General features: G+C 27.4%; 4 protein-coding genes and 2 long non-coding RNA genes across 9 annotated transcripts; 4 read left to right on the top strand and 2 right to left on the bottom strand.

The window, feature by feature from the left end:
* Window positions 1-19,681: 19,681 nt before the first annotated feature.
* Window positions 19,682-22,052, top strand: LOC128668173 (putative uncharacterized protein DDB_G0271606). Its single transcript, XM_053740421.1, has 2 exons — window positions 19,682-19,778; window positions 19,984-22,052. Exons 1-2 carry the CDS (start codon window positions 19,751-19,753, stop codon window positions 22,050-22,052), a joined length of 2,097 nt encoding a protein of 698 aa, XP_053596396.1. The 5' UTR covers window positions 19,682-19,750.
* A 550-nt stretch (window positions 22,053-22,602) lies between these two features.
* LOC128668180 (uncharacterized) lies at window positions 22,603-25,004 on the top strand. Of its 2 annotated transcripts, XR_008403942.1 has the most exons (4): window positions 22,603-22,627; window positions 22,794-23,050; window positions 23,157-23,327; window positions 23,396-25,004. It is a non-coding gene; the product is annotated as an uncharacterized LOC128668180 (long non-coding RNA). The 2 variants fall into 2 exon arrangements; XR_008403941.1 differs by having other exon boundaries at window positions 22,604-23,050.
* Window positions 25,005-35,811: 10,807 nt separating this feature from the next.
* On the bottom strand, window positions 35,812-37,487 carry LOC128668228 (uncharacterized). The gene is made up of 2 exons (XR_008403995.1): window positions 37,319-37,487; window positions 35,812-36,803 (listed from the first exon to the last, which is right to left on the bottom strand). It is a non-coding gene; the product is annotated as an uncharacterized LOC128668228 (long non-coding RNA).
* Window positions 37,488-41,499: 4,012 nt separating this feature from the next.
* On the top strand, window positions 41,500-42,953 carry LOC103573453 (uncharacterized). Of its 2 annotated transcripts, none has more exons than XM_008552552.2 (4): window positions 41,500-41,671; window positions 41,748-41,945; window positions 42,024-42,303; window positions 42,374-42,953. In XM_008552552.2, exons 2-4 carry the CDS (start codon window positions 41,773-41,775, stop codon window positions 42,617-42,619), a joined length of 699 nt encoding a protein of 232 aa, XP_008550774.1. In that variant the 5' UTR covers window positions 41,500-41,671; window positions 41,748-41,772; the 3' UTR covers window positions 42,620-42,953. The 2 variants fall into 2 exon arrangements, with proteins under 2 accessions (XP_008550774.1, XP_008550773.1); XM_008552551.2 differs by having other exon boundaries at window positions 41,764-41,945; window positions 42,374-42,951.
* Window positions 42,954-43,541: 588 nt separating this feature from the next.
* Window positions 43,542-46,716, top strand: LOC103573452 (uncharacterized). 2 transcript variants are annotated; one of them, XR_008403971.1, is made up of 4 exons: window positions 43,542-43,799; window positions 43,869-44,068; window positions 45,113-45,299; window positions 45,384-46,716. XR_008403971.1 is itself a non-coding variant. In XM_008552550.2 (4 exons), the coding sequence occupies exons 1-4, from the start codon at window positions 43,762-43,764 to the stop codon at window positions 45,603-45,605; spliced, it is 621 nt and encodes a 206-aa protein (XP_008550772.1). In that variant the 5' UTR covers window positions 43,543-43,761; the 3' UTR covers window positions 45,606-46,714. The 2 variants fall into 2 exon arrangements, 1 of the variants encoding a protein (XP_008550772.1); XM_008552550.2 differs by having other exon boundaries at window positions 43,543-43,773; window positions 45,384-46,714.
* A 2,946-nt stretch (window positions 46,717-49,662) lies between these two features.
* Window positions 49,663-69,519, bottom strand: LOC103573451 (blood vessel epicardial substance). Its single transcript, XM_008552547.2, has 6 exons — window positions 69,457-69,519; window positions 52,576-52,962; window positions 51,561-51,958; window positions 51,069-51,484; window positions 50,705-50,991; window positions 49,663-50,291 (listed from the first exon to the last, which is right to left on the bottom strand). The coding sequence occupies exons 2-6, from the start codon at window positions 52,948-52,950 to the stop codon at window positions 50,268-50,270; spliced, it is 1,500 nt and encodes a 499-aa protein (XP_008550769.1). The 5' UTR covers window positions 52,951-52,962; window positions 69,457-69,519; the 3' UTR covers window positions 49,663-50,267.
* Between the last annotated feature and the right edge of the window lie 2,570 nt (window positions 69,520-72,089).

Here is a 72,089-nt window from a genome sequence, read left to right as displayed (position 1 = left end):
TAAGATGTTTACTAAAACTCCAAAAAAAAAAACAAATTTTTTTTCTTCTGGGGCACGACGGCCTCTCTCCAAAAAAAGCTTAAATTTTTTTTTTTTTTATTGAAAAAAAATATTTTTTTTTTTAAATGTGTAAAAAAAAAAATCGGTTTGTCAGTTGACCCTGCGGGCCAGCCCCGAAACTTCCCGCTGTTTTCGAGCTCAAGGAGCTCGAAAAATTGTCGTGGATACATTTTCGAGCTCTTTGAGCTCAAAAATACTTTTTTATGCCTTTGTTTTCGAAAAAAAACATTTTTTACGATTTTTTCTCAAACGATATCTCTCGAACGAATAAACCGATTGAGGCGGTTAAGGGGGCATTCGATGAGTTTTATTGGGTTCTACAACTGCTCAGATTTTGAAATCGATTTATTAAATCGATTTTGAGAAATTTCGAAAATACCAAAAAAAATTTTTTTTTTAATTCTTTCGATAACGGCTTCTCTTGAAAGAATGAACTGATTTTGATGGTTGAGGTGGCATTCGACGTGGCTTATGAAGCTTCACAGCCCAGTTGATTTTGGAATCAATCCCTCGAGCACATTACAAGTTATTGGGAAAAAACATTTTTGAAAAAAGTTTATTTTTGGAATATCTCTGAACGAGTCCCACTGATCAAGCTCAATTTTCTTTTCAGCTTTTAAATATTGGCAATCCGCGTCGAATGACACCTTGACGATCGGTTTATCCGTTCAAAAGTTATAGATATTTACATACGTACGTATGTACATACATACATACATACATACATACACTCGGACATCATCGTGAAATTAGACAGGATAGCTTCCTAGAACCTCAAAATGTCAACACCTGTTAAAAATTCGATTTGCGAAAATTGGACTAAAACCAATAACTTCCCGAATTTTTTAAAATTTTCAATTTTCTTAGCGGGAAGTTAAAAAATTGGGTTAGAAATTATGGGTGGAAAAGAATTTAGTTATTTTATGAAATTAGCGTTGTAAAGGTGTGGCAGTGAATATTATTGAGGAATGTGAGTTAGGTTGTATTGATAAAAGAAAATTTTTTTTTTAAATGTGTAAGAGGAAGTTGTGTTTAAAATTGTTGATGGAAGAAAATTTATTTATCTCAAAAAAAAGTCGGTCTGTCAGTTGACCCCGCGGGCCAGCCCCAAAACTTCTCGCTGTTTGCGAGCTCGATGAGCTCGAAAAAATTGTTGTAAATACATTTTCGAGCCCTTCAAGCTCGAAAATACTTTTATGTGCAGTTGTTTTCAAAAAAAAAAAAAAAAAAAACATTTTTTACCATTTTTCTCCAACGATATCTCTCAAACGAATCGACCGATTCAGACAGTTGAGGTGACAATCGATGCGTTTTATTGAGTTCTAGAGCTGATCACCTTTGGAAATTGATTAATCTAGTCGTTTTTGAGAAATTTCAAAAAAACTAAAAAAAAAATATTTTATTGTAATTCTTTCGTCGACGATTTCTCTTGAACAAATAAACTGATTTTAATGGTTGAGGTGGCATTAGACGAGGCTTATAAAGTTTTAGAGCTACTTACATTTTGGAATCAATCCATCGAGCGAATTAAAAGTTATCTAAAAAAGCCGCGTCGGATGACACCTTAAAGATCAAAATCAGTTCATCCGTTTAAGAGTTATAGATATTTACATACATACGTACGTACATACACACATACGTACACTCGGACATCATCGTGAAATTAGTAAGGATAGCTTCCTAGAACTTTGAATCGTCAAAATCTGATAGGAATTTGGTTTTCGAAAATCGGACCGAAACCAGAGACTTCCCGAATTTTTGAAAATTTTCAATTTTCTTAGTGGGAAGTTAAAAACGGCGAACGCTGCCGATTGGTGGTATCGACATTTTATCGATTTTTTTTAACAGTCTTGGACTTTAAAAAATCTATTTGTTTATGATTTTAGTTAAAATAAAAAAAAACGTCTCTGGACGATACGACGGAAATTTGTTTCAGAAAAAATGCTGTCAATCGGTAGTATCGACATTTCACCGATTTTTTTTTCTCATAAATTTTTAACGTAAAAAACGCTGGCTTATCGAGTGTCTGACGCGATTTGGCGAAGAGAGAGCGCGCGTGATAGGCAGCTGCTTGTGCGAGACGGAGAGGTCCGAGCGCCTGGCTTGTTTTTTCGCCATTTCTCGCAAAATTTTTAATATATGAAAAAACACTATGATATCTTTTTTTTGTATTTTTTTTATTTTGAAAAGTTTCTTTTAAATAAACTTTCCTATATGATTAGCGATTCGGGAGTTATTTACACTGAAACAATGAAATTGTTATTAACAATTTCGCACGACTCATGATGCGAAGCATCAGAGAGTGCTTTACGATCGAAAAATTTTTTTCGCCTCACTTCGGCAACTATTTCAATTATTATACCTTTGTTAAATCATGAAATTAAGATATTTTTCATACCATTTTGGAGATAATTTAATGGAGATTAATTTCATACTTTTAAAAAATTTATTTAGTTCAATAAAAACGGAACAAACATCAAAATAGTTTAAAAAAATTTCCTGTCCGTCAAGTATGAAACCCGTATACATTGTAACTTGCGAAAAAATCCAGTAATTTAATTAAATTTTGTTTTTTTAAATTCTTCGAAATATTTGTAGGTCTCCTATTGCGAATGGCTAGATAACTCAGTGCCGTTTAATTACAATTAATAAGATAAAAAAAAGCCTGTATAACTATATATATATATATCTAATATATAAAATTCTCGTGTCACGGTGTTCGAACTTGAACTCCTCCGAAACGGCTCGACCGATTTTTGTGATCTTTAGCGTGATTATCGGCCAGGGTGGAGAATCGGCCAACATCTATTTTTCATCCCCCTAAATGTTAAGGGTAGTCCACCCCTAAATTTTTGTTTTTATTTTTTAGGCAAAATTTTTTGTTTTTATTTTTTTATGACACAGCCTACAAAAATACATACAACCCTAAATTTTCAATCCTCTACTATTAACCCCTACTTTTCCATCGCGACTGGATTTTTTTGTAATTTTTTTAACTTTTAGTAAAGGTTGAAAGAGGCCTTCATGATTTTTTTCTAATTTTTTCCTCTAATCGTTTTCTAATAATTATTATTATTACTATTAATTAAAATGATTATTTATTAATTAATTAGTAATAATTTTTCTGTGGAAGAAAATTTTGATGATAGTTGTGTGTCGGATAATAATTAACAGTATATCCTGAGCATGCTATTATTTTAAGACATTTTTCTTAAAAAAAAACTGGAATATGAAATTTAAAAAATTAAAAGAAAATAGATCCCATCGTTGTCCCGTTATGAGCATAGCTGGAAAAGTTGTAGATTAGGTGACAGTTTGCTGTGAAAAATTATAAGGAAAATCGATTAGTACGTGTTTTTTGTAAATCGACCATTTATTCTTAAAAGTTGAAATTTCAACAAAAGCGTGGTTCTAAAAGTGTTTTTGATATTTTTTATCGAAAAGATAACTAAAGACAAACATTTTTTGACTCTTTGAAAATTTTGTTTAAACCACTTTTCGCAAAGTTACAGACATTTAAAAGAAAAATCTCTTCCTTTTTAAAAATTCGATATTTCGAAAACGATTAGAGGAAAAAATTAGAAAAAAATCATGAAGGCCTATTTCAACCTTTGCTAAAAGTTAAGAAAGTTACAAAAAAATCCGAGGTTTAAAAGCTAAATGGTGTCTGATTTGGCGTGGAACGCCTCATAGATAGCCCGAATTGGGAATCGAACCCAGATTATGTCGATATCGCGCCGAGTGCTCTACCAGCTGAAATATTTGGCACTGTATTATATTTCTTTTAATTTGATCTATAACTTATAGAGCTACCCCGTCCATGGTACGATAATACACCAATTTTATATAGTGGAAACCTAAGCAGAGTTGATTTTTTTTATTTTGCTCTACAATCGATTGAGGCAGTACGAAGTCTGCCGGGTCAGCTAGTATATATATATATATATATATATATATATATATATATATATATATATATATATATATATATATATATATATATATATATAAGGGTGATTAAAAAATAATAAAATTTTTTTTTCGCAAACAGGTTCAAAAGTTTCATTTAGATAAAAAAAAAGACGCCTGTAAAAATTAGAGCTCTTAATATTAACATTGAGAGGTTTCGCATTGCACTTTTCCATTTTCCATATGAATAACATGAAAAAAAATTTTTTTTCGTCTTCTAATTTTTATAAGTAACTAACGATGCGTCATAGGAATAATTGGCAGGTATATTTTTGTAGGTAATTGAATGCTCTACAAAAAAAGTTTCTTATCATTTTTTGATAAATCTATTTGTTCAAAAGGTATTTGAGGTTGAAGTCGAATTCATATTAAATTTTAAGATCTTTTTACATTTCCGGCAAAACTATCAGACATATTACAGAATATCATGGGATCTTTTTTGTAGACAATTTTATTCCCTAGAAGTTATTCTTATAAAGGTTTTCCGAATTCCGCATTGTTTTCTAGTTATTTTTATTTTAATGTCAAGCTTTTAAAATCGATCAGAAAACTATTTCTTTTATGAGCTTGACAATAAAATAAAAATAACTAGAAAACAATGTGGAATTCGAAAAAAACTTTATACGAATAACTTCTAGGGAATAAAATTGTCTCCAAAAAAGGTCCCACGATATTTTGTAATAGTCTAAGAGCCGGACCTACTTCGACCTCTACCATTCCTGCCTATTGAGATATATTTTTTAGAACGCTTAGATAATAGATAAATACGCCTATAATAGCTTTCCTATCAAAATCCTGACCAAGCTATTTTTAAATAAATTAATAAAAATTAAATTTTTTTTAATTTTTTACCGTACTTGCAACCTGCCAAATTATACTTTAACCGACAGCAAATAATGCATAGAATATGCCGCGGTAGTCTTGCCTATCCATTTTTTGACCAAACTACCTGGCAAGCAGGTATAAACAGGTAAGTCAACATAAAAAAACTCCACCGATCTATGGAACGCTTTAATTTTACACCAAAATGTAGTTAATTTTATAACAATCACGATGGTATAGGATTGCCTACGAAAACCCGGTCATTAATATCCATTGTCAGGCTTTGAAGTTTAAAAATCGGAGCAAACAGTGATGCGCGAGAGAGAAAGTCGAGCGGCAAAAGTCTGTGCGTTAGAAGAAGACATAACATGACAGTTATGCGCGCTATATTCCCGAGATGTAGGCTACTACGCATGCTCTGTATCATACCTCTTATTATTACTCGGAATTATTTTGGAGCAATCGACAATAAAATTTATTTATTTTATAATTATAGATTATTATACATATATTTATAGATTATTTTACTTATATTTATAATTATATTAATTATATCTATAATTATAATAATGTTAGTATATGCATAATAAAAAATATATCCTAATTATAAATGAGAATATATACATTCATTTCTTATAATTTAACTTTTAACTAAGAAAACTTAAGTATAAGCAAAGGAAATTGAAAATTAATGAAAAAAAAAAAAAATATTAATATTTATTACATTTGTAATTTGTAAAAATATTTATTAAATATTATTTTATTTTTTTTTTTTTTTTTTTCATTAATTTTCTATTTCCTTTGCTTATACTTAAGTTTTCTTAGTTAAAAGTTAAATTATAAAAAATGAATATATATATTCTCATTTATAATTAGGATATATTTTTTATTATGCATATACTAACATTATTATAATTATAGATATAATTAATATAATTATAAATATGAGTAAAATAATCTATAAATATAAGTATAATAATCTATAATTATAAAATAAATAAATTTTATTGTCGATTGCTCCAAAATAATTCCGAGTAATCATAAGAGGTATGAGACAGAGCATGCGCAGTAGCCTATATCTCGGGAATATAGCGCGCACAACTGTCATGGTATGTCTTCTTCTAACGCACAGACTTTTGCCGCTCGACTTTCTCTCTCGCGCATCACTGTTTGCTCCGATTTTTAAACTTCAAAGCCTGACAATGGATATTAATGACCGGGTTTTCGTAGGCAATCTTATACCATCGTGATTGTTATAAAATTAACTACATTTTGGTGTAAAATTAAAGCGGTCCATAGATCGGTGGAGTTTTTTTATATTGACTTACCTGTTTATACCCGCTTGCCAGTTTAGTCAAAAAATGGTTAAGCAAGGCTACCGTGGCATATTCTATGCATTATTTGCTGTCGGTTAGAGTATAATTTGGCAGGTTGCGAGTACGGTAAAAAATTTAAAAAAATTTAATTTTTATTAATTTATTTAAAAATAGCTTGGTCAGGATTTTGATAGGAAATCTATTATAGGCGTATTTATCTATTATCTAAGCGTTTTAAAAAATATATTTCATTAGGTTGCAGGATCGGTGAAGGTCGAAGTAGGTCCGGCTCTTAGACTATAATAGGTCTGATAGTTTTTTAGTTACATTTATTTCACTAGAGGCGCTTGCGCATTACCATCCTAGTACAGCTGTTTTTTTTTGCTAATTGGTAAGCCTGAATTTTTTCAATTCAATTTTTTTTTTATTTATATCAATTTTTTTGTTATCAATCGAGATATTTTAAGTAGATTCTTTTATGATTATAAAATAAATACTAATATAATTATAAAAAAAAAAAAAAAAAAAAAACAACAAATTTTAATGAACGAAAATTTTAAATATTTTATATTTATTTCTGCTTCCCGCCATTTTTTCATTATTTTTTTATTATTTCATAATAAATGAGCATTATGAGTCGTGCACTTTCGGATTTTCCAAATTTTTTTTACAATTCGTTTCAACAACAGGGACTCAAATTTTGTGATCCCTGTTCTAAAATAATTAGGGAACGGTTGAGAGCAGCCTTGACCAACAAAATGTATACAGGCTCTCCTTTTCATTCGAAGGACTACATCGAGTCTTCGATATTTATCAACAATTATGTTTTTTCACGTCAACTTGATTTTCATAAAAATTTCTACATAAATGATATTAAAATAAAATTAATTGTAAATATCGGAAACGATCGATCGGTTCACGCTTGATTCCTTGGAATTCAAAGAGATTAGACTTTCCTTTCTTAGTGTTGAGAAAAAAGGCTTCTAACTACAAAAACGTAATGATCTTACCAATGTAATAATTTGATCATAAAAATTATAAATTTACCAAATCTTAAAAGTTTAAAATTATAATTAAAGAAAAACCAACTGAATTTTTTTTCTTTTCTTAAGTATCGATTATAATTTTACTTAAGTTATACTTGACAGCAAAAGTTACAATATAACCAAATTACAAATAACAAATTTATAAATTTAATAAGTTTCTATTAATAAAAACAAATGTATTCCTAAAGTCATTTTAAACATATCGTTGATTTACTGTTTGAATATTACCTAGAATAATATTTTATTTTTCTTAATTTAATTTAAACTATTTATAATATTTATCGTTTATAATATTGTATTTCTTAGAAATATCATTCTTAGAACATTTATGCATTTGTGAAACAGAGAGCGTTGTAAAATTACACTTAAAAGTATGTGACAGTGTGCTACCTGTAGGTTCTTCTCTTTCTATCATAAGATACTAGTGAAATAATCGACAATCTGTGGCGACAATTAGTAAAATAAAAAAAAAAAAAAAACATCGAGTCATTGTGTAAAATCGTATCTCACTTGGTGGATAATCGTTGCGGTGAACACTTCATCAAAAAAAAGTATCCTAAGTAAGTACGAAAATTTTTTTTTATACTTGAATGCATAATATTGTTCGTTAAGTTTTATATAAATCGGGAAATGAAAGCCGCGGACAATATTATTTGGAAATGTAAGTCTGGTTATATTAATAAAAAAAAAAAAAGAAAACGAAAATAGGGAAAAAAAAAATCAAATTAAAAATTATTGTCAAAAAAATTTTATTTATTTATAAAATTAAACTTTGTAAGAATATAGCAGCGGTTATTATTTAGCAATGTATGTCCGGTTCTATTGATGAAAAAAATTTGATGATTGAAAATTGGGTTAAAAATTTCAGCCAAACCAAAATTTATTCATTTTTAAAAATTAGCATTTTAAGAAACGTACAGCGAATATTATTTAACAATGTTAGTCCGGTACTATTGAAAAAAAAAATTAAAAAAAAAATTTGATAATTAAATATTAAGTTAATAATTATTGGCGAAAAAGAAATTTATTTATTTTTAAAATATAGCGTTGTAAAAAAAGTCAAGCGAATATTATCTAGCAACGTCAGAGCGGTTCTATTGATAAAAAAAAAAATAAAAAAAAAATTTGATAATTAGAAATTGGGTTGAAAATAATCGGCAAAAAAAAAATTAATTTATTTTTAAAAATTAGCGTTTTAAGAAAGGTACAGCAATATTATTTAGCAATGTAAGTTCGGTTCTATTGTGAAAAAAAAAAAATTAAAAAAAAATTTGTTAATTAAAAATTACGTTAAAAATAATCGGCAAAAAAAAATTTACTTATTTTTAAAATATAGCGTTGTAAAAAAAGTCAAGCGAATGTTATTTAGCAATGTATGTCCGGTTCTATTGATGAAAAAAAAATAAAAAAAAATTTGGTAATTAAAAATTAAGTTAAAAATTATCGGCGAAAAAGAAATTTATTTATTTTTAAAATATAGCGTTGTAAAAAAAGTCAAGCGAATATTATCTAGCAACGTCAGTGCGGTTCTATTGATAAAAAAAAAATAAAAAAAAAATTTGATAATTAAAAATTGGGTTGAAAATAATCGGCAAAAAAAAAATTAATTTATTTTTAAAAATTAGCGTTTTAAGAAAGGTACAGCAATATTATTTAGCAATGTAAGTTCGGTTTTATTGTGAAAAAAAAAAAATTAAAAAAAAATTTGTTAATTAAAAATTACGTTAAAAATAATCGGCAAAAAAAAATTTATTTATTTTTAAAATATAGCGTTGTAAAAAAAGTCAAGCGAATATTATTTAGCAACGTCAGTGCGGTTCTATTGATAAAAAAAAAATAAAAAAAAAATTTGATAATTAAAAATTGGGTTGAAAATAATCGGCAAAAAAAAAATTAATTTATTTTTAAAAATTAGCGTTTTAAGAAAGGTACAGCAATATTATTTAGCAATGTAAGTTCGGTTCTATTGTGAAAAAAAAAAAATTAAAAAAAAATTTGTTAATTAAAAATTACGTTAAAAATAATCGGCAAAAAAAAATTTATTTATTTTTAAAATATAGCGTTGTAAAAAAAGTCAAGCGAATGTTATTTAGCAATGTATGTCCGGTTCTATTGATGAAAAAAAAATAAAAAAAAATTTGGTAATTAAAAATTAAGTTAAAAATTATCGGCGAAAAAGAAATTTATTTATTTTTAAAATATAGCGTTGTAAAAAAAGTCAAGCGAATATTATCTAGCAACGTCAGTGCGGTTCTATTGATAAAAAAAAAAATAAAAAAAAAATTTGATAATTAAAAATTGGGTTGAAAATAATCGGCAAAAAAAAAATTAATTTATTTTTAAAAATTAGCGTTTTAAGAAAGGTACAGCAATATTATTTAGCAATGTAAGTTCGGTTCTATTGTGAAAAAAAAAAAATTAAAAAAAAATTTGTTAATTAAAAATTACGTTAAAAATAATCGGCAAAAAAAAATTTATTTATTTTTAAAATATAGCGTTGTAAAAAAAGTCAAGCGAATATTATTTAGCAATGTATGTCCGGTTCTATTGATGAAAAAAAAATAAAAAAAAATTTGGTATTAAAAAATTAAGTTAAAAATTATCGGCGAAAAAGAAATTTATTTATTTTTAAAATATAGCGTTGTAAAAAAAGTCAAGCGAATATTATCTAGCAACGTCAGAGCGGTTCTATTGATAAAAAAAAAAATAAAAAAAAAATTTGATAATTAAAAATTGGGTTGAAAATAATCGGCAAAAAAAAAATTAATTTATTTTTAAAAATTAGCGTTTTAAGAAAGGTACAGCAATATTATTTAGCAATGTAAGTTCGGTTCTATTGATGAAAAAAAAATAAAAAAAAATTTGGTAATTAAAAATTAAGTTAAAAATTATCGGCGAAAAAGAAATTTATTTATTTTTAAAATATAGCGTTGTAAAAAAAGTCAAGCGAATATCATCTAGCAACGTCAGTGCGGTTCTATTGATAAAAAAAAAAATAAAAAAAAAATTTGATAATTAAAAATTGGGTTGAAAATAATCGGCAAAAAAAAAATTAATTTATTTTTAAAAATTAGCGTTTTAAGAAAGGTACAGCAATATTATTTAGCAATGTAAGTTCGGTTCTATTGTGAAAAAAAAAAAATTAAAAAAAAATTTGTTAATTAAAAATTACGTTAAAAATAATCGGCAAAAAAAAATTTATTTATTTTTAAAATATAGCGTTGTAAAAAAAGTCAAGCGAATGTTATTTAGCAATGTATGTCCGGTTCTATTGATGAAAAAAAATAAAAAAAAAATTTGATAATTAAAAATTGGGTTGAAAATAATCGGCAAAAAAAAAATTAATTTATTTTTAAAAATTAGCGTTTTAAGAAAGGTACAGCAATATTATTTAGCAATGTAAGTTCGGTTCTATTGTGAAAAAAAAAAAATTAAAAAAAAATTTGTTAATTAAAAATTACGTTAAAAATAATCGGCAAAAAAAAATTTATTTATTTTTAAAATATAGCGTTGTAAAAAAAGTCAAGCGAATGTTATTTAGCAATGTATGTCCGGTTCTATTGATGAAAAAAAAATAAAAAAAAATTTGGTAATTAAAAATTAAGTTAAAAATTATCGGCGAAAAAGAAATTTATTTATTTTTAAAATATAGCGTTGTAAAAAAAGTCAAGCGAATATTATCTAGCAACGTCAGTGCGGTTCTATTGATAAAAAAAAAAATAAAAAAAAAATTTGATAATTAAAAATTGGGTTGAAAATAATCGGCAAAAAAAAAATTAATTTATTTTTAAAAATTAGCGTTTTAAGAAAGGTACAGCAATATTATTTAGCAATGTAAGTTCGGTTTTATTGTGAAAAAAAAAAAATTAAAAAAAAATTTGTTAATTAAAAATTACGTTAAAAATAATCGGCAAAAAAAAATTTATTTATTTTTAAAATATAGCGTTGTAAAAAAAGTCAAGCGAATATTATTTAGCAACGTCAGTGCGGTTCTATTGATAAAAAAAAAATAAAAAAAAAATTTGATAATTAAAAATTGGGTTGAAAATAATCGGCAAAAAAAAAATTAATTTATTTTTAAAAATTAGCGTTTTAAGAAAGGTACAGCAATATTATTTAGCAATGTAAGTTCGGTTCTATTGTGAAAAAAAAAAAATTAAAAAAAAATTTGTTAATTAAAAATTACGTTAAAAATAATCGGCAAAAAAAAATTTATTTATTTTTAAAATATAGCGTTGTAAAAAAAGTCAAGCGAATGTTATTTAGCAATGTATGTCCGGTTCTATTGATGAAAAAAAAATAAAAAAAAATTTGGTAATTAAAAATTAAGTTAAAAATTATCGGCGAAAAAGAAATTTATTTATTTTTAAAATATAGCGTTGTAAAAAAAGTCAAGCGAATATTATCTAGCAACGTCAGTGCGGTTCTATTGATAAAAAAAAAAATAAAAAAAAAATTTGATAATTAAAAATTGGGTTGAAAATAATCGGCAAAAAAAAAATTAATTTATTTTTAAAAATTAGCGTTTTAAGAAAGGTACAGCAATATTATTTAGCAATGTAAGTTCGGTTCTATTGTGAAAAAAAAAAAATTAAAAAAAAATTTGTTAATTAAAAATTACGTTAAAAATAATCGGCAAAAAAAAATTTATTTATTTTTAAAATATAGCGTTGTAAAAAAAGTCAAGCGAATATTATTTAGCAATGTATGTCCGGTTCTATTGATGAAAAAAAAATGAAAAAAAAATTTGGTATTAAAAAATTAAGTTAAAAATTATCGGCGAAAAAGAAATTTATTTATTTTTAAAATATAGCGTTGTAAAAAAAGTCAAGCGAATATTATCTAGCAACGTCAGAGCGGTTCTATTGATAAAAAAAAAAATAAAAAAAAAATTTGATAATTAAAAATTGGGTTGAAAATAATCGGCAAAAAAAAAATTAATTTATTTTTAAAAATTAGCGTTTTAAGAAAGGTACAGCAATATTATTTAGCAATGTAAGTTCGGTTCTATTGATGAAAAAAAAATAAAAAAAAATTTGGTAATTAAAAATTAAGTTAAAAATTATCGGCGAAAAAGAAATTTATTTATTTTTAAAATATAGCGTTGTAAAAAAAGTCAAGCGAATATCATCTAGCAACGTCAGTGCGGTTCTATTGATAAAAAAAAAAATAAAAAAAAAATTTGATAATTAAAAATTGGGTTGAAAATAATCGGCAAAAAAAAAATTAATTTATTTTTAAAAATTAGCGTTTTAAGAAAGGTACAGCAATATTATTTAGCAATGTAAGTTCGGTTCTATTGTGAAAAAAAAAAAATTAAAAAAAAATTTGTTAATTAAAAATTACGTTAAAAATAATCGGCAAAAAAAAATTTATTTATTTTTAAAATATAGCGTTGTAAAAAAAGTCAAGCGAATGTTATTTAGCAATGTATGTCCGGTTCTATTGATGAAAAAAAATAAAAAAAAAATTTGATAATTAAAAATTGGGTTGAAAATAATCGGCAAAAAAAAAATTAATTTATTTTTAAAAATTAGCGTTTTAAGAAAGGTACAGCAATATTATTTAGCAATGTAAGTTCGGTTCTATTGTGAAAAAAAAAAAATTAAAAAAAAATTTGTTAATTAAAAATTACGTTAAAAATAATCGGCAAAAAAAAATTTATTTATTTTTAAAATATAGCGTTGTAAAAAAAGTCAAGCGAATGTTATTTAGCAATGTATGTCCGGTTCTATTGATGAAAAAAAAATAAAAAAAAATTTGGTAATTAAAAATTAAGTTAAAAATTATCGGCGAAAAAGAAATTTATTTATTTTTAAAATATAGCGTTGTAAAAAAAGTCAAGCGAATATTATCTAGCAACGTCAGTGCGGTTCTATTGATAAAAAAAAAAATAAAAAAAAAATTTGATAATTAAAAATTGGGTTGAAAATAATCGGCAAAAAAAAAATTAATTTATTTTTAAAAATTAGCGTTTTAAGAAAGGTACAGCAATATTATTTAGCAATGTAAGTTCGGTTTTATTGTGAAAAAAAAAAAATTAAAAAAAAATTTGTTAATTAAAAATTACGTTAAAAATAATCGGCAAAAAAAAATTTATTTATTTTTAAAATATAGCGTTGTAAAAAAAGTCAAGCGAATATTATTTAGCAACGTCAGTGCGGTTCTATTGATAAAAAAAAAATAAAAAAAAAATTTGATAATTAAAAATTGGGTTGAAAATAATCGGCAAAAAAAAAATTAATTTATTTTTAAAAATTAGCGTTTTAAGAAAGGTACAGCAATATTATTTAGCAATGTAAGTTCGGTTCTATTGTGAAAAAAAAAAAATTAAAAAAAAATTTGTTAATTAAAAATTACGTTAAAAATAATCGGCAAAAAAAAATTTATTTATTTTTAAAATATAGCGTTGTAAAAAAAGTCAAGCGAATGTTATTTAGCAATGTATGTCCGGTTCTATTGATGAAAAAAAAATAAAAAAAAATTTGGTAATTAAAAATTAAGTTAAAAATTATCGGCGAAAAAGAAATTTATTTATTTTTAAAATATAGCGTTGTAAAAAAAGTCAAGCGAATATTATCTAGCAACGTCAGTGCGGTTCTATTGATAAAAAAAAAAATAAAAAAAAAATTTGATAATTAAAAATTGGGTTGAAAATAATCGGCAAAAAAAAAATTAATTTATTTTTAAAAATTAGCGTTTTAAGAAAGGTACAGCAATATTATTTAGCAATGTAAGTTCGGTTCTATTGTGAAAAAAAAAAAATTAAAAAAAAATTTGTTAATTAAAAATTACGTTAAAAATAATCGGCAAAAAAAAATTTATTTATTTTTAAAATATAGCGTTGTAAAAAAAGTCAAGCGAATATTATTTAGCAATGTATGTCCGGTTCTATTGATGAAAAAAAAATGAAAAAAAAATTTGGTATTAAAAAATTAAGTTAAAAATTATCGGCGAAAAAGAAATTTATTTATTTTTAAAATATAGCGTTGTAAAAAAAGTCAAGCGAATATTATCTAGCAACGTCAGAGCGGTTCTATTGATAAAAAAAAAAATAAAAAAAAAATTTGATAATTAAAAATTGGGTTGAAAATAATCGGCAAAAAAAAAATTAATTTATTTTTAAAAATTAGCGTTTTAAGAAAGGTACAGCAATATTATTTAGCAATGTAAGTTCGGTTCTATTGATGAAAAAAAAATAAAAAAAAATTTGGTAATTAAAAATTAAGTTAAAAATTATCGGCGAAAAAGAAATTTATTTATTTTTAAAATATAGCGTTGTAAAAAAAGTCAAGCGAATATCATCTAGCAACGTCAGTGCGGTTCTATTGATAAAAAAAAAAATAAAAAAAAAATTTGATAATTAAAAATTGGGTTGAAAATAATCGGCAAAAAAAAAATTAATTTATTTTTAAAAATTAGCGTTTTAAGAAAGGTACAGCAATATTATTTAGCAATGTAAGTTCGGTTCTATTGTGAAAAAAAAAAAATTAAAAAAAAATTTGTTAATTAAAAATTACGTTAAAAATAATCGGCAAAAAAAAATTTATTTATTTTTAAAATATAGCGTTGTAAAAAAAGTCAAGCGAATGTTATTTAGCAATGTATGTCCGGTTCTATTGATGAAAAAAAAATAAAAAAAAAATTTGATAATTAAAAATTGGGTTGAAAATAATCGGCAAAAAAAAAATTAATTTATTTTTAAAAATTAGCGTTTTAAGAAAGGTACAGCAATATTATTTAGCAATGTAAGTTCGGTTCTATTGTGAAAAAAAAAAAATTAAAAAAAAATTTGTTAATTAAAAATTACGTTAAAAATAATCGGCAAAAAAAAATTTATTTATTTTTAAAATATAGCGTTGTAAAAAAAGTCAAGCGAATGTTATTTAGCAATGTATGTCCGGTTCTATTGATGAAAAAAAAATAAAAAAAAATTTGGTAATTAAAAATTAAGTTAAAAATTATCGGCGAAAAAGAAATTTATTTATTTTTAAAATATAGCGTTGTAAAAAAAGTCAAGCGAATATTATCTAGCAACGTCAGTGCGGTTCTATTGATAAAAAAAAAAATAAAAAAAAAATTTGATAATTAAAAATTGGGTTGAAAATAATCGGCAAAAAAAAAATTAATTTATTTTTAAAAATTAGCGTTTTAAGAAAGGTACAGCAATATTATTTAGCAATGTAAGTTCGGTTCTATTGTGAAAAAAAAAAAATTAAAAAAAAATTTGTTAATTAAAAATTACGTTAAAAATAATCGGCAAAAAAAAATTTATTTATTTTTAAAATATAGCGTTGTAAAAAAAGTCAAGCGAATATTATTTAGCAATGTATGTCCGGTTCTATTGATGAAAAAAAAATAAAAAAAAATTTGGTATTAAAAAATTAAGTTAAAAATTATCGGCGAAAAAGAAATTTATTTATTTTTAAAATATAGCGTTGTAAAAAAAGTCAAGCGAATATTATCTAGCAACGTCAGAGCGGTTCTATTGATAAAAAAAAAAATAAAAAAAAAATTTGATAATTAAAAATTGGGTTGAAAATAATCGGCAAAAAAAAAATTAATTTATTTTTAAAAATTAGCGTTTTAAGAAAGGTACAGCAATATTATTTAGCAATGTAAGTTCGGTTCTATTGTGAAAAAAAAAAAATTAAAAAAAAATTTGTTAATTAAAAATTACGTTAAAAATAATCGGCAAAAAAAAATTTATTTATTTTTAAAATATAGCGTTGTAAAAAAAGTCAAGCGAATATTATTTAGCAATGTATGTCCGGTTCTATTGATGAAAAAAAAATAAAAAAAAATTTGGTAATTAAAAATTAAGTTAAAAATTATCGGCGAAAAAGAAATTTATTTATTTTTAAAATATAGCGTTGTAAAAAAAGTCAAGCGAATATCATCTAGCAACGTCAGTGCGGTTCTATTGATAAAAAAAAAAATAAAAAAAAAATTTGATAATTAAAAATTGGGTTGAAAATAATCGGCAAAAAAAAAATTAATTTATTTTTAAAAATTAGCGTTTTAAGAAAGGTACAGCAATATTATTTAGCAATGTAAGTTCGGTTCTATTGTGAAAAAAAAAAAATTAAAAAAAAATTTGTTAATTAAAAATTACGTTAAAAATAATCGGCAAAAAAAAATTTATTTATTTTTAAAATATAGCGTTGTAAAAAAAGTCAAGCGAATGTTATTTAGCAATGTATGTCCGGTTCTATTGATGAAAAAAAAATAAAAAAAAATTTGGTAATTAAAAATTAAGTTAAAAATTATCGGCGAAAAAGAAATTTATTTATTTTTAAAATATAGCGTTGTAAAAAAAGTCAAGCGAATATTATCTAGCAACGTCAGTGCGGTTCTATTGATAAAAAAAAAAATAAAAAAAAAATTTGATAATTAAAAATTGGGTTGAAAATAATCGGCAAAAAAAAAATTAATTTATTTTTAAAAATTAGCGTTTTAAGAAAGGTACAGCAATATTATTTAGCAATGTAAGTTCGGTTCTATTGTGAAAAAAAAAAAATTAAAAAAAAATTTGTTAATTAAAAATTACGTTAAAAATAATCGGCAAAAAAAAATTTATTTATTTTTAAAATATAGCGTTGTAAAAAAAGTCAAGCGAATATTATTTAGCAATGTATGTCCGGTTCTATTGATGAAAAAAAAATAAAAAAAAATTTGATAATTAAAAATTGGGTTGAAAATAATCGGCAAAAAAAAAATTAATTTATTTTTAAAAATTAGCGTTTTAAGAAAGGTACAGCAATATTATTTAGCAATGTAAGTTCGGTTCTATTGTGAAAAAAAAAAAATTAAAAAAAAATTTGTTAATTAAAAATTACGTTAAAAATAATCGGCAAAAAAAAATTTATTTATTTTTAAAATATAGCGTTGTAAAAAAAGTCAAGCGAATGTTATTTAGCAATGTATGTCCGGTTCTATTGATGAAAAAAAAATAAAAAAAAAATTTGATAATTAAAAATTGGGTTGAAAATAATCGGCAAAAAAAAAATTAATTTATTTTTAAAAATTAGCGTTTTAAGAAAGGTATAGCGAATATTATTTAGCAATGTAAGTTCGGTTCTATCGCAAAAAAAAAAATTTTTTAAAAATTTGTTAATTAAAAATTAGGTTAAAAATTATCGGCAAAAAAAAATTTATTTATTTTTAAAAATTAGCGTTTTAAGAAAGGTACAGGGAATATTATTTAGGAATGTATAACCGGTTCTATGGATAAAAAAAAATAAAAAAAAATTTGATAATTAAAAATTAAGTTAAAAATTATCGGCGAAAAAAAATTTATTTATTTTTAAAAATTAGCGTTTTAAGAAAGGTACAACGAATATTATTTAGCAATGTTAGTCCGGTTCTATTGCAAAAAAAAATAAAAAAAAAATTTGTGAATTAAAAATTGGGTTAAAAATTATCGGCAAAAAAAATATTTATTTATTTTTAAAATATAGCGTTGTAAAAAAATTCAAGCGAATATTATTTAGCAACGTCAGTGCGGTTCTATTGATAAAAAAAAAAATAAAAAAAAAATTTGGTAATTAAAAATTAAGTTAAAAATTATCAGCAAAAAAAAACTTATTTATTTTTAAAAATTAGCGTTTTACGAAAGGTACAGGGAATATTATTTAGGAATGTAAGTCCGGTTCTATTGATAAAAAAAAATGTATTTTTAAAGTCATTTTAAACATATTGTTGATTTCCAGTTTAAATATTACCTAAAATAATTTTTTTTTTTCTTAATTTAATTTAAACTATTAATAATATTTGTCGTTCATAATGTCGTATTTCTTAGAAATATCATTCTTAGAACATTTATGAATTTGTGAGACAGAGAGCGTTGTAAAATTACACTTAAAAGTGTGTGACAGTATGCTACCTGTAGGTTCTTCTCTTTCTATCATAAGATACTAGTGAAATAATCGACAATCTGTGGCGACAATTAGTAAAATAAAAAAAAAAAAAAAACATCGAGTCATTGTGTAAAATCGTATCTCACTTGGTGGATAATCGTTGCGGTGAACACTTCATCAAAAAAAAGTATCCTAAGTAAGTACGAAAATTTTTTTTTATACTTGAATGCATAATATTGTTCGTTAAGTTTTATATAAATCGGGAAATGAAAGTCGCGGACAATATTATTTGGAAATGTAAGTCTGGTTATATTAATAAAAAAAAAAAAGAAAACGAAAATAGGGAAAAAAAACTCAAATTAAAAATTATTGTCAAAAAAATTTTATTTATTTATAAAATTAAACTTTGTAAGAATATAGCAGCGGTTATTATTTAGCAATGTATGTCCGGTTCTATTGATGAAAAAAAAATAAAAAAAAATTTGGTAATTAAAAATTAAGTTAAAAATTATCAGCAAAATAAAACTTATTTATTTTTAAAAATTAGCGTTTTAAGAAAGGTATAGCGAATATTATTTAGCAATGTAAGTTCGGTTCTGTCGAAAAAAAAAAAATTTTTTTAAAATTTGATAATTAAAAATTAGGTTAAAAATTATCGGCAAAAAAAAACTTATTTCTTTTTAAAAATTAGCGTTTTAAGAAAGGTACAGGGAATATTATTTAGGAATGTATAACCGGTTCTATGGATAAAAAAAAATAAAAAAAAAATTTGATAATTAAAAATTAAGTTAAAAATTATCGGCAAAAAAAAATTTATTTATTTTTAAAATATAGCGTTGTAAAAAAAGTCAAGCGAATGTTATTTAGCAATGTATGTCCGGTTCTATTGATGAAAAAAAAATAAAAAAAAATTTGGTAATTAAAAATTAAGTTAAAAATTATCGGCGAAAAAGAAATTTATTTATTTTTAAAATATAGCGTTGTAAAAAAAGTCAAGCGAATGTTATTTAGCAATGTATGTCCGGTTCTATTGTGAAAAAAAAAAAATTAAAAAAAAATTTGTTAATTAAAAATTACGTTAAAAATTATCGGCAAAAAAAAATTTATTTATTTTTAAAATATAGCGTTGTAAAAAAAGTCAAGCGAATGTTATTTAGCAATGTATGTCCGGTTCTATTGATGAAAAAAAAATAAAAAAAAATTTGGTAATTAAAAATTAAGTTAAAAATCATCGGCGAAAAAGAAATTTATTTATTTTTAAAATATAGCGTTGTAAAAAAAGTCAAGCGAATATTATCTAGCAACGTCAGTGCGGTTCTATTGATAAAAAAAAAAAATAAAAAAAAAATTTGGTAATTAAAAATTGGGTTACAAATTATCGGAAACAAAAAATTTATTTATTTTCAAAATATAGCGTTGTAAAAAAAGTAAAGGGAATAATATTTAGGAATGTAAGTCCGGTTTTATTGATAAAAAAAAATTAAAAAATAACTTGGTAATTAAAAAGTGATTAAAACATTATCGGTGGGGAAAAATTTTTCCACTTTGAAACATTAGATTCGCAAAAAAAAGGCTGTAAATATTACATAAGGATGTAGGTCCAGTTCTATTGCTAAAAAAAAACAATATCTATCTTTTGCAGATTCATCCAATATCTCACAACAGTATAAGCCAAACAATGAATGGGTTTCGAGGCAAAACTAAAGGTGAATGAGAAAATATAATATTAAAATGTATATTATGATAATGAATAATGGGTACAAAAAAAATGATATAAATTTTTCAGTTGTTAGCTTTATTTGGACAATAATAAAGAAAACGAGTACGATGTTAATTGCAGTATGATTTTATTTGATAAGTTTAAGTTAAATCTTTAAAGTTAAATAAAATTTAATTTTCTGAATCTTACAGGGAGAGGAAGAAGAATGAAAGAAACGCGTGCCCGCCCAGCACTACAACGCGATGCCATCGCGCCAAACGGACCACGAACTCGACTTAGAACTGACCGAGGTGGACCAACCAACGAAGCGGGCACTCTCAACAACCCGCAGCTGCCCGGAGCTCAGCATCCGGCAGGCAATGCCAACCAGCTTCAACGACACCAGGAGCCAGGGGCTGTAAACAACCCGCAGCTGCCAAATGCTCAGCAACTAGATGACAATGTCAACCAGATGCCAAGACATCAGGAACCGGGGGCTGTTAACAACCCACAGCTGCCAAATGCTCAGCAACTAGATGACAATGTCAACCAGATGCCGAGACATCAGGAACCAGGGGCTGTTAACAACCCACAGCTGCCAAATGCTCAGCAACTAGCTAACAATGTCAACCAGATGCCGAGACATCAGGAACCGGGGGCTGTTAACAACCCACAGCTGCCAAATGCTCAGCAACTAGCTAACAATGTCAACCAGATGCCGAGACATCAGGAACCGGGGGCTGTTAACAACCCACAGCTGCCAAATGCTCAGCAACTAGCTAACAATGTCAACCAGATGCCGAGACATCAGGAACCGGGGGCTGTTAACAACCCACAGCTGCCAAATGCTCAGCAACTAGCTAACAATGTCAACCAGATGCCGAGACATCAGGAACCGGGGGCTGTTAACAACCCACAGCTGCCAAATGCTCAGCAACTAGCTAACAATGTCAACCAGAGGCCGAGACATCAGGAACCGGGGGCTGTAAACAACCCACAGCTGCCAAATGCTCAGCAACTAGCTAACAATGTCAACCAGATGCTGAGACATCAGGAACCGGGGGCTGTTAACAACCCACAGCTGCCAAATGCTCAGCAACTAGCTAACAATGTCAACCAGAGGCCGAGACATCAGGAACCGGGGGCTGTAAACAACCCACAGCTGCCAAATGCTCAGCAACTAGCTAACAATGTCAACCAGAGGCCGAGACATCAGGAACCGGGGGCTGTAAACAACCCACAGCTGCCAAATGCTCAGCAACTAGCTAACAATGTCAACCAGATGCTGAGACATCAGGAACCGGGGGCTGTTAACAACCCACAGCTGCCAAATGCTCAGCAACTAGCTAACAATGTCAACCAGATGCCGAGACATCAGGAACCGGGGGCTGTAAACAACCCACAGCTGCCAAATGCTCAGCAACTAGCTAACAATGTCAACCAGATGCCGAGACATCAGGAACCGGGGATTGTAAACAACTCACAGCTGCCAAATGCTCAGCAACTGATTGGCAATGCTAACCAGTTATCAAGATCCTTAATGCTGCCAAATTTTAGCATACCACCTCCAAAGATTGCGCAGCGACCGTCTTCTATCGAGCCCCATCTGCCATCAAAGCGCACAATGAAAGCCATTCAAAAGTTCAACCGCAATTACTCGAAGCTCTTGGAACAGGTTGGAAAAAATCAGCAGCAATCCCAAGAGTTGTCAGGATGGAATCAACTGCAGCAGCAACGATTGCAACCACAGAAGCAGCAATTGCAACTGCAGCAGCAGCAACTGATGCAGCAGCAATTGCAACCACAGCAGCAGCATTTGCAACCACAGCAGCAGCAATTGCAACCACAGCAGCAGCAATTGCAACCACAGCAGCAGCAATCACAACCACAGCAGCAGCAACTGCAACTACAGCAGCAGCAATTGCAACCACAGCAGCAGCAATTGCAACCACAGCAGCAGCAATCACAACCACAGCAGCAGCAACTGCAACTACAGCAGCAGCAATGGCTATCACAGCAGCAGCAATTCTTACTACTGCAGCAGCAAGTGCTACCTCAGCAGCAACAATTGCTCCTACAGCAGCAGCCGTTGCTACCACACCAGCTGCAATTGTTACCGCAACAGCAGCCACTTCTTCAACAGCAACCTGGGATCTTACTTCCTCCTAATTTAGCCCATCAGCACATTTATCCTCCATTTAATTTTCCTAATCATCCACCGAATTTCTCTACTCTTTTCTATCCGTACTTCTGCCTTCCTAATCAATACGCTCGTCCTTAGAGTTTACTGAGAAAAAAAATATTCTTTAACAATATATTCAAAGACAGTATCCGTCTACAGTATACTTCTCGTATTTGTATATCTATATTTAGTAAAATCTAGTAAATATAAATATACAAATACATGAATGGTTAGGTACTGGGTCTTTTACATTATGTTATAATAATAATAATAATATTATTAAAAAAAATATTTATAACATAAATTTTAATAAAAAAAATAATAATAATCATAACAATATTGATATCATTAATAATTAAAATTATAATAATTATTCACTTTTTTAAAAAGCTGTACGTTTTTCCAAAAAAAAAAAAATAATAAATCAACAATTTATAAAAATGTATTAAGTTATTAATAATATTATTCTTGAAAAAAAAACTGTGATTTATTCTATCCATGTGTTTAGTTTAAAAATTATAGTCAAAAAATATAAATAATTTAAAAAAAAAAAATTTCTTTTAACTATAACACTCAGAATTCAAATTTTCGCTCTCATTTTATAAAACAAAATGGCCGACATTAACCTATGGGTTGTTGACGTTAAAAGGTTTAAGTGAAAGTAGTGAGTCAAAGTAATGTCTGAATTATTTTGTTTACTTAATTTTCGTACATAAAAATTAATTATTTACATTTATAATAAAATAAAAAATTAAGGAATCAATAATTATTAAAAAAAAAAAATTCATTTCTTGCCTCGTTTCTCTTTTTAACATATTTCTATCTTGTCTTTGCTCTCAGCTGCCTCCGGTCGTTCCGTACCCTTTGATAATATTCATCTCTATCGATGATCGAGATGGAAACAATGGTTCAACTTTAATTATTTTAATAATTCAAAAGTGACGCTATATTGTTTTAATGTAATTTTACAAATATTAGCGTTAATAATATGTTGTTTTTTATTGGATTCACTAAAGCCTCCTTAGATAGTAAACGTCAATTAACGTAATTAAATTACGATGTATATCTAAAAAAATTTAATTGGACAACTAAATAAGGTAAATATGTTTGGAGATTAGAAGAATTAATTTAATCTTGATTAATGGATAAATAAATAAAATATCAGAAATGATCAACAATAATCTTCACTTAAATGATTTGAAGGTTAGAATACAAAGAAGAATACAACGATGAAAGGTACAAGCATAATAATCATGAGGAAATGATAATACTACGGAAGGAATAATGGAATTTTGTCATCGCTTACATACTGAAGATGTGAATTTTATAATACTAGGGACATGATTGATTATTTTACAATACTTACAAAAACAGGTAAATTTTATTCGATACAACAAACATGAAAGAGGCAAATATTTTAACACTACATAAATTAATTTCAGCAATGAATAAAAGATAAATTGGCATATTTGGAAACACGACAATTATCATAATTATTTATGGTCTGAAAATATAAACTAAAAAGTGAAAAAGTGATTGCAAAATTGTATAGGAATGAGGGGCCGGTACTGCTGACAAAAAAAATATTTGAAAAATGTATTAACAATTTGATCGCTAAAATTTGATGGCCAAACAAAAAAATTACCTAATTTCGAAGAATTTGTATTGTAAAAAAGCATAAGTGAAATTGTATACGGATGAAAGGGCCGGTACTGCTGATAAAAAAATATTTGAGAAATTTATTTACAAATTAATCGCTATAATCTGATGGCCAAAAAAGAAATTAATTTATTTTTAAGAATTTGTATTGTGAAAAAGTGTTTGTGAAATCGTATAGGGATGACGGGCCGGTACTGCTGATGAAAAAATATTTGAAACATTTTTTTACAAACTAATCGCTATAATTTGATGGCCAAAAAAATTAATTTATTTTTAAGAATTTGTATTGTAAAAAAGTGATTGCGAAATTGTATGGGGATGAGGGGCCGGTACTGCTGATAAAAAAATATTTGAGAAATTCATTTATAAATTAATACACAATATCGCTCACTTTTTTACAATTCAAATTCTTGAAAATTAACTAATTTTTTTTGTTGACCATCAAATTATAGCATTTAATTTGTAAATAAATTTTTCAAAAATTTTTTTATCAGCAGTATCGGCCCCTCATCCCCATAAAATTTTGCAATCACTTTTTTTGTAGAATTTGTATTATGGAAAAGCATAAGCGAAATTGTATAGGGATGAGGAGCCGGTATTGTTGATAAAAAAATATTTGAGAAATTTATTTACAAATCAATTGCTATAATTTGAAGGCCAAGAAAAAAAATTAATCAATTTTTAACAATTTGCATTGTGAAACAGTGCGAGCGAAATTGTATAAAGATGAGGGGCCGGAACTGCTGATGAAAGAATATTTGAAAAATTTATTTTCAAATTAATTGCTATAATTTGAAGGCAAAAAAAAAATTAATTTATTTTTGAGAATTTGTATTGTGAGAAACTGTTTGCAAAATCGTATAGGGATGAGGGGCCGGTACTGCTGAAAAAAAAATATTTGAGAAATTTTTTTACATATTAATCGCTATAATCTAATGGCAAAAAAAAAAATTAATTTATTTTAAAGAATTAGTATTGTGAAAAAGTGTTTGTGAAATCGTATAGGGATGACGGGCCGGTACTGCGGATAAAAAAAATATTTGAGAAATTTTTTTACATATTAATCGCTATAATCTAATGGCAAAAAAAAAAATTAATTTATTTTAAAGAATTAGTATTGTGAAAAAGTGTTTGTGAAATCGTATAGGGATGACGGGCCGGTACTGCGGATAAAAAAAATATTTGAGAAATTTTTTTACATATTAATCGCTATAATCTGATGGCAAAAAAAAAAATTAATTTATTTGAAAAAATTTGTCTTGTGAAAAAGTGATTGCGAAATTGTATAGGGATGAGGGACCGGTACTGCTGATGAAAAAATATTTGAGTAATTCGTTTATAAATTAATACATAATGTAGCTCTCGCTTTTTCACAATACAAATTCTTCAAAATTAACTAATTTTTCTTTTTGGCCATCAGGTTATAGCAATTAATTTGTAAATAAATTTTTTTAATATTTTTTCATCAGCAGTACCGGCCCCTTATCCGTATACAATTTCGCAATCACTTATTCACAATACAAATTCTTAAAAATAAATTAATTTTTTTTTGACCATCAAATTATAGCAATTGATTTGTAAATAAATTTCTCAAATATTTTTTTATCAAAAATACTGGCTCCTCATCCCTATACTATTTCGCAAATACTTTTTTTGTAGAATTTGTATTGTAAAAAAGCATAAGCGAAATTGTATAGGAATGAGGAGCCGGTACTGCTGATAAAAAAATATTTGAAAAATTTATTTACAAATTGATGCTCTTAAAGTGATGGCCAAAAAAAAAAATTAATTTATTTTTGATAATCTGTATTGTGAAAAAGTGAGAGCGACATTGTAAAGGGATGAGGGGTTAGTACTGCTGATAAAAAAATATTTGAAAAATTTTTTTACAAATTAATCGCTATAATTTGATGGCCAACAAAAAAATTAATTAATTTCTAAGAATTTGTATTGTGAAATAACCTAAGTGAAATTGTTGAGGGATAAGAGGCTGGTACTGCTGATAAAAAAATATTTGAAAAATTTTTTTACAAATTAATTGCTATAGTTTGATGGCTAAAAAAAAAAATTTATTTATTTTTAAGAATCTGTATTGTGAAAAAGTGAGAGCGACATTGTGTAGGGATTAAGGGCCGGTTCTGCTGATAAAAAAATATTTGAGAAATTTATTAACAAATTAATGTTTTTAAATTGATGGCCAAAAAAAAAATTTATTTATTTTTAAGAATCTGTATTGTGAAAAAGTGAGAGCGACATTGTATAGGGATGAGGGGTCAGTACTGCTGATAAAAAAATATTTGAAAAATTTTTTTACATATTAATCGCTATAATTTGATGGCCAAAAAAAAAATTAATTTATTTTAAAGAATTTGTATTGTGAAAACCCCGTATAGGGATGACGGGCCGGTACTGCTGAGGAAAAAATATTTGAGTAATTCATTTATAAATTAATACCCAATGTAGCTCTCACTTTTTCACAATACAAATTCGTCAAAATTAACTAATTTTTTTTTTCGGCCATCAAATTATAGCAATTTATTTGTAAAAAACTTTTTCAAATATTTTTTTATCAGCAGTAGCGGCCCCTCATCCCTATACAACTTCGCTTACACTTTTTCGCAATACAAATTGTTAAAAATTAATTAATATTTTTTTTGGCCATCAAATTATAGCAATTGATTTGTAAATAAATTTCATAAATATTTTTTTATCAAAAATACTGGCTCCTCATCCCTATACTATTTCGCAAATACCTTTTTTTGTAGAATTTGTATTGTGAAAAAGCATAAGCGAAATTGTATAGGGATGAGGAGCCGGTATTGTTGATAAAAAAATATTTGAGAAATTTATTTACAAATTAATTGCTATAATTTTATGGCCAAAAACAAAATTAATTTATTTGAAAAAATTTGTATTGTGAAAAAGTGAGAGCGACATTGTATAGGGATGAGGGGTCAGTACTACTGATAAAAAAATATTTGAAAAATGTTTTTACAAATAAATCGCTATAATTTGATGGCCAAAAAAAAATTAATTAATTTCGAAGAATTTGTATTGTGAAATAACCTAAGTGAAATTGTATAGGGATAAGCGGCCGGTACTGCTGATAAAAAAATATTTGAGAAATTTATTTACAAATTAATGGTGTTAAATTGATGGCCAAAAAAAAAATTAATTTATTTTTAATAATCTGTATTGTGAAAAAGTGAGAGCGGCATTGTAAAGGGATAAGGGGTCAAGACTGCTGATAAAATCATATTTGATAATGTTTTACAAATCAATTGCTATAATTTGATGGCCAAAAAAAAAAATTTATTTATTTCTAAGAATCTGTATTATAAAAAAGTGAGAGCCACATTGTGTAGGGATTAAGGGCCGGTTCTGCTGATAAAAAAATATTTGAGAAATTTATTAACAAATTAATGTTTTTAAATTTATGGCCGAAAAAAAAAAATTATTTATTTTTAATAATCTGTACTGTGAAAAAGTGAGAGCGACATTGTATAGGGATGAGGGGTCAGTACTGCTGATGAAAAAATATTTGAGAAATTTATTAACAAATTAATTGCTATAATTTAGTGGCTAAAAAAAAAAATTAATTAATTTGGAAGAATTTGTATTGTGAAAAAGTGTGAGTGAATATTGTACAACGATATTGGCTCGTTTCTGGTGATGAATTATCTCTAAAAAATACATGATGGGAAAATATTGGTAAAAATCGTTCGAATAGAGCAATATTACAATTTGGTTAAATTGAAATCGTTAATATTCATCTATAAATCGTTTTTTATTATTAATAATTTTTAGTTTTTTGACATGCTTATTTGCTTGTAGCTAGAAATCATCTAACTGCTGCTTAGTTTTATTCTTTTACTTACTAAATTTTTTACCGAGCACTTTTTGAGATACTAAAAATGCGTTTTGATAAGAATTACAGCGATTTGTTCGAATCGTGATTATTATTAATTTTGTAAGTTTTGATGATTTCTATTCGAACTTACGAATGCGTCTTACGCCAGGAGCATTGGCTTTTTAATGATTAAAAATTATTTAAATGTTGCTTAGTTTTACTATCTTACTTACAAAATTTTTTACTGTACACCTTTTAGGAAACTAAAAGGTCGTTTCGATAAGAATCACAACCCCGCTTAAAAAATTCGTTAGATTCTTATAGTTGTATACATAAGGCCTTATACTTAACTATGGCACTTCTCATAGAACTTAATTATTCCTAAGAAATCTCTATGATAATATATGAGAATCTATTGAATTCCATGAGTTTTTCTATACAGGGCACGATTCGTCTGAAATGTGGTTGTAAATAATTTTGTAAGTCAGGGATGATTTCCATTCGAACATAAGAATGCGTCTTATGCTAGGAGCATTGACGTTTTAATAATTAGAAACTATTTAACGGTTGCTTAGATTTATTATTTTATTTATAAAATTGTTAATTGAACACCTTTTAGGAAACTAAAAGTGCATTTTCATAAGAATCTTCAAGATTCGTCTGAAATGCCGTTCTTAACATTTTTCTAACTTCAAAGCACTAATAATTTGATGGCTTTGCAGAATTTCATTTTTTGCTATTTTTTAGGCAATTACTATAGAATCTAGGTGAAAACGACATGTTTGAAAAGAGCCTGGTTTTTAATGAATTTCTGCTTGTAGTTATATGTCTATATAATGTACAATATTGGCCATAAATTCACGACGGGTGGCGTTCAAATCGGTAAAATAAACTAAAGATAAATAAACATTTAGAAAAATTAAATTTAAATAGATAAAAAAGTAGATAATATAAAAATTTTATAAAAAAAACAAACAGTAAAAAAATACTTAGGTAATAATTTAAATGGATAAAAAAATATATCGGTAATAAAAATAACAGAAAAATGAAAACTACTCTAAAAAAAAAAAATTAGCCAATTAAAACTGAGGATAAAAAAATAGCGCGCATTTTTAAAATCGGCTAACAAAAAATTGGTATAATTATAAATATTGATATATGAAAAAAACAATAAAAAAAATACATAATAAAAAAAACATATGGTAAACAAAAAAACGGATAATTTAATTTAAGAAAAAAAAAAATTTACAAATAAAAAAAAAGATAAATATACATTAATCTATTCGATTAAGCTAATAATTATAAAAAATTGCAAAAACAAAAATTTATAATTATATAAATTGATAAAAAAAATTCTGTATAATTAAAAATATAGATGAAAAAAAAAAAAAATAATCAATTTCCTGAGTAAAAAAAATTGCGGATAAATATAAATAAGAATTAATATAATATAGATAAATAAATAAAAGAATAAATATATAATTGTAAAAAAAACACACCAATTTTTAAACATTTGGATGAATATAATTATCTATATTTAAACATATAGATAAATAAACAATTGCACAAAAGATTTGATTTCAAAATAAATATACTTGTTATCGGAAGGACACAGATTCCAAGCCCAGCAGATTAATTTTATAAATATTTATTTTGAAATCATATCTATTTAAATTTAATTTTCTAAATGTTTATTTATCTTTAGTTTATTTTACCGATTTGAACGCCACCCATCGTGAATTTATGGCCAATATTGTAAGTCATGTCATATTTTTATATAAACAGTGATGACATCACTTTTACAATACGTAAATTCCGACTTCTGTAATTTAAATTGAGTAAATTCTTATATATAAATATTTTGGCAATCACTATCTTTGTCAAAGAAGGGGAATTAAAAATTTGTAGATGTCACTGTTCTACCATTCCCTCTAAGTCGATAGAATAGTTTGTCATATGTATATCTACTTCTCACCACTAGATGGTGCTCGCTACTGTCGGTAAGGACCCTTTTTATCGACGAAAAACCCTCCAACATCTTCTTAACGATAATAAATAAAAATTTTTATCGATCAATTCATTGAAATGTTGTATAAACCCTTTACTCAAAGATTTAAGATTATACATTTGAATATACATATGAAGAAGATCTCATAAATAAGATGTTAACTTGATTGTCAATCTTGATTTTATTTTAAACTTTTTATTGAATGATACGATGACTTATAGACGAGTAGAGTATGAGAATTAAAATGTCCGTTTGATTTCTTTGGTCTCTACTATCTCTCATGTCTCACAGCGGGTGCCATCAACAGAGACTTACCCTCCGTACCATCACTCAAATATTTACTTATTTTTTTTTATTTCTTACAAAATGTATGTAATAATAAAATAATTTTTATAAATTTATAAGTGTTAATAATATCATTATTGTTTTTTTTTTTTTCAGGTCTTGATCCTCAAGTTCAAGATTCCAAAGATCTCTACTGGTTCTAGAAAATATCCTGAGTCATAAAAAAGGATGGAGTTAGAAAAATATTATTAATTAATTAATGAAATAATAATAATGAATAAAATAAAAAACTTTTTTATATATATATATTTAATTTGAAAAATTAAAAAGTGGATGAACTGTTTGTTAAAATGTTATAAATATCGATAAAAGTGAATGAACGAAAGAAAAAAAAATAAGTTGTAATGTCAAGTGTATATAGTGTTGCCTAATTACTGTAAGAAATGAGTTAGTTATTCATAAACTAAGACTATTAAATACATATTAGTAAATTTGCGTGCACTATTTATAAAAAATAACTGCTGTGAACTGATGCTGAGACTATGATTTAACGTAGTGTGCAAATTAGTTATTAAATAAATAAATAAAAAAATTAAATTTGTAAATTGTCAAAAAAAAAAAAAATATTATTTATTGAGTAATAATTTTGCCATGTATATCACTTATCGCTGTGTAATAATTTTTCCTGTAACAAAATAGTAAAATTATTTGGTATTAATTAATTAAAATTATTCATCAATCAATTTATCATAAATATCATCATCAGATCTATTAATTTTAATTTATATTATAGATTATTATTTTAAACAAAAATAAATAAAATAAAACAGTTAAAAAATTTTTTAAATTAATTTTATCCACGCTTTTCTGTGGCATTAAAATAAACAATTTCTATCTCATGTTATCGTCATATATGTGTTGAATAAACAAAACCGACGACCATCATATAAAATGATAAAATATATTTGAAAATTTCGTCGTCAATGTTAATGACCTTTTTTGCTCTTTATATATATAAAGCATAAAAACTTTTGAAAAATTATATAATTTTAATTTCAACCGCTCAAACAAACATCTGGTCTTTAAAAATCAAATGTCAAATTGACGTTTCATTCAGCACACATGGTTTTAAATTAAAGAGCTGGGATTTCAGTGTCAATGCATCGGCCTCAAAGATCATCCGACTATATATATATATATATAAATATATGTCACTAACGAGATGAGAAAACTAGCAATTAACTTGGACACCTCATTGCGGAAGTAAGCCTCATGGATAACGTGTTTTCTTGTTCGCTTGTCAGCATGTTCAAGGGACATACATATATTTAATTTCTGTTTTTTTTTTTTTTAACTACTACTGGAAGAATATTAGTTTTTTTGACGACACTGTAACATATATCAGTTGATAAATATTTAATTGACCGTTGTTTGGTCGTGTATCTTTATCCATCTTTAGTAAAATCGTTAGTATTAATAATGCCGCCTGTGGACCGAGAAAATAAAAGGGATGACAAAGAACTCAGTCGCCGGGTAGACCTTTTTCCACACGGGAATCCATATTCAAAGGACTATGCATCATCATTAATCAGGTACTAGAAATAATATTCCTAATATAATATATCTTTATTTTATTTTATCGGTAGAAATTTCTCATAATAAATATTAATATACAGGAAATACCTCAAGAATAAAATATAATTCATTATTATCTCAAAAATCTAAATTCGATGAAATTTCGTTCTACTTTTTTTTATAATAATATCTTTTTATTTAATTTAATAGTAATTAATGAATCAATGTCTTTTCCTCATTTAAATTTTTGGAATAGATATCTATGACAGGTGTACAAATATACTCGATAATATAAGATTATAAAAATAAACTGTTGTTTCCATAATTACTAAGAAATGTTCAATTATTGATACGGTAATTTATTTAACAACTTAATTATCTTTAAAATAATAATTTACTCGTGTGTTGTATATAATAGCGAACCATATAAATTAGAAATTGATTCATTTTTTTCAATTATAAAAAATATATTAATAATAATTATAATAAAATATAGGTTATATTAATATGAAATTAAATATAATAAAAAAAAAATTTAATAAACGGTAGTCGGCCGGTAAATTTACGGGGACACTAAAATAAATCGTCGTCGAGTTTTAGAGAAGCTGTTGGCAGGGAAAAATAGTGGTCTTGATGCTAAAAGATAAAGAATAAAAGAACGGACATAAGAATTAAAACTAAAAAGGATGTAGAGAAAGAAATACCGGCTAACATGAGAAATTTTTAAGTCCAGAATTTAAAACAAATAATAGGCGGTAAGATTTACGTGAGTCTTTAATTTTAAATTCACACTTTTATAATTACCAAAAATTCATAATTTTCATCATTTTTTTTCTTTTTAAATATATTACACTTGTTTTTTTTTGTGTACAAATTTCCGGTCTTTTTGTGACAAATTTTTTTATTGCAGTTTTATTTCAACACTTATTTTTTATATGAATTTTTTAAAAATACATAATTCATTAATGCATATAATATGTGACACATTTGTATTATGAAATAAAGCATGTGTGTTGTGCGATGTTGGTATTTAAGGCATGGAAAAACCGGGTGCAGGAAACCACGTGAGGCCCACGTGCAGAGAACACAAATAAAACTATAATATTTAAATATATACATGTGTTGACTTGTTATATAACTAATGCTTGCATTAATAAAACAGACTGTATATAAAAATAATATAATTTATTCGGATCATTCAATTAAATGGCAAATAATAAATATACATAAAATAGTGAAATAGATAGCATTCGATTGAGTAGACATAGAGGTTGTGATAATTAAATACCATGGGGGTGTAAACATCCCTCGCGCGGACCTCGAATACATTTCGGGGGTTTAATAATATTGAATATTGCCCAGCAGACATGTCTGCTGATGAGGAGGATAATAATAATGATCCAAACACTGACATTATTATTATTATTAGTACTATATGTAATGAACAATAAATACTGCAGCATTATATTATTATGAGTTATTGATGCAGAATAATGATATTACAGAATAAAAAGTAGCGTTAAATAAAAATAGATGACAAAGTGATTATTGATGAATAAAAAGAGAGAACGAGGGAGTTGGTAGGAGTTGTTAGTAGTAGATGAAAGAAAATAAAATATAATAATAATAATGAAATGAACTGAGAGGGTTTAATCGCGCGCCGTGTTGTCGGCAATCCTCTCGATGACGTAGTAACGTTGCCGCGGTTAACAAAGAACGAAAAAACGTCTAGGAATGTTGGCGGACATATTTCAACAGTGTCACCTACTATAAGAGGTCCTGTCCCATGCGCCTCTTGTTTTATCTTTATGGCGATCTATCTAAGGACTACCGATTGCCGTTTTGAACCATATTTTTTTTTTTTTAATTTATTTATTTTATATTTTTTTTTCTTACTTAAATAATCATAATTATTATTATTATTTGAATAATTTTCCCTTCAATGCATGATACACCTGTCATTTGTATATATTATTGAATTTTTTATGGTCTTTTGTATAAATACATTTAACAGTTGAATGGATCCCCGACGAGTGTCTTTTGAAGGGTGTGTATATGTTAAATGTTCTAGTTAATAAGAAACACGTGCAACACGATTCATCTATTTATTATACTCCCTGCTCAAACTATTTTCAATTCACTTTTAATAAAAAAATTAATCACCTTGTATTGATTTTTTTTTTATTAAATTAAATTAATGTGATTAATTGTAATAATTAATATTATTATTATTTGTAATGAAAAAAAGGACATTGAATGAGGTTAAAAAGACTATAAACTAGGGAAATATCGAGTGCTCATGAATACAACGGCTCCTTCTTTACAAACTTTTTTTTTCTTTCCTTATTATTTTTCCTTACTCTCTATCGTACTAGAAAGACGTAAAATGCGTTTATATTCTCTCTACCTTTACCTCTATATAGAAGGATCAGGAGTCGCTGCAGCAGTAGAAGCACCAGAAGCAGCAGCATCCACTTGGGTAAGCACCCGTGGAATGTCTTCATTAAAATACCCGAGCTCATCATTTATGCAGAGCAAAAACGAGCAGAGTGATGCTGATGCTAAAGCAGTAGCACCATCACCATCACACCACCATCATCACCAGCTCCAACAGCTACTACACAAGCTTTTACTTTTATATATACAAGTCTTATGAATTATTATTTAATTTACCCTTTTTATTTATTATCTTTGTCATTAAAAATAATAACAATAATGATAATAATGATGATTATGATGGCGTGGGAACAATAATGCAATAAAATTATAGAATCATCGTGATCTCTCGATCGTCATCATCATCATCATCAACGTCATTATTATCATCGATCTTACTTACCTTTGATTTTGAATAACGCATACTAAATCAATACATTTTATCTCTTATGTATTTCGTCTGAGCAGGCCTCTAGTGTCTATCTATCTAAAACCTGTGTCTTTGCGATAGACCCCACACGAGTTAAGACATACTCTCCCATCAGTTCGATTTATTACTATAAACCAATACATTTAAATACAATACTGAGATAAATACAGATATATAGATACATAAGCACACTATCGGACAAAATTTGCACGGCGAAAAAATTATTATGGAGAAAAATACTACAGTGATAACAAAATATTAATAATAATGATGACGTGTATATAGAGTGTTATATAGTTTTAAGTGGTTAGGAACTTTAATAAAGAAAGAATATCAGTGTGAGATACGACTGTTAGATAAGTCACTTCTAACTCCCGTCGAGATTTTGGTGACTAGCGCGACGGGACGCATTTCTCTACAGTCTCCAACAGTCTCTACAATCTTGAGACGTTTCTTGATCATCAAGTGAATACATAAAAAAAAAAAAAACAAAAAAAAAAAAAATGATCAAGATCAAGATGAGATGGAAGATCCATGTTATTACATATTTCAGTATTAGGACGCATGATTTTTAAAATTTTATCATCTTTCTTATCAGGTATTACTTGTTAGTTATTTCATGTATCGATTTTATAACTTTTTTTTTTTTGTTTTAAATAAATTGATTATCACCGAACTCAATATTATAAAAAATTTCGCAAGCAGTGACAAAAACTATTGTTATTATTGAGCAAGAGTATGAAAAATGTAATAATAATGATTGCTAGTCATGAGAGTAAGTGAGATGCTCTATACACTATATTCTAATAGTCGTAGTAATGGTAGCTGTTATTGGTGCGTTATATACATAGAGTTGGGATGGATGATAATAGGAAGTACATAAAGTGGGCGATAGTGGGTGATAAGAGACGAGTTAGGGTCGTAATTCAACACAACAGCGGAGTAGTAGAGATAGAGGGAAAGAGAGTATGAGCATCAGGGATATGGAAAGCGCCAACGACGCCGACGACGATGATGGCAATGACGAGGACGACATAGCAAAGTCCGTTTGGGTTGTGGCGTCCAGCTGTTGGAATATGCATACAATGAGACGTAAGCCATCCGTCCATGTCGAAAACCGCGATAGTGAGGCTTGACATTCCTTACATTACGTCTCTCTATATCTCTCCATGTCTCTGTACGCCTCTCTACTGTTCTCCTCCTCCTCCTCCTTCTCCATATCATTCTCCTTTTACTCCTACTGTCTTGTATACACTAAACTGTACATGCTTGTGTATATGTTTGACTTGACAGCTTCCTGTCGTACTACAATTCAGACGATGAATTCGATTACTACGATGTAGATAACGTTAAATACGTATATAAGTGCAAACCATATACGGCAATAAATTTACTCACTCACTCATGTTGATGATAGACACCATCAGATTATTATTTTTATACTTTGTGCTACTTGTGGTGTCTACAACATGTCTCATTGCTAATATATACAAATACTTTTTAAATGCTTTATATTTACATTTGCTCAAGTAAAATATGTGCATTACCAAATACGTAAAAAATTTTAACTTTTAATATAGGGTAATCGGTCCAGTGAATAAACTCGACCAGTAAATCGACATGATTAAATTTTTACTTATTCTGTCCATCTTTTAGACTTTAATTACAATTACATAAAATGTTTTATTAACAACTTCTAGAACTTGAACTGTAGTTTTGTTGTATCATTTTAGATCAAGATACTCTGTACATAAAATTACGACCGTTCATTCATTAACTAAGTGTTCATTTGCTGTCTCAGTCACCCTATTTCCAAAAACTTTTTATATCTATATTTATTTTTTTTTAAATACGTGATTTATATCAATATTTTATTTTACAACATGCATTTAATTATACATAATAATATTAACAATAATAGTTACAATAAAACTGCTCATTCTTAAAAACATAGAAATATAAATTTAATTATTGTAAATGAAAGGCGCTATTATGTATTTTTTTTTTTTTTTTCCATTATTTACGAATATCCATTAAATAAAGAAAAAATACGCATTTTCAAATACGTTGAAATAGATTTAAATGTGCTATTTAATTTTAATACTTTTTAGCTGAACATATACATGCATATATATATATATATATATATATATATATATTTTTTTTTTGCAGTTAAGGTTTTTTGTTATTGCTTATTATATAATTATTGTGATACTGACTTAACATTAGTTAATGTAATCTAAACTTAAAATAAAAATTTATGACTTTAGTGGATTATAAATTGACTAAGCTGGATTGTTTGATTTTTGTTGAACTAGATAGACTAAATTGCTGACTTAAAATGCCGCAAATGATCAGATATGATGTCATTTTATACAATATAAAATAAAATATTTTGTTGAAAAAAATGATAAAATATATATTTTATATTGCAGCTGTATGTTAGATTCTTCTTGGTTTATCAAAGCACAACTCACATTTCTCGGTTGTTGTATCATCTCGACTGATAATGGTGCTTCCAAAATTTGCGTGTCGAGGATATTTTCTGTTTGGGAATGCCATCAATGTTGCAACTAGGCATAATGCGATTAAACAAATTATCAACAACTGAAAAAAAAATTTTAATCAATATTAATTTTAATTTTTTTGACTACTTTAATATCAATTATTCTAAAATATAATTTTATTATACAAAATTCACTCTATTATTTATAAAGCACAAGACTTTTAATTTTTTAAATTAGTATTTCTCAAAAAAATAAATCTAATATTAAAATGGAATGTTTCATTAATAATTTTAGCGTAATGTTAAAAAAAAAAAAATTGCAGCTTCATATAATAACAAAAAATAAGCTATAAATTCTCAACATTATATTTAGCATATTAAAATTTTTTACTAGCTCAATAATTTATTAAAATAATTATTCGAAAATTAAATTTATCCAATTTTGTATTTTTTTGGCGCAATTAAATTATTTTTCACTTATTTAAAATTTTCGAATATTTTTTGATAACTGCAATCCCATTACGCAATTAATTTTTTTTTTTTTTTAACAATTAATTACTATTAAAACTCTGTTTATAACTATACTTAAAATATATATTCTTAATATGACACTCACGCGAGACATAATTTTCCAAGTAATTGGGATTCAAAAAATTAAAATAATAGTAATTATTATTTTTACAGATTTATTAACGTATTTCACTTGAAGAGGTTTCAACTGATACTGACTTGTCACCGAATAAGTATCTATAGTATATATATATATATATATATGGATACACGTGTATTTAAGTGAATATACCTCCGGTACCCCCTTTGTAGAATTTATTTGATTATCTACGTCAATTTAGTTTGGAAGCTGGGTTAATTATTTTAGTGCCTCTTATCACTTCTATTTCGTATTTTATTATTTAGTCAGTGAATAGTACAATATCAGTCTGTTCAAATATTTATTTCTCTGAAACGTATAATTTTTAATGAGAATTTACTGAAATTCATAGAATATTATTATATTGTGCTATAACAATAAGTGACATTTTTTTTCATATTTAAAATTTATTGAAAAAAATTTCAACATATATTATAATTTTCACGAAAAAAATTTATTAATTTTAAAAAATTTCGACGTAAATTAATTAAAAGCCTACAGATTAATTATTTTATTACGTCTTATCAATTTACTATCTTTGTTATTTCGTAAGAGATTTACTAAAATCTAAGTTTAGATGTTTGCTGTCAGAATAGAAAACAAGTTTACTTACTAAACCTCATTACGTCACATACATGTCACTACACTCAATGTGATTTACTGAAACCATAAAAATATATTATATATATAATTCAATGCCATTACATCATAAATTTTTTTTCTTCACGCCAGGAATCAACTCGCGAAAAATATTTTTTCAATTTTTTTTTTTTTATTTTAAAAATATTTTTTGATAAATTTTTATTGTCTCATCCCTGCTGTTGTCATCGTAACATGGGTCACGTCAACGACAAGAACGAGCTATACGATTGGGCGTTAGGGTTGTTGTCGCCATGGAAACAACTCACCCCTATTTCAATGTATACCCACCACTTTTAACAACCACCACAACTATACACATACACATACAATACGATATATAGATATATATGCACATATAGATGTATAGATATACAGATGTATGAGAAAGCAGCGCTCGAGAATAAGCGAATAACTCGTGAAAACACGTAAATTAAACGCACTATGAGGGTTGATGGCTCGGAATGAGAGCAACCAGTACTGATATAGCCTATAGGTCTTTCTACTGAAACATACCCGTCACCCGTAATCCGTCATAAAATAATATATTAAATCTTACTCCTATTTTAAGTCTATCTAGTGGCTTACGAAATCCCATAATTACTCTTTTTTTTTTTAATTTTTAAATTTATTTCAAATACTCTAATTAACTCTTGATGGACTTTGACTGATCTTCCTTTAAATCTATTATAATTAATCGGTAGCATAATATAGATTATGCCTATATCAAATCAAAAATTCAAACTTGATAAATATTGTAAATTCTTTAATATTGCCTATATGTTGTTGTCATGTTAAATATTTAAGTTATGTCAAGTATTTATCACTTTATGAAAATAATAAAATACTTTCAGAATGATTGGTGTAAATATTATTTATTAACTTAAATATTGCCGTTATTGTAAATAAATATACAAGAAAATAAAAGTTTAAAATTTAAATTTAATAATAATAATTTTTAAATGTAAATTTATTCATGAAATACTTAAATGAATAATTGTCGGTTGTTAAAATATTTGACGTAAGTAAGCAATAAATAAAATCTTAATATAATTAAGTAAATAATAATTTTATTGGGAATGTGTAAAGATAAATGTACGACGCATTACGCATTTGACATATAACATTACACAACAGTAAAGTATGTGTGTGTGTGTGTGTGTGTGTTGATATTTATTCGGCAAGAACGTTAAATACGCGAAAAGCGGCAAAGGTATCTGGTCTAACAGACATACTTGTATATTAAAAATGTCAATGCATTGACTAGATAGATAACACACGTGGCTCTTGTCAACACAAATACTCATTTCCTATTGTTTGTTATTATAACTATTTTTTGACAATTATTTGTCAGCTTTAATATTGCTAACCTTGCTACGTTATTTATAATTAGTTGTAATAATTATAGAGTTGATAATGCAAATAAAATTTATTTATATTTTGAGTATGTATCGAATAAATGGATGATATGCAATGGAGTATATAGAGTATTATAGTTCAGATGTTTGAGTGGTCGGCATCCTTTGTCGTTCTTTTCGTACGGGCATGGCAGAGGGTTTTTACCCTTACTGTTGGAATCCACGAAACACTTTTACGTACGCGCTCAAACCCATTGAAATGCAACTCGCGTTCCCTATACTGGTCCATCACCCTCACCTACTCATCCGTCGTCCATTTTATAGCCCTCATCCTTATCCACCTTTATACTTTTAGAAGCTCTCTCTTTCCCTCTTTTCCTCTTTCCCTCTTTCGTTCACCCGCAAGTTTTATTTAGGTATAGAACGTATTTATATACATGTGTGTGTGTGTAAGATTCACTGGACGATAAACCACTAATCCTCATCGTGTAGTGAGTTCGGGTGCTCTCTGCGATCTGCGATGATCAATCTTAGACTTTTTATGATCCTGTTGCAGTATTTGATGCCCTGATGTTGACAACGTTGTAGTTTTTAAGTATTGCAGGGACGTTTAATCGTTTGAGAGAATATAACCATGACTTTGTACTTTGTGTGACAGTGTGTATATATCAAAGATTGAAAAAAAAAAAATTTATAAAGGCCAAATAAAAAATTTTATAAATTTTATTTATATTTATTATTTTTTTAAAAATTGTCACTAAAAGCAGAAAAATTTAATTTTACATGTTTTTAAAAAATACAGTACACGTCCTTTGACTTGACCTAAACGATGACCTAGACAGTTGACGAGTGCTTCCGCAATAAGTTGTAAGAATCAAAGGATGCACTGCGTTTGAGAAAACGGGGAATTTTTATTGTATCATTAATCAAGGTTAAAGTAGTGACATACCATTCAGACTTGGCAATGTAACTCCACAGTATATAGATATATATATATATACTTGTTAATGCGAATATTCGCGCTTTCTAACCACCAGTCGGCATTTATTAAAAGAGCGGAAGAGAAAGAGAAAGAGACCTCTCAACAATAACAACTACGATATGTTCATTATATACTAACCCAATACTATTATTATTGTTATCATTTTTTTAATATACTAATTGATAAATATAAAAATAAAATACCGAATGTAAATAGTTTACTGCTTAATGGCAATCGTTGATATAATTAATTCTTGCCGTCAATTGTTATAATAATTAAACATTATTTATCTTGATAATTTCTTCAATAAAAAAAATAACTATTTGTTTTTGGTACCAGACGATTCTCGATTTTTCTAGAAATTTCCAATGGAAGTTATTCAGTAACACAAAGCTAAAATTATGTACAGCGCATATATATATATATAAGAAAGCTTAATAAAGTAAAAATGTGATTTTTTTTAATTATGATAACTAAGCCGTATCATCAGTGACGACAGCAAGTACGGATAATAGTGTTAATAAATCTTGAATAAATATTGGAGTATATCAATTACTTTAAATACAAGAAAAAGAAAGACTAGTTTAAAGCATTGATAAGATTATCTATTGTTTACTTAAATCTTATATTAAGGACAAGAATTTTTATTTTACTCGTTTAAATATTTAATAATTTTTTTAATTATTTGAATTACCAAAATAACTCATTATTGTTTCATTTATTTTTTTTTTCGCGGCACGTATCAGAAAATATTTATTCTATTTGTTTCTTTTTATTATCACTTTTAAGCGATTGTAAAATATTTTATAAATAGGAAAAAATTTCAAGTCATGAAAAATATATCAGGATAAAGTTAATTATTAATAAAATTAATAACATAAATTTAAAAGTTTTTTTTTTCCATAAATAATTACAACAAATAAATTTAACTTTGTAGCTATAGAGAGCGCCACATTCTGGAGTTACCACAAGCATCACGGTATATTTTCAAATTCAATTTTGTACATAATAGTTAACGACTGAAGGACGTAGCGTAGTTTATATTTTCATCCGAAAATTTTATTATATCCTTGGAAATACCTTTATCCATCCGCTGATAATATTGAGTATATATATACGTCTATTATCATATATATATAAAAAATAAAATAAATCGATTGAACGTGCGAGACAGCGTTGTCAAATTTCCAGATTACTTTAATTAACTGATCAGGTGAATCACAACAGATAGTAACTATTAAAATATAATTCTATCAAATATTAGTGATAATAATAATTATTTAACAGAGAAAGTACTTTCGGCCCAATTGTATATTTGGGTCATGAGTATCTATTACAATCGTGAGTAATATTTTATATTTGCTCCAAAACAAAACTATTCTTTTTATCAAAAATTATTTAAATTAAATAATAATAGCAATATTTTAATTTAGTTAATCAAAATGAGTCCATGGTCTTCACGCAGATATTTTCGCGTGACACCTCTACGAGCGCTATGTGCTTTTCTATTCATCAGTGCTCTTTTCTGGTATAATCTTGGGAGAGAAAACTTACCACCGCCACCGTGTAGTGTACCAGAGGAATTTACCGAGAGATTACATGAATTGGTTTACAGGTAATTCAAAAATACAACATCCTAGCAGTAAAAATAAGAGTAAAAATTAATGAGTGGCATCGATTTTATGAATTTCAGAGTGCATTTGGTGTTGACTAAATTGGGTATTGTTAATTTTCTTTGTTTTGGAGCCCTATGGGGCCAAGTTAGAATTGGTCGAGCTCTTCCTTGGGCTCGTAAAATAGAAATTTGCATTGTGGACACAATGAGAGATGATGTATTAATCACAAAAGCCTTCCGTGATGCTGGATTAAGTGCCACTTATATGTATACGTCTGGTATTTATCGTGTTCAGGAGCATGAGATAGGAGAGGCATCAGCCAGAGTTGAAATAATTGTTTTTGAACAAGATACTGTGGTAAGTTTTTTTATTTTTTATTATAAACTTTAGTATAAATTCATTTTTAATAGTATTTTATCGTTAAAAGACTCAGATGATGAGAAGAGTTGGTTGGACAAGAAGAGTATTACCGCCAGACTGTGAATTATCACCAAGTCTTCAGTGCTTCCCACCACAGTTGGTAATCCCGCCATTGCCGGCCAAGCAATTTGGCGGGAGACTTATTCCCGTTCCGAGAGAGGGTATTGAATTGCAAAAATATCACTATCCTAATAATTGGTGGCTCGAAATAAAACCAACTGATTGCGTTGAACTCAATCAACAAGCAACATAATAATAATAATTATTATTATTATTAATTTTTATTTATTACAATGAAAGTACATAAAGTATGGACGTAAATGACTTATATACAATTGGAATATAATAATTTTTTTAAATTTATATAAATATCGTACTGCTTCCGTTGATATATATTTATTATTACTATTATTAGCAATAATAATAATAGAACAGACTTTTTTTTATTAAAATTGCTTTTTGATAAAAAAAATGAATATATGTATTAAAATCTAGTCATTCCGCAATAATTAAATGAGAGTTATTCTTACACTCTCTTATTTAGTAATTAATTTATTGTTTTAGTAGAAATAATAATTTAAATAAATAATTGTTGTACACACAATATGTAGTTGCAATCAACTAATTAATTACACCAAATATTATGTAGACATTTATTTAATTATTAATATGCCAGTTAATTGTTATATAATAAAAATCATATCAAATAATTAATAGTGTAGTATTTTTAATTTTCTTTTGTTGTTAAATATAAAGACACTATAAATAACAAGACATTCGGGTAAACATTACTGAAATATAATCTATTAAAACATTTTTAACATTCACCTTGACTTTCGCTAGACTCAAAAGACTTGAGTTATAACAGCTATAAAACAAAAGCAGTAAAAATATCCAGCAACATAAAAATAAATTTGCTTTCTCCTAATAGTAATTGTTTAGTTTATAATAAATAATTATCATTAATATTATTTATTTATCTGTTAAAATTATATTTTTATAATTTTAATTGATAATTATTTGCTAATTAAAAATGACAATATTTATTGCAGCTATCAGATTTTATAGAAATTTAATAGACGATGATATAAGTATTTCCTTATTTCTCATAAAATTAAAATTAAATAGAAACAAAACTCTCTATTCTAACAGCAGATTCTAGTTGATAGTCGAGTAGTGAATGAACCACGAAAGGGGGAAGTATAAAACCAAGACACTATTCTGAACTTACTATTAAAATCTATTGGCACTTTAAACAGACAACTTGTTTCATCTTATATATTTTCTTTTTTTTTTTCTGTCATTTCAATTTTATCAATACATTTGATTATTATTTTTAAAATGAGTGAAATATATTACTGGTGATAGAGAACTCTTTTAATATAAAGATAGAGAATGAATAAAAATGTATGTATGAGTGATATAAAATAAAGGTACAAAAAATGAAAGTAAAAAACATAAACTGTGTATTAAATTAGACGTGTTTTTTTTTTTTATTTTAGTTTTTATATATATTAGGACTGGTGATTATTTTTGTGGCATTGGTAGATTTGTCAGTGGGATACAAACCTGTGAGATCCTTAAAATATTATCGTCCAAAACCTTGGGGATATCGCCGAGCACAATGGCACAGATATTCACATTCACATAAAAGTATATTGAAAAAACGTCGCCCGAAGTTGTCTCATTATCCTCCTCACTGGTGAGCAAAATTTCAAATTTTATTTTATCTGTATAAAAAGTTTATACATGATTTTTCTAAGTTACTTTATTGAAATATGTATCAACGTATTTGATATTAAAATTAACGTATACTATAATTAATATTGTCGTTGAAAACTGCTTGACATATTTATGAAATAACTTGTTCCTAGTACACTTGACCTATTAATTGAGAAATTTTACCATAAAATTTGCATGAGCATCTCATTTATTTTTTTTTAAATTTTAATTTCAAAGACTTTTCACATTAGAAAGTAGTTGCCTAATCAAGATGCCAAAATACATTCGATAGTAATACGAAAAAAAAGTTAAAAAGTTAATTGGTGGAAAAAAAAAAAATAGCGCAAGATTGAATTTGGTAGATCCGTTTGTTTTACTAAGTAACCAAGTAACTGAGTTAGTTGGGTCTTTGATCATATACAAACTTCATTAACGCCTGAAAATTATGCTCAAGTGCAAGCTCTAAAAACTTGCCCATGTGTTCAGTATGGATATATGCCTCGTGTGTACTGAATATTACATATGTAAATATACCTATATTATTATAATAAGTAACCATATATATGTATTTTTTTTTTACTTTTAGTCACAATTTACGAAAAAAATGACTGTAGTGGAAAATGAATTTAAAAAATAATGTAATTTATTGGTATGTCTATAAAATGGAATAGGATAATATCTGTACAATCGTGTTACTGATGGACACGCCCTACTTTTAGATACTACTCTATTATATTATACGATAGCCCTAAATTTGAGCTCTATTCCGGACGACAAGGCTCCAGTAATTACAGACTCTCCTCCTCACTTCCTCTATCGCTACCACCACCTACTTGATGGCCTATCATTTTCATACATATATATATATATTATATTAGCTAGCAATGCCAAAGAGTCTAATCGGGAGGAAGAATCGGCACCGTCTGGTTGCCTCTGTAATATTCGCGATCCTTTATGACCTTTCAATAAAATTGCTCAATCCATATTCAACATCTACTTATTTTTTTATTTTAACTTTTTGTAGGCGTCCTGAAAGATCCCGCCATCAAAGTAACAAGGAGCCTTTTACAATCGAATTTGAATTACCCAAATATCCTGAAAATTATTCAAACAGATGGAGAGATAACTACCAAAATAATGAGGATTATGATTATTCCAATGATTACATCGATGAGGAGTATGCTGAGGATAATCGTCAAGTTAGAGTTCAGGTGAAAATAACAAAAAACTTTATCGTTATTCAACTAGATTATTTTTTTTTAAATCATTATTCTAATTTTTTTTTTTTTTTTTAGGTACTGAAAGAAGGGGAGAGACATCTGCGAATAAAATTATCTCGTAATGATAATTTTAATATAAATAGTAGAAACGATGATAATTATTCAATTAATCGATTGAAAATGATTTCAATCCAGCAGCAGCAAAATCTTGATAGCAGTGGTAATAGTAGTGGTAGTAAATTTATTAGATCATCTTCACCGCCAGAAGTTGTCGTGCGCAGTTGGAAAGGTGGTTGACAGACTGACTCCTGCTACTGAATCTACTCTCTATCCTTTATCCTCCCATTTTTTAATTTCCGACTTGAGAAACCAACTAAAGTGACTTTTGATGTAAACTCAACATGCCGTCGGTATGCTACTACTTGCAATTTCATTTTATTTAATGTCTCGTTACTCATACTGATATATCTATATATATATATTTCCGCGACACGAAATTTATTTATAAATAAGCTGTTGGAAAAAAAAAATTTATTGCATCTCTCATTTTTTAATTTTTTTTTCTTGGTATTTGGTATTAAAATATTTATATTTATTATTGATAAATACAAGTAAAGTCGTAAAGTTAAAAATAAAGGGCTTGTGTGCAATATGTATACTTCCGAGTAACAATACAAACAATAATAATTATATTAAAAAAATAAATAAATAGTTGTAAAGGTCAACAGTGGTATAGGTGGTATAGGTATCCAGGGTTTGGCCACGAGCTGTTACGTTTTGCTTCGGCTTCTTCGGCATCGATCCACTCGCCCGTTTCCCGCCATTTCGTCCTTTTCACCCAACTCCTCCTTAAACTTATTTTTTTCAACCCTCAACACGTTACATGTACAGTATTGCTAGTTTTTGCACATATTGTGCCCATGTTCGTGATACAGATGCTGCTGAAATTAAAAATAGAAATTTATCTCGAAATTATTATTATTTTTTTTTCTTTCTTTGGTTTTATTTCTAACATAATAGTCAACGAACATATACAATAATGGTAATAAATACTTATTTGTATATTTATTATACAGGTCAAATTTTTTTTTTTTTTTTTATTTACTTATTTCGTTAATAATTTTTCAAACTCTCTTGTCCTCACATTAACAACGTGTAACACTCAGCTCACATTCTGCCAGTAGTCGTTTATTATTATTATTATTATTATTATTATGTTTTTTTTATCATTAGTTCAATAGTTGAGTGAACGATGTGACAGAAAAATCTACACACTCATGTCACGTCTCAATTATCGACATGTTATTCTTTGTTTTTTTTTTTTTACAATATAATGATATATATGAGTATAAAAAAAAATAAAGAGTGAAATAAAACAAATATTTGTTAAGTACAAATTTTCTTAACGTGATTTTTAGATTTATTTTATATTTTTATTTATTGTTAAGAAATATCATTGAAGAAATAATAAAACGTCTGGTTTTTTTTGTTGCATATTAATATTAAAAAAAACAACAATGATGGGCATTTATATTAATTTATTTTTTTTGCACAGAGAAGAATAAATATTTAAATACAAGAAATAGTTGGCTAGAGGTAATATTTGAATATATCATAGAGGTAAAATAAAACTGTTGGTATTGGAGTTGATTTTTCAGAAGGATATTGGAAGGGAAATTTAATCACGTCAACGTAGATAGGGATAAAAAAAAAATGACCATCACCAGAGAAGCAGCTACTATCTGTTATATATATTCAAATAATATATCTACGCAGGCGGATTCAACGATACGTAAATAAATCAAAGCCATAGAATTGAACTTTTAAAATGCAGCTGTAGCTGTAGCCGTAGCCGTATAATATATACATACCAAGTACTGATTTTATTTTTTTTTCTTTGAGTTTAATACACCACACATACTACTGGAACTACTACGATGACGACGACGACGGCAGTATCGTCTTTTTACTTATTTTATTCACTTCTCTCCTTGTCTATACGCTTTTTCCAATACTACAACTCTGTTGGCTAACTGCCCGCCTTAGCTTGCCAATATCGACATATACATATACAGATATATAGATATGTAACACTGTACAGTACCGAATTCAATAGATTTCCTTTTACTCTCGAGTATGGAACTCGTATGGAATGTGAGTTTAATATATTAAAATTAAAATTGGATATCATATATATAGATATAAAAATGATGAAATATAAATTTAATAATAAAATAGCCAACAAATAATTCAAATGATAGATTGGTTAAAGAAAAAAAAAAATTCAGCTATAGAGTAATAATATGTTAAACTGTGAAAATATATATTCCGTTAACCCTCTCAGCTTATTAGATTCTTTATTTTATTCCTCTCTTTATCACATTGTTATTTTTACAACCGCATCTGCATACAGATGGTTTGTATAAGCGAAATCATATCATTTCTAGTCTGCAGAGTTTTTTTATACCGTAGAATGTACAGTTCAGAGCACATGTCTTATAACAGTATAGTTTTTTCATCGTTCTCTTGGAATAATAATAACAATAATAATATTAATAATAATAATAATATCACAATCATCCCTTAAAATTCATTCCATCTCTCACTCATCTCTGATATATAAAACATAGAAACATACAAACGTACACTTTCAATTCAATATTATATTTTTTAAATTATTATTAATAATTGTTGTTGTTGTTTAATCATCTACACTTAATTATTTACTCACTTTAATATTATTATTATTCGCTTGTCGTTTTATTTTTTAAAATTAACGATTTACTGCTACGATTTCGGTGTTATTATTAAATACTTATTTTAAATTCACGAAGCACTTTATTGCAATTTTAATTAATTAAATAATTATAAGTATTTATTAACTTAGATATTATCGATTTAATTTATCGGTTCTCGAAGCACTTATTGCATTTAAATCTATATTTATATATATATATATATTTGTCCATTCGGTTGTTTTGTTATTAAAACATTTATTAATATCTTTTATTTAGTTATCAATTGTCAATATTTTTTGGTAAAAATTTATCGATGTTACATACAATTGATTGTAATCTGTCATTTTTCGGTTAATTTTTATTATATTTTTATTCGATAAAATGTATCACATTATTTATCATTTTATCAAGCACTCATGGATGTCTTATGATTTAAAATACTTTGCACTCGATGTGTGTGTATGTGTGTGTATATGTATACAATTAATAGAATTTGTTAAAAATTCATACATGTATATACCATGTGCCTCTTTGAATAACGTATTTTAAAATTTATCTGTTCAAATAATTATTATTTCACTACTATTTTCGTTATATTAATGCTTTTCTTTTATTATTATTTTATATATATGTATTATACATTTTATTTCTATTACACATCATGACCTGATTATTATTTTCATTTTTTATTATTTCATTGTCATTAACTTAATTTAGTTTTTCGTTAAATTACGAGGCATATAAAATGACGTCAAATAAAATCGGAGCATCCTAGAGCTATAGATATGTGATTCGATTCGTACAATATTTAATTTTCTTTTTTTTTTTTTTTTTTTATTATTATTTTTTTGTTAATGTACTTTGAGCAAAATCTAGGCAAAAGCGGAATCAGTTTTCATCTTTACTTTTTTTTTGGTTTTTATATATAAATTTTGTCTTTACGATTTCATTTACTTATTTATTTTTTTTTTTAAGTAATTATTTTTCATTGTCAATGCATAATAAATATTAAAAAAAAAAAAAAATAATAAAAGTTATTTATTTTTTTTTCTTTAAAAATAAAATTATTTCGCAGATAAAGAAATAGTTGCACTTTTGTTTTTTTAAATTTATAGTAAATACTTTATACGAAGAAAAGTTTTATGCTCTCTCGGCGTTTTTTTTTTATGCGATATAAATCTTTATACTACGGCATTACCAATGGTTTTCTTTTTTAATTTTTCATTTATCATTCAAGTCTTAACAACTATATCTCGTTATAATCACAGTCAATGTAATAATAATAATAGCAGAACAACAACTTTGTTAATTATTTTTTCATCTTTAAATATACATCATAAAAATTATTATTATTATAATAGATCAACATGGCAATATCATTACATTGAGTAATTAAAAATATCCATTTCATTAAAAGTTTAAACTTTTACTAAAAACAAAACGGATTTATTTAAAAATGAATACTATATATATTTAAAAACAAATAAATAATGTAACAAAAGGTAAATTGTTGTTATGCTAATGTAATAAGCTATAATTAAGACGAATGGTGTTTGTTAATTTAATAATTATTATTATGAACCGTATTGTTATCATCAATAAATCTTACAGATTATTATTAATTATTATTAGCTTAAATAAAAATTTTTTACTTTGTTATACCCAAAAAAGTTTTCTCATCACTATAAATCGACTGACGTTTTTTTTGGCTATCACTCCAAAATTAATCTCCATCCTTTATTTCTCAATGGCACACGATCGATAGTTACCAAAGTTTGACGTTTTTGGCTGCTCTCATGATGCGAGTGCGCTGTTATCATGCCGTACTAATTTAAAAAGTCCGCAAAAAATATATAAATAAATTTAAAGTAACTTTTGTTCTTAATTATTATTATTTTTTTTTATATCGTTTAAATATTTAAAAATCACTTGTCACTTAACGTCGTATGGAAGATCACTTTCTCATTAACTGCATTTAGGCCACTTTGCCTAAATAATATTATTATCATTATTATTTTTATCTTAGATGTGTTAATAAATATAAAGATATACTATTAAACGTATTTTTTTTTATACAAATAGTGTCAGTAATAATAATAATGATAATAACAATATATTGATGACTGTGATAGTTGAAATACTGACGGGGCTAGGTTCCAGTGCGTTTCGGTGAAAACGATAGAAGTGGGACACTTGCTGGACCCTCCCCGTCAAGCGAACGTCATACAGGTGTCTCAAAGGTTACCTAAAAAACAACAAAACAATTTAAATTCATATTAATTATCATCTGCTGTTCATTTATATTAAAAAACTTTAAGAAATATATATACACATTGTAAGTAGAAAAGTTTTATTGGGATGAGTAAGTTGAAAAAAATAAAATGTCATGAACAAAAGAATTCTCGAGAGTCAGAGAGATATAAAGAAAACCCTAGGGGTCAAATGAAACAAAAAGAAAAATTCTTGGTACTTTGTTGAATTTTTTTTTGTTTTTGCAAATAAATTTTTAGCATTGTCTAGCAATTTATCTTTATTAAATAAGTATTTTATTAATACGAAATTTTCGGGGCTTCTTCATCAGATATATTCTAAGATTTAGTTGTCAATAAAAGAAAATACCGAGGGTGGCAATATAAAGTATCAAATTGTTTTATTTACCTCTCTGGTAGCTTTTTTAGATCGTTTGCGTTCGAGTTTTGGCGTTTGTGGGAGTAATGTATAGTCACCACCGGGTCCACCGGCACTGCGTTGTCTTATTAATGGCGGATGTGTAGTGACAGGTAGACGTGGTAGCGGTGGTGGTGGCGGTGATGAAAATTTAACACTTTGTGGTATTAATGAATAACCAACATTTTGTTGGACTGAAATAAATGGAGATGATGGTGTAAAATGATTAGCAACAACTGGCGTCCAGTATTGATTTGAAACACGTTGAGGTGAACTTCCTGTATCATTCAAAATTTATTTATCGTTATTATTATTTTTATTTTTAAAAAATTTTTAATAATGATAAAATAATTACGTGGATTACTATGTCTCCGTTGTGTTTTCCAGGTTGTAGATCTAACTCTTCCCGCAGTCTCAGTATTAACAGCATCGACGCTCATACTTCGAGCCATACCACGATAAGGATTACTGCTATTAGTCTGTTCTTGGGTCGTAACAAAACCAGCTAATTGTTCATTTAATGCATAAAGCTTTGAGGTAATATCCTTGCCGATAAGTGTATTAAGTACGACTTTAAGTAATGGCCGATGCCTAAGGACACGTAATAATTTCAGTCTTGTCCAACAAATATATGTACTTGATTCCTCAGCTCTTATCGTTACTTGAAATACATCATCAATATTTTCATGTGTTGCTTCCCATTCTGGTGAATCGACAAATTGATAAGATTTAACGTAATGCAAGTGTGTACCTTCACATGTCACATTTAGACTATAAAAATAAATAATTTATAAAATAAAATAATGGTAGTAGTGATAATGGTGGTAGTTGTAAAATAACAACTTACTTGCCCCGTAAAAGAATAGAAAGTCTTTCGTCAGCTGGTGATACACCCTCAGTGGCGTAAGTCTGACCTGGATCAAGTTTAAGTATCCTTGCTTCCTTAGCAAGCTCTTGAAAGTGTTTTTTACTGACACGATAAGGCTTAAAGAGCTTAAGATACAGCTCGGCTAGTTCTGGACTCAGTGCTGGTGGTAAAAAACGACACGCGAGTATAAGAGAATGAACCCCATTCAATAGTCCCAATGCTAGAGACCAGAGCATTGCGTCTAATGCACAAATAGTCATTCCTGCCCACAGTGCTGCCAGCATAAATCCAGCTGTCAGAAATGTACGTAGTGCCAGCACAGATGCTTTGAATGATCGTGGTACGATAAATGCCGCAGCAAAAAATAAATTTGCAGCCTGTATAAATTTTTATTTGTTAAAACAACTTAAATTAATTATCATTATATTCATTATTGAGGATGTAGGCTGGTTAAACAAGGAGAAATACCGGGCACCGGGGGATATAAAAACTATAATTAATTTTTACATTAATTCTTATTATAATATATTTAAATTAAATTTAATATAATGATTTATTATTTCTTAAAAAATTTAAAACGATGAAAAAATAAAGCAATTAACTTTTTTTAAAATAATAATGAATAATAAAGTTGGCTCGGAATGCGGTTAACCGAATCTTATTTCGTATTACCACATAGAAATACCAAAGGAGGAGATCATCAGCAGAGCAGGGTGCAGGTGTATGCCGGACAAACCGGCTTTGCACGCTACTTAACTGTACAACCGCACAACACACTTATCGCTATATATATATATCGATGTATGTTGAGGACTACAAGATGATGACAAGGAGGTACTGTAGTGTGTACTGGACAATAAAGACGACAACTACAATTGGACATGAAGGAGGTGGAGAAGGAGGAGGTAAAGTTGCACAAGTTTGGAGATTGAGTTGATTGCGGTTATCATATATATGTATATATAAAATATACATGTGTGTGCGATTACATTACCTGAAAAAGCTTGTGTTGTGCGGCTTCCCACTCATCGCAATAACCACCGGATGGTAGTACCGTTGAATTTAGTCTCTCTGTAACATTACTGGCCTCAGTATTATTCCAAACGTCGATCCAAAGCTCTGTGTAGTTTAGGTCATCTAGAGAGTAACCCCCTACAGCAAAACTGTTGGCTAAACTGCTATAGTTGAAGCTACTGTAGCTCTCAGTCGGATATGACGTTGTCGGGTATGACGGGTATGACGGGTATGACGTATTTGTCGCATCAATAAAAGACGTTGAGGTTGTTGTTGAGAGAAGACTGCTCCCAGTTACTGTGGCAGTATCTGTTGTGTTTGCCATCTTTCGTCGCGAGCGCACGGTACGGGCCATCACCTTCTTCGCCTTTTATATTTTAACAAACAAATTAATTATATACTTTTATAAGTTAATTGTATATGTATATAAGTAATTAGCAATAATCTAGAGCTGCGATGACCTTAAATAAATTTGTATGCAAATAAACAGAGAATTTAGTATAATTGTAACTTCTGTAGAACTTGACGAGGACAAAGAGAAGATAAAGAGGGTAAAGAGTGTCGAAAGTCCTTGGAGTCCTACTGGGTACAAGTCAAACTTTATTTAACTCGATGGAAAATATAATGATAACTTAACGGTTTGCAAGAGGAGTAGAGAGACAGAGACAGAGTTTATAAACTGCATGTGAGTGTGCCAAAAAGACCACCTGCGGAGATTTAACTGGACGTCGAGTGGATTTTTGATGATATCGACGCAACGGGACACCTGAAAGTGCTCACGCTTGCTGGTTTTACGTCACCTTAAACTTGCTTGCTTTTTTTATTTCCTTCTTTTTTTCTTTTTTATTCAACTCGTTGGTGGGTCAGATCAAGCAGAAGGATATAAGATAAGATAAAATGTCTTCGGTAAACGCTATCGAAAAATCTCGGGCTGCTTACTAGACAATTTTACATTTTAGTACTTTCTTAATTTTTATTTTATTGAGGTGTCAAGTTATTTATCTCGACCCTTAGAATTAGTATACTTAAAATAATTAATTCTATTGCGTGTTTAATTACAATTACTTTTCATTTTATTAAATCCGTATTACATCTCTAGATTTTAAAATTTTTTCCCTGATTTTCTCTAAAATCGATAAACTATTACTCTCCCATAGAATATCACTTACTCAATACACATGCAGAAATCTTACTCGCACTAGGAAAGCTATTACTGGGAAATGGCGCTTCAGAAATATCGGATCCGGAACATTAAATTACAAGCAATTATCACGGTCTGTCTAACACAATGGCAATAAATCTATCAAGCGACACTAAAGCTGTTAATTAATCCAGTAATTTTACACATTTTTATTTATTATATTATTCAAACACTTGATTTTTATATATATTTAACATAATTACATTTAATATAATTTTGATTTTTTTTTTATTATTGAGAGTACTGTCTGCGTGAATTATTAAAACTCAAATATAATGAATAATGAGGTAAATATAATATTTTGTTCAATGAATTATTTATTATCAAAGATCAAAGCAAATAGAAACATACATTGTCAATAATAATAATACGCGATTAATATATATATATATATATATATAGTGTTGGTGTAATTTTGGATCGATATCTAGCGCTATCACACTCGGCTCTCACAACTGACTGCACCTTTCGCATTATCGTAATTAATGCTACACGTTCCTTTCACGATTAAATCTCGCGGTTCGTTCAAATGAATGACAGGTGGGCGCGGTACATATATACTGACCAAATCATTATTATTTCATGCTGATGCTAGTGCTTTATTATTGTTAAATGGCCATTTAATAGTGATAATAATAATAATATAGGATTGTCATCGTCATTCACAAAATCTCTATCAACGTCTGACCAAAATAAACTTTTTCTACTTTTGTCACTTCTACTAAATTTTTTTTAACCAGTAAAAATTTTTTCAAAAATTTCTAACGAATTCAGCGACCACAAATACGAATTAACATTGTCCAGAATGAATAATGGCGAGAGGTTAATTTACTTATTTTTAAATAAAAGACTAAAGTGACAAAATGATTTATTCCTTGTCTTATTCGCTCTATTATGTACATTACTCTTAGTACGAATATATATATATTATAATATGAATGTATAATATGTGTGTTATTTGTACAAATGGTAAGTTAATGTAATTTATCCATTTGTTGAATGTAACGGCAATAAATATTGTAGATCGCTGCCGTGTGCTACTGTCCCACGGCACAATGTCTACACAAATCATCGGTACATTAATAATTCCAACGATTATATATTGATCTTCATAATTTTTTAAATATTTCAATCAAATACCAGAATAACTTTTGATTCCTTTCAAAATCAAAAATTTTTTTCTATTAAAAAAATTTTAAATCAACGGCAATTATTTAAAATTCGCTTTAGTTTTTTTTTTCGTTTTTAAAGTAGATTTATATTGACAGTATCAATAATACAATTGAATTGTGTACCTATAAAGTACACAATATTGAAAATACTCGTGCTGGTATTATTTACATTTTCCGGAGGTAGTTTTTAATAAATATGACAAAAAAATAATAATAATGAATAAATCCGTTAAAAATGAGAATAAAATGTGGAGAAGTGTATATTGGGAAACAATTGTTTCCGTGGCATTGGCCGGTAGCTGCTAGCAGCTGGGAGTACTTTGCCGTCAGGACGTCAATTCTACCTGACGATGTCACAATTTTATTAACTCTTTTTTTAGTTTTGTTCCCTTCAACGGTTACTGATTATTCTCACCAGCAGTATACTCGTGAGTAACTCGATATACAAATAAATTTAAACGACTTGAGTCGTATGCTACGTATACAATTGTGGCGGGTAAGTGAGTAAGCGTTTAAATTATTGTTGGGCGAAAACAAAAAAAAAAAAAAAAAAAAAAAAAAAAAAAAAAAAAGAAGGCTGATGCTCTGTTAGTTATTTATACTATACTTGACTGTCAGTGGGTCTCTGCTCTGGTGCTTCGACTTGCGAGAGAATTGGAAAAATATATCATACGAAAGCTATAGCTTTACGGTAAATTGTTTGGACGATCTTGAGGTCTTTCAGGTCATTGTTTTATTCAACGCGCAACTTGCTACAATTTAAGACGCCTCTGGTTTATATTCTGGACATAAATCTTGCCAGATGGACCAACCTCGTGTGATCTCAGCTAATAAATAAATAAATAAACTTATTTACATTGTATTATAATTTGAATAAATTTTTATAAAATGTCTTTAAAATAAATTTAAATTGAAAATTCATTTTTAATTTAAAAAAAAATTAAAATTAAATTATTTTTATCCGAAAATAATAATCCCTTGAGCTTATAAATCTCTCAAGAGAGATTCTTGACAAATTGGCAGCAGATTTTATCATTAAAAAAAAAAATGCTAAGAAATTATTTTAAAAAAGAGAAAACGGTGATGGGAAAATCAATTCATTTCTATTCTTGTGACACAATGATCAGTCCCCAAGTAACAATTCAATCAATCACTAGTTAAAAATAATGGTCACAAAAAATTTCAACTCATTAATCGATTCACTCTTCGATAAAACTTTTTTTGTCAATATAGAGCACAATAATTAAATCACTTTCAAAAAATTTAATTATTTAAAATTATGAGTTTTAAATAAATAAATCTAAATTATTTAAAGAGCACACATATATATATTTTTTTTTTTTTTTTTTGAATATTTTCATTATTATAAAACAGTCTGCGTGAGCAGTGTGCAAAATGAACATTTTTTTTTATTATGTAAATTATAGATCGCTACATCTTAGTCGGTAAATATATATTCTGGATATAAATTTATGAAATAAGATTGAAATGTTAAATATATAATAATCATAATAGTAGTAATAAAAAAGAAAATTTTATGAAACGTGATTTAAATATTTTTGGAAATTCTAGGTCAAACAAATTTCACCGTCACTTTTAGGAATATATATATATCTATATATGAATATGCTATTCACGTTGTGTACGATGTATTCAATTTATAAAACTTTTATTTAGAGGTCAATGTACGATGGAGTAAACTTACTTTTACAAAAGGCTAATAAAACAAATAACTACTTTGTAAAATAATTTTTAATTGCCTCGACATAAATTAGACAATCAGACGTAAATTAAATTATTACAAAGAAGAATAAAAAAAAAAATGACGGATGGGATCACAAGCTTAAAAGTTATTTTTGTGCTTAGCCCTAACAAGGGGAGCAGTTGGCTTAATACCAACCACCGAGAGACTGTCAACCATAAACTTGTGCCAAGTAAACGAATTTGAATTATTGTAGTTACGTCACTAATTCCGAGCAGAGGTCATTGCCAAAAGATCACGGCGCACACACGCGGATATACAACACATTATTTATAATAATAATTATAAATGATAAACAACACGTCTAAAAAGGATTTCAAAATATATAAAAAATGATTGGCCCTGTAGCCACGGCCAAAAAGTTTTTTTCAATTAAAAACCCAAAAGACCTTATTTTTTAAAATATTTAAAGAATCTTTACACTTAAAAATTTTTTTGTTGGAATTTTTAATCTTTATTGAAAATTTGCTAAAGATCTTTCGGGCATACAAAATTAAATTGAGATTCAAATTTATACATATGATATTATCTAAATATTTGATGAGTCAACCGTGTCATGTGTCGAATATATGTATCTCTGTGTGTGTGTATGAAATATATTGCTTGTAGTAGAATCTAGTAGACTTACTGCGCTATGACATTTATCTTATCGATATAGATAGAGAAATTCATGTAATGTGGATATATAATGGTTGTACAGTGGTGTATTGGATCTGGTGGAGCGTCTCATTGTCTTTCTGCTATCCGGATAGGAAGACTTATTGTTACGCCGACCTGGTGACGTCAAAAGCAACATGATACTAATACTTGTCTTCTTGCCGAGTGTTTCATTTTACTCTGCTGTTACTGTTGTTGGTGCTGTTGCTATTATATATCCATCTATTTATTGTGCATCATCCTGATAGATATATAGATATAGTTACCTATAACTTTAGTATAATTTTCATTGTCTAAAATTTAGCCTTGAGCCTAGATATCATGTTCGATATAAATTTCTTCCCTAAGTTAACCGTTACCTCTATTACTACGTCATTATAATTTTGATACAAAAAATAAGACAAAGAAATGAAAGTTATTACATCTAATGGGTGTAGTAGGTCTTGAAAAATTTATAATGGAATGATTACTTTGATTAAATTAATTATATAAACTAGGCTGCAAGATTGCAGTTTACATTTAGTTATTCATATATTTTTATTGACCAGCATATCTGATGATTTTAACTATAAATGGGTGTAGGGAGAAGGCAAGTAGAGTAAGAAATCCGGAAGGTACGTTTAGTATTACTACCACATTTCCACTCTGATTATATCGATTATTTCCATGATAACGAAAAAAAATTTATACTGCGTTTAATAATTACCACTGAGTTGAAGTAATAGTCAACGATTACACCGATAACCAATGACCTCAATTGAGAGTAATTTTTACTGTTTATTTTTAGTTATCACGCAATCATCTTTAAATTATTTTTTTATAAACACAAATTTATTTTTATTCAATTAATTCTCAATCATATAGTCATTTTTTTAATTTAAATTGATAGACTTATTTTCGAATCGAATAGAATACTTTTTTTTCAGACGAAATAACATATTGTTTACAGCAATGTCAATGAAAAGAAAGATATGTCAGTAAAATAGAAATGCAGATGTTTTACTGTATCATCATAAATAACAACAAAATTTTGTATTTGACATATCGTGTACGATGGGCTCAAGATGAAAACAATTCTTAAGGTTTGTTGTCACGAAATATTACGTGACTATTTAGCATTTTTTTTTTTTTTTTTTTTTTTTTTTTAGGTAAGCATATGCATATTCATACTTATTAAATAATATAAATTAGTACTTTTGAAAACATTGTCAGTAATCATAATTAAATTAACGATAGTCGATATAGAAATTTATACAAATAATGTTACTATCTCCAAAAAATATCGTATTTAAATAATTAAATTATCCACATTTTTTTTCATGTATAATCGAAACAATGTTATATAAAGAACAAGAAATGACTTATAAATTAAACGAATAATTGGATAAAATAAAAATTATTCATATTTAAATGAACGTATATGAATAAATGTGAATGAATGGAAATGATATAAATTGTAGGTTAAAAAATTATTATTCTACAGTATTTAATGTCTCGACGCAAAAAAATTAAAAATAAATTTAAAGAAAGAAAAATTAGTAAATTGAAGCGAACACAAATATGGTAATGGAATCTCAAATGGTTTCGTGACTAGCTTCTACACCTACGCGAGGGATGATGAATATTGTGAATGTGTAGAGTAATCGCGTCTCTTGCTGGCTCGGATGGGCATCGGACATCTCTTCAACATGCGTTCTCTATACTTTTCTGTTTCTATCACTAGTACCATTCCAAAACTATCGCCACATTTTTTTTACCCCTTTTCTGCTTTCATTTTAATAATATGCAGTCGATTATGCAACTACACAATATATATAGGCTGGGTCAGGGTGAATAATAGTGTGTCGTAACAGTAGTAGTGTCAGTAGCAGAACTAGGGTGTGGCGATTTACACCGAGGGACCAGACATTACTATTGTTGTAGCATTAGTATGTTGCTAAATTCATAGCTTTTGTTAATATATTCATAAAATTCTAGTTTCTTGCGCAATTGTGCTCATCGCTTTTCATATATTGATAGGAAATGGTGTATATTTTTATATCTTCTTTAGCCGATCAAATGGCCGGAAGGGAGACTTCACATACACATTGTCTTTTTTTTTATTACAGGATGCTGGAGGAAAATAATTTTTCGAACCCTAGATTCTTCACAGAACTGTGGGTCCATCGATGAATGGTTTTTTTTATTCCGCCGTCTGATTATCGTCCTACATTATTTTCGAGGCTAGTATATATTAATGTTTCTAGTAAACGGAATATTTAATTGTTATTATATATATATATAAACTGTTTGGTCATAAAGTAACAAGTAAGTTGGAACAATAGGTGCGCATTATGAAGTCAGCATAATAGATAGATGTTATATAGTATAACAATTTAGCGTACACTTTAACAGTCGACATCCATTTTATAGCTGATTAGCAGGTTGGCCAAACTCGTTTGTTTGCTATTCCTCATCTATTATAAGATAACTGAGCCCGACATCTATTCACTTAACTTATCACAATTGTTGTTGTCAGCAGTTTAATAACAGCGTTATCATATAATTTATTATTTATATATAACTTTATAAAACTAAGTAAACATAATAATTAAGCAAAGTTTCGTTATGATAACACTGATAGCTGGTAAGGGAAAAAAAATTTTTCTGTAAAAGTATAAAGAAAACATAAATATTTGTTCCTAAGTACATTGTGCATTAAACAGAAGACTTTATGGGTAGCAATTTATATAGATATATTTAGCTATAATTTAATGATATATTTCAGCATAAACAAAATAACATTAAAATTTCTATCAAGTAATACACTCGAGAAAACAAACTTTGGTCTAGTTTATAAAATTTAATGAATATTTATTAGCATAATTTATTGTTGTAAATCAGGTATAAGTAAAATTTATAATTAAGAAGAGGATAGAATAATAATATTTTATTATTTAAAGAAAATTAAATATGTGCACATATTAAGAGAAGAGTATGCATATATGGAGATAGTTTGCAGATAGATAGCTTGGTTGAATTTACTGCGTTATCTACTCAAGACCGTAAAAAGTGAGAAAAAACTCATATTTCCATGTATGTATGATATTATATCATATACATATATATTTTAATATAGCTGCTGCTCAGTATTATTTATTGCATCATAAAATAAAACATATACGCAGATATTATAAATACAAATGGTGATGGTTGGTACAGGCAATGAGAATTTATAGTTTTCTCCTTACTTGGGTGGGTATTAAATTTCAACGCCGGATGGAAAAAGCATTAAATTAATGTGAGAACAAAGAAAATGGTGGTATTATGATTGAAGCCCACTCGAGCTCTTCCTTCCAAGTAAAATAAAATTTTCAATTACCGTCATTGTGTAATAATACAAAAGAATATTTTAAGTAGAGTAGAAAAAGAGTAAGAATATTTATCGATAAAAATAGTTTTAGTAGTTTCTTATAGTTAAAACTTGAAACCGTATCCGAAAAGTTTGTATTATATAAGTTCGCATAACGTTACACGCTACCATCAAAACTTGAAGCTTTCATAACTTGTATATAAATTTTATACTGGTGTTTTTACATTCCGCATGCTTGGAATCTCACGTGATGCTATAGTTTTTCATAAAAACTTACATTGGATTTATACCAATATTTAGTAATACCCCCAATCATAAAATATAAATTTGTTACTTTTCAAAACTATTTCGATTTTTTTTTCATATTCTACAGTCAGGGTCGTAATATAAATTATTTTCCGTGAGGGGGGGGGGTCACCTTATCAATCGATTTTGGGTAAAACAAGCAAATACATAAAATATTTACAGTAAACATGGAATAAAAATATATTTTATTTAATAGGTGATAATAATAATAATGATGGGATATATATAATAAAATAGACGGTTTTTTTTTCCAGCTGATTTTTAGCAAACGTTGAATGTGGGTCGAATTTATTGTCCAAGTTGTCACACGAATATCGATGTGGGGATCAAATACTACAACGTGACTTGGATACACATTTTTTCCATGTCTTTCAATTTGCATCTGACTTTTAGTATTCCTATTTTTACTATAAAAATACAGCAAAAAATTATAACAATAAAAACAAAAATTAATTTAAAATGGATAATTAAAAAAAAAAAAAGTTTAAAGTAAAACTCAATAACTGAATATGAGATAATTACTGTTTTACACCACAAAAATTTATCTTAATTATTAATTTTTACTCTGATATTCTTCGTCCGGCGCTTCGCGAATGACTTTTATACAGTCAGGGGAAAAAAAAACTTTTTAACGAGGTATCATACTCGCGCATACTCGATAAAGTTTTAAGCGCTGGAATTAAGAAAGTAACGAAAAAATAAGGTGTTGTATAGCAGTATAAAAGTTTTTAATTTTTTTTCATTCCTTCATAGATAAATCTCATTTTAAGAATACTTTTTATTTTAACAACTTTAGCTAAACTTGTATTAATAATTATTAAAATATTTACTGCTACAAAATAAACTCAAAGAATTTACAAACTTTTATTTTAATTCTTATGATAAATTTATTAATTTAATAATTAAAGAAAAAAATAACAATAACAAATTTGTAGATGAGGGGGCTGGTGACGGAAAAAATAAAATGCAATAAGGCATCATCATCATCGTCGTCACCATAAGCACTCTCACGCACGACAACCTCGAGTGGCAACAAGTGTCCGTAGCTTCCAGTCGCAAGTGCAAGTGCAACTAGACACGTCATTTGCTTCCCAACAATTTTACACATCGCTTATTAATTTATTAATAACAACAATAGCAATATTTTTGATTTTTATAATGGAAAAAAAAATATGGGTTACTTTTTTATTGACAATGAAAAAAATATCAAGTGAAATAAACGTTCCTTTGTTGTGATATATATTTTATAATTGTCGTTGTCTATTTAACCTCATTTTTATATTATGTGTAGCACATCATCAATATTTATCAAGTTAGCACACAATGTCAAACAGTGGATTTATTATTATAATTATAGGCTCGTTATTTGTCGAAAAAGGGTATTGTATAATACGTCTACCTGGATATAGAAGAAAGTCCATGGCAACAGGGAACATGTCACCTACAGCACTTGTGTCCATGCGTACATAACGAGCTACTGTGAATATGTATGTATTTGATTGTAAATATATATAGAGCAGCAGCCCTATATGGCAGAGTCAATACCGACGTTAGTTATTAATCACACACGGACAAGGAAACCATCATCTAAAACCTGTCATTGTACCGTAATATGTCGAGTCATTAGGGTGCTGAATTGGATTCAACTGCTGTATGACAGGTTGATAAATTTATATTGTTAGTCTGCTCTATTAATAATGATGGCGTATTGTCAACGACTTTAATTTATTAATAATCAATGTTATCACAAGTAATTTTTATTTTCATCGCTCACACACTATATAAATATATAACAAAAATATAAATACCTATTTTATTACAACCAGTTCTTATAATTGGAAATCTTTTGATAAATTATTAAATTTATAGTTAGTGGCTTTGAATATTGAACCAGTTCCTAATGGACCAGTCTTAAGTGGACGCTAATGGAGGCTTTTATCTGTTTTATTTTTTGGTATACATAAATATTCTATAACTAAGAGAGATTTTATAAAAATAAATAAAAGAGTAATATTTTAGAAATAAAAACTAATTAACTAATTTAAATTAGCTTGTTACTTATAAGTTTAATCTCATGACATTGAAGCTAAACAACATTCTCACGCGATATATGTGGGACTAGTGTATATATGGGCAGCCTTCACCAGTCCGACTTTAAATTGGCCTCGACTACTTGAGGATCACCTTATAAATTATTATTATTATTATTATTATTATTATTATTATCAGTATCTCGACATCCTACCACGAGAAAATATATAGATGATACAATCATTTCACCTGATGATATCCAATTAAATATATAATCCAGCCGACACATGAATCGATTAATAGTGTACGTCCAGTAAACGAGTTTATAAATACTCACATATATTTATATATTTATATAACGGACCTTCCGTGATATTAACATCTTTAATTAAAAAATTAGCGATATTAGGGATGAATCAATAAAAGTAATAATACTAGTACCAGTAATAAAATATGTTGTCTTAAAATACCGTGGATTGTAAATAAAAATGGGTTACAATGTTATAATAATATAGCGTAGTAAAAGTTATCCGGATGTCCGTTACGATTTGACTGCAAACGCGAATCCACATTCAGACGAGTACTCTAGTCATAAAGCTTTAAGTTTACTGTGATGTACATATATGTATGTATATGCATGTAGTTTACTAGGATGGGATAAGAGGGTAGAAAAGAGTAAAAATAGTAATGTTAAAAAAATGTTAAAAATAGTGGTCGTAAAATCGTCGAGACGTGATCGTGGCGAGAATTATTAATGTCTTTTTGTCCGACAACTCGGTGTCCTATTCGTTACTTTATATCCTTTTCAAACGGAAATTACAAACGTGACGCCGCTGTCTAGTTTACCGCTCTAGCGCCACTACACTTACACCTACCCTTAAACTATTTTATTCTTCTAACTTGCGTTCCACTCATTTTGGGTCATTTAGTGCTGCTGAAAAAAAAATTATCTAGGTTATTTATGTGGGTATCGTATAATCAGTGGTCATATATTATTGATAATATATTATTTACTTTTAATAAATTAACAACTGACTATATTATTCCGGTTAATTTATATTTATTTCAATTGATATAACCAACGACCATACTCAACTTATCTACAAGGAATTTACTCTACGATTTATTATGTTAATAATAAAACTAAATTTAATTAATACTAAAATCAGGAATAATTCAAAATATTTTTGCTCAGTCAAAATAAATTTAAATCTTTTATTGATAGCTGATTAAATCCTTACTTGATTTATTACCTTTCACATTCTTTACTAAAAAAAATTTATTTTATTTGAAATGGTATAGCATGAATGTCGAGGTATTAACTAAAAATTCCTTCTGAACTATAAATCTAGATAAAAATATAATTTTTTTTTCTCAGATAAATTCATAAAAATAATAGAAATGTAAATGCAATATAATTTATATATTCAAAGTGAGTAAATATTTAAATCTGCTGTAATTTTAATTTTGAATCAATTAAATACACAATGGACTATAAAATGATTATTTTCCAATCCGATTAATTTTATCTGTTATCTTATATACATAAACAAATAAATTATTCAATCAGTCGGTCGTATCAATAGCATTGAAAGATATTTATAGAAATTACATAAAAATTAATAACATTATCGTAAATTCGAATTATTATTTTTTTTAATCCTTAAAAAAAAAAACCTAAAAATAATCTATTGTTAAATTTGACCGTCCGCACTATTAATTCAGGGGAATAAAAAATAAAAAAAATCGGTCACGTGTATTAGAGATCCATTGTCTGTTTGAGTTGAATTTTTCAGTCTATTTAGCTGGCATTCAGGCCCAGTAATTTTCAACACAGGTACGTACGTATGTATGAATGCATATGGGGTTGAGTGGAAGACAAAACAGCAGCAGCAGTAGCAGTAGCAGCAGTAGCAGCAGTAATAGAAGCAGAGAGGCAAAGCTTAACGAGCATCGAAAGTGGCGCGAGCGCTCTACGAACGAGGGTATCGACCCTTGTCTTCTCTCTTATTCCATATATTTCAAACTCTTTGTCTCTTAAGCCACGTCTATCTTTATTTAGTTTTTTTTTCTTAAACTTTATTTTTCTCACTTTAAATTTTTCAACTTGTTTTTTTTTTTGTTTTTTCATTTTCATTTTATTTTTTAACGCTCCGTCTCTTTTACTCTTTAAATCCTATTCTCTTTTAACAATTCTTTATCCTATTCACATTAGCAAATCCAAAAACTTTTGATCCTTTTCCGGTGGCATCCTCATGACGGTAAAACTACGAGAAGCCATGCAATTGACGTTAAATCTAACTCTCTCGTTCACTTGATCTATCAAATAATCCATCCAATTTCCTGCACCCAACTCTCAACTTACTACACTAACTCACTCATTTCTTCATCTATATAGATAATAGATAAACCTTCTCAAACTATCTAACGCAGGTGCATCTAACTGCTGGTGACATGTTCAACACTTTTAGAACACGTGTTACATCTCAAAGTTTATATATAAAATAACCATTTACTTAAATTACTTTAATTCATTGATTTATTTATTTACTTACTTTTTTATAGCTTTTAAGAATAGATAAATTTTTTTATTTTTTTTACTTTGTTAGTTAACTTAAGATAAAAATAAATTACTAAAAAAGCTATCACGTAGAGTCTGATGGAAGTGATTTTAAGTAACAAGTTTCATGAAGAGAAAGTACGAATCCAATAAGGACAAAGAATAGAAAATACGAGGGGGATTGTAAGGGTTTTTTTTTTGCAGTTGGATTATTTGTCCACTTTGAAGAAATTCAGCAGGAGGTTTATGTACTGAATAAGAATAAATGTCTTTTAAATTGCAATCGCGTTTGCGCAAACTCTCGATTACAATATTCAATGAGGAAAATCTTGTCACTATAAATGAGAATATGATGTGTATTTAAATGTATGTATATACTAAGCAAGTAACACTTGTCAATCAAAGATATTTAAATTTAATATGTAAAAAAGTTTTTGAATTTTTTAACCGAGTAAATAAATAATTATAACTTTAAACACTCATATAAATAATTTTTACAGCCGAAAAAATTTAAATAACCTACGAAAATTTTATAATAACAAGTTATCATTAAATTGATGGGTAAAATTTTTCAGGAAAAATTTTCAGTCGCGTATGTTAAGATAGTTAAAAATTAACTTATAACTCAAAGAGACGTAATTAAAAAAATATTAAATTATTAATTTAACAGCACAAAGCCGACGCTTTTAATGAGAACTCATTAAAATAAAATTTTTTTTATTCCTATTAAAATAATTTAAAAATCGGAATAATTAAATTTGAAATTACAAAGTTCACTCATACATGGTACTGATTATTTTTAATTAGTAATTTACATATTTTAAGCAGTAAATATAATAGTAGCATGTAATGTAATCCCGCAGTGGGTTCATCGATGTCGTTGTTGTTAACAACTCGAATCGTCATCATACAAATAGATATTTTCTACTTTAAATCTGATCCTCTGATTTAACAAGTAACTTTATATTCAAACAGTTTTTATTTTCTATTAAATACGTAAATGACAAAAAAAAAGTAAAATTGTCAACTCTAATTTTAAAAATAAATTGACATGACATTTAAATGAGTAAACGGCTTTTATGTATTTTTCTTTTCGTTTAGTTTGTTTTTATCATTGCTTGTAAGTAATTAATAGTAATGTACGTCAAACTAAAAAAACATGTTTAATTGACAAAACGAGACTGTTGATATGAAATTACGCCAGTTAATTGCATTTCCCATTTAAAATTAAATTTTTTTTCTCATATGTATAAATAAAAAGAAATTAGTACATATAAATATAATGATATTTTTCGATCTATATATTTAAATTGAAAACAAAAAATATATATTTGAAGTTTAGTAGTTATTTTTATATACAATGGAGGTAAACAAAGAACCGTCATTATTGGAAAAATTTTACCTCAAGTGTTTTTGAACCTTCTTCAGCAGTAAATTGTATTTTTAATATATGTTTATATATATATATTGTTTTCTTTTTTCGATTTACTTGTTAGAGTTGTCAGGATTTGATAGTATAGACAAAGTAATGAAAAATAGGCAAAGTGAAAATATAAAGGATATATATGAGAAGAAAAAAAAGTAACAAGTAGTGCAGAATAAATGTTTCCCTTTGTAAGAGTGCTTGTAAAATTTCTTAACATTTTCTTGTCTGCTACATATTTTAACTTCAAAGTAAAGAATGTTTTAAGATTACTTTGAAAATTTTTTTGACAACAAAAATAAAACAAAAATAATAATTTTTTTTTTTTATTATAATAGTAACCTTAAGCTTGTTTATGTTTTTCATATTATTTTTATTTTTTAGTCACGAAAGAGCAACAGGTTCAAGTTTTAAGTATCGTGATTAAACATGACAATTATATTTTTTTTTAGTAAATAATTTTATTGGGTTATATATTATAATTATTTATTGATAATAAAATAATTATGGTAATAATAATTTAGTTTATGTGATTTATATGAGTGGCCATAATTGATGTATTTTTAATTGTGAACTTGTCGTGTTTTCGTGTAATTAGCAAATAACGTAGTGCAACCACCAGATGTATACGAATGATGGACCTAGGGTAATATACCATAGTATTGCATGCACTCGTCTGAATAAAATTAACGCATGACCGCGTGTGTGGATTTCTAGGACGCAATCCTTTACCTTTGTGGGTCACACAAGGTTACGTTATCAACGATTCAAAAGCTAAAGGTGAAAAAATAAATCTTATGGATTTTAATTGAGATATTTAAAATCTATATAAAAGACATTATATTTCATCATTCCCTGTTCATCTGATAATAGAAAATATTGTATAATTTTTTGCCGCAATATCACCTTTTTTTTTTATCAAAATATCGGTTTAATCGACAGAAAAAAATCTATAGGTATAAAAGGTCCATTCAATAGACTAATGTAAAAGCTTTTTAATCTATCAGTATAAATGTCTATGTCATATATACAAGAGTATATCCGTAATAAATCCGTGGTACTACAAGTTAGATAAGAAATAAAAAATATTTTATTTGACAACATATTTATTTAATTATAAAAATAAATAATCAATAATTACGTACATTAAATATTAATACGTAAATGTAATTAATTATTTTTAACATAAATAGTAATAATAATAATGTGGTGCAAGTCAATAAGTGGACAACGAGCCTTTTATAGTTCCCGAATAAACAGTAAATCAACAATGAAGCCACTTGCGTACCCTAACAAGCAGGATCGAGTATGCTCATTGTTGTCTCTGTGACATACACATCCACACACTTGTACATTTACTTTCGAGCATCAGTTGTTACAATACATAGTTATTGTAAGCATCTTATACTCAATCATTAATCTCTATTCAAACTCCATGTACTTCATTGTTAAAAAAAAAGGTTTTTTTTTTTAATTTTTCATCTGCATGTTATGTCGTGTTCGCTTTAGTCGATTCAACAATTTTTAATCCCATTTTTTTTATTAGAGACACAATTTTTGACGTAAAAGCACCATAAAATTTCGTCGAGCATTATATGGTATAAAATAAAAAATAGAATGGGTAAAAAAGTAAAAAAAAATCACTAGACGATAAATTAATTACGATTGGGAGATGCATTTCAAATGAATATTTTTTTAATTATTTCAGTGCATCAATTAACGTTTTCCCAGTATTCCTGTACTTGGGTAATGCTGTAATTGGCTTAACGCTCTACTCACTATTTTTTATCTCTACAAAAGTTCTCGTTTTATTATATATATTTTTTTTTCTTCGTCATTTATAAAAAAAAAAAAGGAATAGAAATATTTTCACAATATTCATTGTTCTGGAAATATGCTGAGCAATAGTGATTATTTTTATTTTGAAATTCTTTAAATTAAAAATAAAAATCAATAGTACAATTATTTTATGCAATCAATAATTCTTTCAATTAAAAATTTGATTATTAATTTTATTTATAGCTATAATAAAAAAAAAAAAAACTTGTCAAGTTGCGCAAACAGTTTACTTGTTTTAAAATTTAACAAAACTGTACGGTCGATAATTATTTATAACCTCATTATAATTCTATCAACGGAAAAAAAATTCATCTGGATTATAAAATATTAATAAATCACCGGAATATGTTATTTCAGTGACACAAGGGTTCTTAAACATTTATATTTCTCTTAATTTTTTTAGCTTCCACAAATAACTACAGCTCTCTCTCTCTCTCTCTCTCTCTGTAGTTTTCTCCAAATATCGTAAAAATAAAAATGTCTTATAATAAAATGTTAAACTTGCAATATTAAATTTAAAAGCCATAAAAACAAGTAATAAACCGTGTTTTCTCTTACCCTGTATTTCAGGCGCAGCAACAAGGGTCTTCAGTGTCGATGGTACACTACAGATTCAAGTATCATAATAAAAAATGTTACAGTCAGTTATAATAACAGTAGCTAGAGTAATAGTAGTAGCAGTATTATTATTATCATTCGCTTAATGTATAACTAGTAGAAAATGCCCGTTTATACAAGACCGAGAGTTGGGTATACAGTCAAATCAGTAGAAAATCCCAAGCAAGGTAAGACTTTACTCATCAGAAAATTAAAATGAACTCATGATTTAAATTTATCTGTAAAATGATGGATTACATAAGTCTCGATGTAAATTCATCTCACCGCGTGATCGGATTTTCCCTCCGGTGTCCAACGTAAACTCAGGCGTCCTCCAATACACTACTAAAATACCCAAATCACTCAATCTTATCTCACAGAAACCGATCATGACTTGTACATCATTTTCACACACTCGAGTTTTTATATACTTATATTTTGTTATTCTGTTTTGTTATCAGTGAAAAAATATAAAAGGTCTTTTGATGTGAGACATAAATTTAGTAGGTGTCTGAAAGTCAGTTTGGGCAATTGTAAACATAAGCAGTAAATGGTGGAATAGTATCCAACGAGTGGTTAAATTTTTAAGTAGAAACAGACAACAATGGTTGTTATCTGGTTTGTTAACCGACATCATTGTGACGGCGAGACATAGGATTATTATGTCAAGTCATTCATATTGTCATAGCTTATTCATCTTTCTCTGTTGTTTAGTGGCCTTTTATCCCTCTTGGCACCTTACTACCCACCAGTACAGCAGCAGTAAAAGCAGTAAAAGTTACAACAACAGCAGTAGCAGTAGCAATAGCAAAAGTATCAACACAACGATAACTTAAAAATCAAACACTCGATAGCTAGATCAGATGGAATCGAATGTTATTCGGAGGGTGATGAATATCTACCCCTGAAAGCTAAACACTTAAGTGGCTTTGCGTGTATATACAACCGTATCTTAACCGTACCAAGTCTGTAGTACTCTACTGTACTACTACTACTACCACTACCACCACTGGCATCATCATCAGCAGTATCACCACCACACCACCATATCACCACGACGGTGCAGGTGGTCTTGATCGACTACTACCGAGGTACGACCCGTGCCGTTGTTAAAGTTAGACTAAGCCTCCCTTAGGAGCGAGCGCCACGCCCTCACGCTTTTAGATGGCACCACTGTACGTCTCTCAATAATATTCTCTCTTTCTCATATTTTCCGTACTAGTATTGTCATTATATAGATATATATATATATATATATATATACGATAAAACCATCAGCTACTACCCTACTGCTCTCATCTCAACATTCTCAACTGATACTGAGGGGTGCCAAAAGTACCAAGAGACTTGAGATCCGAGAATTTTACCTAGACAGACAGAGGGCCAAAGGGAAGCATAAAAATATAGAAAAAAAAAAGAATAACAGAACCAAGAAAACGAAAGAAAAAGCAATGGGGATGAAAGACTAAAGCCGTTCAACGCCGTTTGGTTGTTATATCTCTACTGATTCCATCTACTCACGCGCACCATCAGCTTTTATTTTATTTTATTATTATTATTATTTTTTTTTTCTCATTTTTTTCGTATTTTATTTTACTCAGTCGGGCCATTTTACTTGGTTTATTACGGTTGAGTTACCACAACTAGGTGAAAGACTCTCTTTAGGGTCTAAATTTCCTTTGAATTGGAGTCATTTCAACGAAAAAATGTATGAAAATAATAATAGTATTTGAATATTAAACAAATTATCAAAAATACAATCGATATTTTGAACAGAAAGTCTGCGATAATTGTAAATGTTATAAAGTTGTATAGGTGAATTGATCGGATCCGAGTGGGTATAGATAAATATAATAATAACTATTTTGAAAGGTTATTGGTGTAAACTCTTAAGTAATTGATTTGTAAATGGATATAACCGCGTGTCGTCTGCCTGCAAATAGAGTACATAGACCCCGTCTGAGGTTTTTTTCTAATAGTTACTCAGACGTTGACCCTGTTGCTGCCCTTATCTTGCTACAATTTAACGTCACTCTCTAAAATAGACAGACCAGACAGATTGTCTATATCTTACGACTCTATTGTTACCGAAACTTTTATTTTATCTATAACTCCACATTAAATCCCATTCAGACAAATAAATAATATTAAGTATAAAACTTTTTTAAAAAACTTAAATCATCAATAGGGAAAAAAATTTATTGGAAAAATGACAATTGTGAAAGTTTCTGATAATTAAACTGTGAAAAAATATATAATTTTTTTTGTTTTTCTTTTATCTTTATTATTAAAGTTTAAAACCGATAGCTTAATTAAGAAATATAGTAATTAAACTTTTTGTTTTTATTGAAAACATATTAAACTCGGTTAAAAGTTTGGTTTAAAAAAATATTTTACAAAAAGTAATAAAATAATAATTTTATCAAGGTTGTTAATCAAACAATCGATTATTATTTTAACCGGAGTAGCCAGTTTTAGAATAAAAATTATTGATTAGATGCATAGATGGTAATTTTCAGTGGAATGTTGTGTAAATTTGAGTGAGACACGATAAGATAGTTAGATTTAAACGGTAAATCCATTTATCTAACAAC

The sequence above is a fragment of the Microplitis demolitor genome, chromosome 7, assembly GCF_026212275.2.
Source record: "Microplitis demolitor isolate Queensland-Clemson2020A chromosome 7, iyMicDemo2.1a, whole genome shotgun sequence".
Lineage (NCBI taxonomy): Eukaryota > Metazoa > Arthropoda > Insecta > Hymenoptera > Braconidae > Microplitis > Microplitis demolitor.
The sequence above is the reverse complement of the archived record's forward strand: the minus strand, read 5'-3'. Positions and strand labels throughout refer to the sequence as shown.

Coding starts and splice junctions, on each gene's coding strand:
- LOC103573453 (XM_008552552.2), top strand. CDS start 41,773: ATGAGTCCATGGTCTTCACGCAGATATTTTCGCGTGACACCTCTACGA. Junction 41,946..42,023: donor TTACATGAATTGGTTTACAG/GTAATTCAAAAA, acceptor TATGAATTTCAG/AGTGCATTTGGTGTTGACTA. Junction 42,304..42,373: donor TTTTTGAACAAGATACTGTG/GTAAGTTTTTTT, acceptor TATCGTTAAAAG/ACTCAGATGATGAGAAGAGT.
- LOC128668173 (XM_053740421.1), top strand. CDS start 19,751: ATGAATGGGTTTCGAGGCAAAACTAAAG. Junction 19,779..19,983: donor GTTTCGAGGCAAAACTAAAG/GTGAATGAGAAA, acceptor TGAATCTTACAG/GGAGAGGAAGAAGAATGAAA.
- LOC103573452 (XM_008552550.2), top strand. Junction 44,069..45,112: donor TCTCATTATCCTCCTCACTG/GTGAGCAAAATT, acceptor AACTTTTTGTAG/GCGTCCTGAAAGATCCCGCC. Junction 45,300..45,383: donor ATCGTCAAGTTAGAGTTCAG/GTGAAAATAACA, acceptor TTTTTTTTTTAG/GTACTGAAAGAAGGGGAGAG.
- LOC103573451 (XM_008552547.2), bottom strand. CDS start 52,950: ATGGCCCGTACCGTGCGCTCGCGACGAAAGATGGCAAACACAACAGAT. Junction 51,959..52,575: donor CACAACACAAGCTTTTTCAG/GTAATGTAATCG, acceptor AAATTTATACAG/GCTGCAAATTTATTTTTTGC. Junction 50,292..50,704: donor CTAAAAAAGCTACCAGAGAG/GTAAATAAAACA, acceptor GTTGTTTTTTAG/GTAACCTTTGAGACACCTGT.